Source organism: Cibotium barometz, chromosome 1, assembly GCF_041138505.1.
Source record: "Cibotium barometz isolate CiBa-2024 chromosome 1, ASM4113850v1, whole genome shotgun sequence".
Lineage (NCBI taxonomy): Eukaryota > Viridiplantae > Streptophyta > Polypodiopsida > Cyatheales > Cibotiaceae > Cibotium > Cibotium barometz.
Genome location: NC_141046.1, coordinates 37,386,207 through 37,458,295, shown reverse-complemented (window position 1 = coordinate 37,458,295; position 72,089 = coordinate 37,386,207). Strand labels below are relative to the sequence as shown.

Sequence of the window (72,089 nt, the reverse complement as noted above, 5' to 3'; positions counted from 1 at the left end):
CCGCTCAAACCTCATCCACTCAGTCATCGATATGTCACAGCCCCAGAAAGATGTTGCAAACATAGCGGTCAGTCTCACAAGTGTGTTCAAAAGCCAACATTTTGTAGGAGCTGCCTAAAAACACTGTCTCTCTAGTCGTGCCAGAGCTCCTTGTCCATGTGTAAGACGGGTTCTCGCTGTGTGATGCATCTTGAAAACGGATTATGTGAACACTGCTCCCAAGTATGCGTAGGACTACACAATCTTGAGTGGGACACCATGATAGAAGAAACGTGACGGTGCAGTACCGCTCGAGAGGAATTAAAGATCATAACCTTGGTTTTCCCAAGGTTAACTATCAGATCTCTCTCCCTGCAGAAGACCTTTAGAGCCTCGAGATGCCTCTGTAAACCCTCTGTTGAAGATGATGATAGGACTATCATTTGCATATAGCAATATTTGTATCATCAAATCAGCCAACAATGATCCCTCGCCGCCGAGTCAGTTGATAAAATTGTGCATCTATGTACAGCCTGAAAAGAGTCTGTGAAAGAGGGCATTCCTGTTTGACACCAATAGTACTATCCACCCAATCTGAGAGGCCTCTCGGGACCTAGACTCTCCCTCTGACCACCTCATAAAGGCTCATGACCCCCAAAATCAAAGTCTCTAGGATATGCATCGCTTGTAGCCTCTTAATCATGTGAAATGTGGGACTATGTCAAATGCCTTTCGGAAGGCAACAAAATAGGCATAAACTTTTTGACGTCTCGATTTTGCCTCTTCAATCATAGCTCTCAAGGTGAAGATATGATCTAGGTGGAATGCTGTCTCCGGAACCCCGCCTGTCTGAGTGCTGCTGCCCGTTTGTCTCAGTATAATTGTTGAGTGCCTTCTATAGGATCAACCCATAAATCTTGGCCAGAGCGTGACTAGTCATCAGTGTGCAATGACTACCACAAACCATGGGATCTCCTGCTTTATGTATAGGCACAATGGTAGGTACTATAGGTGCGTGGGAAACCATGACACACTGCATGATTGAACATATGTGCTAAGGTCGGACCTAGAACCTCCTGGCCATGTGCAAAATGCTCAGCACGCAAGTCCTCGTGATCCTAAGCTCTCTGATTATGTAGTGGGTGGAGTGCCTCTTGCACATTTTGTGCAGTAAACAAATGGCATGATGTAGTAGGTCTAGGCATGGAAGACATGTCTGGGGGTGTTTGCAATAGTACATCATACAACAAGCTAGCATATGTGTGCCATAACTCTGGATTTGTCAGCCCATTGCTTCACACGTGTTGGAGCACGTGTATTCATCTTGCAGTTGGTTCTGGACATTGGTTTTGGATATCCAGCTCATTGTAGGTTTCAGTTCAATCCCGTACTTTCCTTGTTTTGCTCGGCTTTTGTATAGCTTGATCTTACTTCCATTAATTACTCCTGGAATGACTTGTCAAAGTAGCTCCTATTACTAAAGAATAGATCAATTCCACTCCTCCAATGCTACATGAAACATAGGATGCACCCTACATCCTTGTGGCAATTCCAGCTTATAGGCCACTTTGCCTATTCTTTTTAGAATCAACCACGGCCCACAATATCGAGGGAATAACTTGATACACTCTCCAACTGATAGAGAATTGGAATTTGAAGGAATTCTGAGAAACACTTTTTCTCCTTCCTGAAATTCTCTGAAAGATCTGTTCTTATCTGCATAAGATTTTGCTCTATCCATAGCCCGACGGATATTTGCTTTAGCAAGTGCTAGCATCTCTCGCATCTGAACTACAAATTTTGCGGCACTAGGCACTTTTTGTGGTACTCCCAATTGTAGTTGGTGATCCAAAATTGCATCCGTAAAAGGCAATGGAAATGGATCTTGTACCGGGCATTTAACTTTTGGTAGTCCACACATTCATAATTTGCCATTTTTCTTGGGTACCACCACAATTGGAAAGAGCCAATAACTATGGTCAATTTCATAGATAAATCTTGTGTGCAACAATTTGTTGAGTTCAACTTTTACGTGTTTTGCATAGTTAGGATTCATCCGGTATCGTTGATAATGAATTGGCTTCGCATCAGTTTTCAATGGAATTCGATGTTGACATAATTCAGGTGGCACTCCTTTCAAATCTTCATGACTCCATGCGAATATATCCTTGTACTTTAGAAATAACTCTTTGAGTTTCTCTATCTTGTACTTGGATAAATGTTTACTCACAATTACCAGATTTAGTTCTTCTTCGGTCCCCAAATTCAACTCCTTTGTTGGATCTGGTAGCACTTGGGTGTTGCAAGTCGAGAAATCTTCAACTCAGTTTCCACAATTTGTCGCTCTCCTTCATTACCTTCCAAGAAATTTTGCAAGGAATTGATCCTTTTATTCCTCGATTTTCTCGAGTTTTGCTCTTTTTTTAACTTGTGCTGCGACTTTGAACAAGTCAATTTCAGCCATTGGTAGTATATTCATATTCATTAGTCGCGTTTCTATGTCCTCGAGGAATTCATCATGAACTTCTAATGCCGTTGGTCGACAATTGTTGGGTATAGCTCTCGGATTGTATGTATTTGTACATTTTGTCCTCTTGCAGTGATAGTCATATTCTCGGATGCCCAATCTTGGAGGATTTTAGTACTTTTAAGCCATGGTCGTCCTAACAACATCGGGTAGGCTTTCTTGACCATTGGAATAACAAGAAAACTCAGTAGGAAGTTGATACCACCAATATTCACAACAATATTAGAGATCATTCCCGACGGTTGTATTGGCCGTTGATCTGCCATTCTTATTGTGAATGGTGACAGTTTAAGATTTCATAGATTAAGCCATTTTGCCATAGATTCTGATATAATCTTGACTCCTAAACCTCTATCGATAATACTTTAGAAATAGTTTTGTTTCGTACTTTGACGGTCACCATCGGAACTTGATCATCGACTATCGGAGTGTCCACATAAGGAATGGTAATATATGATTCTACTTTTGTCTTTGTATTTTTCATCGAACGCATTTGCTGGATCAGAAATTCCTTACAATAAGGTGCAACCTTTAATAAATCTCCAAGTGCTAATTCGACTTTCATAGTTTGGAACTGCTCCCATACTTTCCTCATTTGTGGAGTGGATTCATTGATGTCTTCAACAATGGGATCTACAAATGTCACCTTCTTCCTCAGGTTGACATCCTTACTTGAGTTTCGTGGTTGCTTGTTAGTGATCGTATCTCCTCGAGCTTCTCCTACAGTAGATGTTTCAATTAAATCATCCGCGCTCAAGCTAGGTTCTTCTTCCAACATTGGAATTTCCCTTTGAGATCTTTGGCGATTTTTTGTCCCCAACTCTTGTTTGCTTTTCAATCAAGATCAAATGGTACTGATTCGGAAGCTTCTTGGATGATAATTCCTTTTGATCTTTTAACTGCACAAGCTTCAGGTGCCAGTGGTTTAGTTATTGCTGCCCGACATTTAGCATCCTTTTTTTCAAGCAGATGCAGGTGCGATGACCTGGCACCCAGTTTGGGAGATCATCGGGAGCATTGTGGTTGTGGGCTGGCACATCTGGACCTCACGCTAGTCACCGATTTTAGGAGACCAGGCACCATTTGCGACTCCGATCTTGGCTGACACCTGGAGCATGATCATTCACACGCTCAAGGGTCAGTGGGATCAGATTCAGGGAGACTCCCAGGTAGGAAAGGAAAAGAGGCATCGTTTCCTTCGAGACTAGGATCATCAGGAGCTCTTTTTCCAGCACTCCGCTTAGAGTCTTCAGTGGTGTGGTCGTTGATAGGGCGAGCAACATATGATTGACGCTTTGTGCTGAGATTCGGAAGTGATTTGAAGGTTCTAAGTAACTATTTGCGGTCAAGAGAGTGGACGGACGAAACTCTTAGTGCAACCGGCAGAATATTGGCGACCTTGCAGAATGACGGATGCTCGGAAGCGATGATGAATGGAATATGCATGGCATCGAGAAGAGTTCATTCGACAAGGGATAACTTGGTAACTGGTCAAATAACTAGTCTCTCTAAACTGAGGGAAAGATACATGACATCAAGACCATGAATAGATCAAAATGGGACGACTTGAGAAGGTGCCATGCGGATGGACATGGGCACAAGGGAAGCGTATATGAATTATTTCCCTACAACTTTGTTAAAAACGGCTCAACAATGATTCAATCAATATAGTGTCAATCACTTTCAAGATTGGGAACATGTCAAGAGACTTTGTGAAGAGACTCTAAACAAGAATCAATGAAGAAAATGTACGCAAACAAATAAGTAAATTGCAGCAAAATGAAGGTGAATCGAAACAACATTTTGTGATTATGAGTGCCTTAATCAATCAATTGAGTACTTCTCCTGATGCTAAAATGAGAAGGGCGTGTTAATTGTCTGGATGTACATAGATAGAGTTGAAAAACCAGTGAGTCCAATTGAACTTATGAGCAACTATTGGAAAGAGTTGTTTTTCAAATTTTGAAAAATTATCTCCCCCCACTCCCCTTCCTCTTAAACCCCTTAAACTTGAGTGCACTCTCAAATTGGACTCGAGAAGAGCAATGAAGAAGAAAATAGAAGTTTGAAAAAGAAGCCCACCAAAAAGAAGGCTGAGTCTGAGGAAGAGATAGAGCCGACCGATAGAAAGATTAAGGCCGAGTTATGAAAAGCCTTAAAAGAAACGAGTATTTGAGGAAGGCCCAGATCTAGAGAAAAATGGTGTACTTGATGTTCGGTGACCGGACATACAAAAGAGGAATGCTGAGCAAAGTATTGTGAAGATTATAAGAAGGTTGGATCCACTTGGGAAGAGTGTTGGTTCAACAACAATAAAGGACCTAGGATAGATTGGTAAAGACAGAAGTCCGCCAAAAAACCTAAGAAAAGACTTATGATGGAAGACCTCCGAGAAAGGAGACGGGAAAACCAAAAGATGCTGATGGTAACACCAATACAAGGCCATCAAGAATCTGATGTTATTTTGCTGCGAAAACCATTTAAAGTGAGAATGTAAATTATGGCAAGAGCATCTAAAGATGTTAAACTATCAGCTGCCAGGGGAAGCTCTCCATGTATGCCCATGTACCTTGGGTAATGAGGATAACCGGGTCCTGTGGCGAAAACTCGTCGGCCAGGTGATGCCCCACCTCAGTGCTGCACCAACAGAAGCCCCCCAGGTCGTTGGTCCCAACTCAGGTGCAGCTCATGCTAGGATCCCCATGGCTCCCTTCCACACTGCCTGGGCGTGTGTACAACCCCAAAGGCAGTGCTTCAGGGACTCCTCATCCTGCTGGCATATCTGGCACTGCCCATCCTGTCCCATCTGTCGCAATCAACTCCCAACCGGTAGCCCCTTATGGGCCACCATCCAGAGGAAATAGGATATCTTCCTTGGCCGCCAGTTTTTCTAGAGGGTCTTCCAAAAAGCACGAAGGAAAACCAGTGAGACCCCCTGAGCATACCATCTGTGCGCCTGTGTGGGTGGCCGGCACTGCAGAGCCCCAAATGCATGCCTGCCAATGCGGGCACTGTAGGAGAAGAAAGGAACTGAGCTCTCTGATAAGTCGAGTGGTGGCCAACGCACTCTCCTAGATCCCATTCCACCTCTGCTAAGGCGCGACCCTCCCATATCCAGAGTACGCCGGTATCGTCCCCTGAACCCCGGCCTCCGCTGAGACCTCAGTCGGTGGGGGTGGGGGGGGAAGAGGCCATTCAGGAAGAGGGGGGGGGGGCATCGGAGGAGGGGTGGCGGAGGAGGGTTTTTGCGGTGGTATCCGGCTGACCTTCTCCTTCACCCTTCCGGGCTGCTGTTGCTTGCTGCCCTTAGGGGGGATATCCCTCTGCAGTTGGTTGTCCTTTTTCTTCTTTTTTGGTCTTTTCCTTTTTCCCTCCACTTTTGTCCAGCCGTCATCCCTTGGTGGGGTGGTTGTCTAGCGGGTGGAGTCCTGTGCTACCGGTTGGGCCGGGCTGGGGGCAGCGGGGGGCTCCGTCCTGGCGAAGCGGGGGGCACGACAGAGCAGAACTGTGGTGGGGGGTGAGCTTGACAGGACGTGCAGAGTGGCTTTTGCGAGCAGAATGGGAGCGAGGCGGAGCTGATCTCTGGCGGGGGGGCGGAAGTGGTGGCGGGGCAGGTGCTGGGCCTGCGCGACAGAGGGGAGAAGCTAAGGTAGACAGGGCAAGGGGGAGCGTGAGCAGGAGCTCTCTACCGGCTCTTATTGCCTACATCGTGGATTGGGCATCTTGCCAATTCCTTGTATCTTGGTGGAAATCCAACCTCAAACTTTTGTGGCCTTTGAAACAAATATTATTTTCTCTGGAGATGCATGGTTGGGGCCTTATCAGTGGGATCAAACTGGCAAAGTGCAGAATTGCAGCTCCCACTTGCCTCAGCCACTCTTATGCCAATGAGATGTGTCCCTCATCTACTTTGGTTTTGTCTTGAAACCAAGTTACTTCTTCACAAAATTTCCAGCTATTTGAGACTCCGATTCCCAGGGCAAAGGTTGGGAAATTCTTTTGGCTATTTGGGAAATTTCAGGTGCAAATGTTCCAATACTCTCTGTCTTCATCGGGTGCGGTTTTGGGCACTGTGGACTATATCGGCACAAACATAATCATGTCTTCTTGGGTCAACAATTACTTCAGGCATATGAGTATTTTAGAGCTTCATTGCGGCAATCTTTGTATGAAGCCTGCCATGAGTTTTTCCACTGTTTTTTATATCCAGAGAATAGGCTCCATTATGGAGTCTCCTCTCCTTATACGATTTTGATTATATGATATAGTTTGCAGTGATTTTACAAAAAAAGTGTGTTTTCACCTCAAAAAAAGTATGTGTTTTCACCCAGAGAGAGAGAGAGAGAGAGAGAGAGAGAGATTTGACTCACAAGACGTCTTCTTACAGGACTGCTTATCAGTTGCTCTCGTCTGATGTTTCCTTCTCCAAAATCAAACAAAAGAAGCACCAGGAAAACGCTTTTTTCTATGCTATCTTGGGTCTTTTTGTTGGTGCTTTGGTTTTAGTGTCTCTACTACTACTGAAAAGATTTGTTTTTGTGAAGTAGATCGCTGCTATAGAAGGAAATTATACTCATTTAGTGCCATAGTTTATCTACTATTTTCTCTTAGTACATCATTTGTACAGTAGGCCATTATCCCTGTGTAATATGAAACGTGTACCATAGGCTTTGAGAGTTTGTTGGTAGAGATTGGCCACATTTGCTATAGTTGGCATGTTACAACTGGCAAGCATTCAGAACTTATTGGCTATTATATGGGACTTATTGACTATAGTCCCTTTTTCTCCATAAAGCCTACTATCAAAAGTTGATATAATTTAATGAAAAAGGTGCACAAGTCTGATTAAGAGCTTCAGAACCTCTTCCCTTCTTATTGTCGTTAGTAATTGATGGACTCTGGTTATTGGTAATGGAGAAACAATTTCGACGTGGCAAATTTCGTTACAGCTCTGAAACTTAGTTGTAAAGATGTATTATTTGTGCAGTTTCATGCTATTAATTGTGCACTATTGGGCGCTGATGTCGATAGTGGGGATGTCATGGTAGCTAGTCCCTACTATGCAGAATGGAGTTGATGGTTTACAATCGATTGGATGACTACCATGAAGTCATAAACTGCACTTCTTTTAAATTTAATTTTAATGTGATGAGTTTGGGCATGTTCCTGAATTCATCTCAGTATATATTGATTGTGTCGAAGGTGTATGCTTTTATCTGGGTGGACCAAGGAATGTCGGTCCACACTTTGTTAGCAATGGGCAGGGTAACACATAGTGAAGGGTGTCCTTGGAAAGTGGAAACAGAGGTATACGTGGCAAGGAGTGGGACATGTGGCTAGCTTGTGAGCCCCTCCCCCCAAAATTAATTTCTAATTATAGTCTGGTCGTGCCTCAGGAATAAATGGCCCTTGTCTTCTTCTGGCAAAGAATCTGTAGCTTCCGCTGTCTGTTCTTCTTTCACAAACTGCTTGTTTGTCCACTTTCTCGTCTCCCCACCTATCTGCTTCATGCCGGAGGATCTGTGCGTTTGCCAATAACCCAGCCCAGCGTAGTGGTGGCATGTAAATCTTAAGAAATAAGAAGCGAATTCTGGGTAGCAGCTCGACGCGGTGCACCTCCAGAAGAGTCGATGCTTCATTTGTGGATCTGTCAACAACATGAAGAAGATTCCAAAACAAAGGAATCCCCCGGACCCAGCGGAGGCTTATCGTCACTGGCAAGCAATTAGAGGATGGCCGATCCCTTGTACATTACAACATCCAAGAAGGAAACCACCCTTTGTATTTGTGGAAAGACCATCGCACTCGTGGTGGAGAACTCTGATGAAGACCAACGAGTAGAATCTGATCTTCACTGACGGAAGCAAGTTGACGATGGTGCATGCTCGGTGAGTACAAATATGCCTGGTTATGTGGGTATAAAACCTTCGATGGAAGTGCCTACCACAGGCAGAATTAGTTACTGACTCAAAAATTCATGCAATTTTGTCCAGCTGACTACAGGCCTCAGACTGCCAACATTTCATTGCTGCCGTGCACTCGGGCACCTTGTTGATTAACATTCGGGCACATGCTGTCGGGATCTGCAGAAACCAGCTATCAACAATAGGAGAATGATGTGCTTTGACTCCTTGAGCATCTTATGTGATCACACTCATCATGTACATAGGTGAAACTCTTCGCGTGAGAAAGAGTACTCAGTCTCTCGTTTTTAGTACATAGCTGAAACTCTTCACATGAAGGAGTGACTCTAGTTATGTTACAACCTCCAAGAGCATGCAGTGAGTATGGTGCAGATTTCGCAGTAAGCAAAGGCACCATAGCTTGAGTCTATAACTTTTGGTTCGCGCTTTTATTTGGAGTTTGTAGATGGAGAATCGGGTTTTCCTAATCTATCATACATGCAAATCTAATTGAACCTTGGGTTTTCCTTCTATAAGAAGTGAATGAAGTCCCACTAGGTCTTGGATTCACCACGTCGAATTGTCTTGGAAAAGGCTACAAGGTTTGGGAAGTAGTAGGAGGGAGGGAAAATGCGGAAGGGAAAACTGAAGATAAAATCTTGAGAGCTGAAATTAATAGGAAAGGTGGCTTTGTTTGATTTAGAGGAGTATACAAAGGTCACAAAAAGTCTTTTGTCCACTAAAGTGCAATCGACAAAGTCATGTGTTCATTTTAGGGAAAGGTTGATTGGCAAACCTTTTGGGTCCTCAAGGTTTAACAATGTGTTCAAAATGTTTAAATTGACTTGATTGACATGGTCATGTGTTACATTGATTTTGGAAAATAATATTTTTATATGTACGTGCTCACACCTATACACACCCAAATGAAGACAAAGAAATACTATTTTGTATGGATTATATGTACTTTAAGGATTGTTGTGCTTAGTTCTCGGAATTCCCTATGGTTCTCGAAGCTTTGCTCGTCATTGGGATTTGCTAGAGTGTTAACAGCTCAGTGGGTTCACCCACATCTATTTGTTTGGCTCATGCAAAGTGTCATTCTATGTGGTTCTATGTCAAGTTGTCACTCTCTCTCTCACCTCATTCACACATACTATCATGCATGTGGGAGAGAGTAGTAGAAGAGTAGAGATTAGAACATTTTATTGTTTTTCTTGAAGAAAGAATACATAAGATTTGCTTTTGTAAGCTAAGCCATTTTTCACCTTGGCCACTTGAGGATGCCCATATTCTTTTATAATGGTTTTTAGATGTGTTTTAGTCCTTTTGAGTGATTTCTCATGCTATAGCTTAGGTATTTTAGCTTTGGGTGTTTTACTAGAGCTAGATGTCATCAAATACACAATCAATTGATAGGATTTAAAATATGAGCAAAAACACTAATGTAGACATTATCAAAAAGATGATGGTGGTGAAATATATGTGTCAATTCTGACGCGGCACTCAAAGTGAGCATGTACATCATCAAATGATGGAATTTACAATATCAACATAAATAGTCCATGCAAACATGGTAAAGAATATACAGTTAGTGAAGGTTATGTGCTGACTCTTTGTGAGTGGACTCACAAAGTGGTAATATCTTCCTAGAGTCATTTCTCATAATTGTTGCGAATCATATTGGTAAAGGGTGGCTTAAATGCATATATAGTAGAGATGGCATGATTGGTAGACATTCCTTCGAATGAGGTCACAAAAAGATGTTAGTATGGTGGTGGTGATTAAATGTCCATCAAGTCTACTTGTAAAAATGTGAAAATTTTAAATCTTTGTTAATTGGCCTTGGATATTCATTTGACTATTTCTATTGTTCTTTTTCTCACCTTTTGGCTTTCTTTGTTTTTTTCATGATTATGTTGAATACATTGTAGACATGTATGAATAAGGTATTTACTATCAATTATTGATGTTTGTGTGTTGGGGTCAGTTAATAACTAATTAGCATAGCGAGGGAACATCCAAAGAAACTAGAACTTAATGGTTGATCAGTGGGATAGTGCTCCTCGAATGGTTCTTTGCTTGAGTAGTTCTTTAGTTGATGAGATGTGAACATTTAATTTAAGTGGCTGTGTGGGAGTCAGTGGTTACAATTAGACCATGATTTATAGATAGATGTTAGTGTAAATCTTTCGAAAATTGTTCTTGTGAAAGTTTAGCTTTGAAGACTAGAACTCACCTCACTCTACATGCCGACTTCTCCAACGCCTCTATTGTCTTTACCCTTCCTTTTATCTTGAGCTCTATATTGCTTTCTTTTGAAGAAGTTGGTATTGTATTCCATTCAAAGTGAGTGACACAGGAGGTGGAAAAGTAACAACTTTATCCTTAGCATGTCTATAATGCCATGACATCCCTAATGGCATTGAATGAAAAAATAGAGAGCGATCCCAAGTCCTCAAGATTGAAATCATTCACTCTAAAGATGCAATAGCGGACCTAGTACATTTATCCCATTGACTCTTGATGGTGAGAATTTGATTTGCCCAAATAACAGCCATTTGGACCTAATCTCATACCTAAGCAAATGTGAAGCTCACTTAAGCAACTTGACCAAGTGAATGAAGTTTGGGCATTCCCCTGAGGCTTAGTGAGTATCTCTCTCCACTATTGGGAAATGTCTCTCATGACGTGATGTTTGGTAGAAACAATTTATGGGAGAGGTCCTATCTATCCTCTATGGACATCTCTATGATCACATGAGTTGCCCGAAACTAGTCACTTATATTAGTTAATCAATGTCCATGCCAACTAGCAAATCTGAATTTAAGCTCGCTTCCTAGCTTAACAACTTGATAGCGTAGCAAGTTCTTATGAAAAAGTGGTTCTGTAGCTACCTCCTCTATGGAAGATAATACTACAAGAATGAGTGTCGAATGAAAATGATTCCAAATCTGAATGAGCCTTCCCACCGATAGAGAAGAAAGCTAAGTGTGATGATATGTCAAGAAAATCCAAGTGGCACTACTTGAACATTGACCCAATGCCCTAGGAGTACACTAAAGTATACGATGTAACATTGACTGCTTTCATGGTTGGTTTTGTAGAGTTAAGGCTCTCACCCATGAGGGATCTAGGGTTCGTCCTACTTTGTTAAGTACATGATGGTTCATTCTCTTCTTTCTTTTGTGAGTAAGATAAGGTAGTATGTTATTAGAAAGAATGGACTACTTGGAATAATTTAGGCAAAAAAATTTGACAAAAAGAATTGATCAAAATGGTTTAGGCAACATAGATTAGGAGAAATTATTGTAATACCAATCGCACATGTCAATGAAATTCATCGAAATATGAAGGTCAAGAGTATATCAATCGAGAGATTAAATTAAATTCAAGTCATTTACATAAGCATGTTTCCATGTATTGTTTAGCAAGCACACTTTACTTTATTGCTACTTATTGGATGCCATAGTAGAACGATTGTCCTATACACTACCAAACCAAAAGAAGAAGAATATAATGTAGAAAACCATATTGATGGAACACACAGCAAAAAATCAAAATCAAATTTCAAGTCCTTCTACTCATGTTAAGAAAGGTTTTGTCTTGCCTTAAAAGCACAGAAACAACTCCACATTTTGTGGGAGAAGCCCAATGCACAAATGAATGGATTGAAGTTCTCAATATGAGCACAAATATATGTTTTCATGGAGTGCATATCGTTTTCTTTGCTTCACAATGTGTGGATCAACACAGGAACTATGCAAATGTTATAAATAATGTAACCCTTGCTGGGTGACCTAGGCATCCATACTTGGAATACATGCACCTCTTTTTGAAGTTGACTTCTTCAAATTTAGTTGTTGCCTTTCCAATCCTCTTTGGGGAGAATCACATGCCCTTTGGTAACTTCTTTGAATCTAGCCATCACATTCTCAAGTGTATCTTCTAACTTCTTAAGTTTTCTATCCACTTTGTTATCTTTCCATCTCGATAAAATCATGTCTTGGTGTGTTTCCTTAACATGGTTTAAGAGATTGTCACATGATAGAAGCACTCACAAGGAGGAATTTTTCCTTGATCAAATCATCTTTCTCTTACATGGTTAGAGATGAATCCTTAGCAATCGTCCACACACAGTACGTTTCTTGGCACTTAGTTGCATTTAGAATGATCGAACAACCAATCACCAACATTAATGTAGAAGAACTCTACTTTCTTTATAGGGAAACATAAATATGTAACAGTGTTTGATATCACATTTGTAAATGAATTAAAAATGCAATGGAAATGCTAAAGGAGAGAGAAAATACAAGATGAATGTGAGGGTGAGCTATACGAAAATGATATTTGCTATAAGTGAATATTTCTTTAGTCTTGTGGTGTAAAAAACACAAGATTTTAGGGGAGATTTGGCAACATTTTGAAATGCTTAAGACGAGGACAAATACATTATGAATGTGAGAGTGAGTTAAAGGAAAATGATGTATGCTACATGTGAAGATTTGTTTAGCCTTGTGGTATAAAAAGCACAACATTTTGGGGGAAATTTGGAAACATTGTGAAATGTGGTCTTTTGCATATCAAAAAACTTGCCTTCTATGCACAAAGTACAAACTTCTTTCTTTTGGGACAAGTAGATGCAATGGTACTTATTCTTGGAGGTCGAGGTAGGAGCACCATCTGACTATCATTCCACGTTGATCTCCCACCTATAAGCTATCCAATATTTTCACATTTGTTAAAACCCTAGTATTAATATTTTGACTTTAATTTAAAGCTTTAGCCCTAAATTCAAGTGTAGATTGTTTGAACATGTAGACAAAGATTTCCACACATCAATGCATGATCGTTAGGTACATGATGAGAGAGGCCAAATAAAACTAGAATGCAATTCATCATGTCAACAAAGGTATATATCGTATCATTAGCCATCCGATCGTACACCCTATTGGCCTTAGGCCTGTGATCTATAATATTTTTTAAAAAAATGGTGGGTGGCATGAAACATGACCGGGTGGCTTGAAACATGACCCTTTGCACACCCAAAACCTTAACTTATGGTTACTTAAGTAGAGATTGATTTTGGTGGATGACCATCGAAAAACCAATGATTGGTTGCAATAATGATTGTTTGTTAATACATAGTCCTTTGAAAATCCAAAACCATACCTTCTGATTGCCTAAGAAGTACCTATTTTAGGTGCCTAAGCAGCATAAAATACAATGGTTGCTTGATAAGGACCAAATATTAAAAATAGCCTTTTACACACTCAACAACCTTATGGTTGTGTAAGCAACGGTCAATGTTGGGTGCACAAGCACATGGTTAGTTGCAACAATCACATCAAGAATCTTACTTTATGATAGCGACTAATTTTGTGTGCATGAGTAGTCAAAAACACAACACTTGACGAAGATATTGACCGTGTTTTAAAACACATTTTTCAGAGCCAAAAGCTCACTTGCATGGTCTCCAATGTTGTTTATTAATATGCATTCTAGAATATTAGAGTACATCTCCTTGACTGCTGTGTAATTTTCAAGACTTGACTATGAGCTCCCGACAATTGACCCTTCTTATGAGCTGTTGCTTGCAACTCCACTAAGAGCTCTTCCTATCTTAGCATATGCAACCAAAACAACGTAGGATTGTATAAGCTAGAATTAGTTTCCTTGACATACGACATTAGAATTGAGCCACGCTCAAAAGACACAACCAAGGCCCCACCCACACATTCAAAAGATCAGCATAGCTACCCTTGAGTTCGAGGTGGTTAGGTCCTTGTCTCCCATGCCACCAAGATCCACCCAGCCCATTTTGGGAGAGCTTGCTCAGAGCTTGATGTGCTTAGAAGCTCAATACACAGACCTTTGTATAAACGTATGTGTGAGAATGGCTGTGTGAGCATATGTTGATACAAATTTCTACACTGACTACTGGGCACTGATGATGTTAGTGGGGATGTCATTACTAGCTTCTCTATTATGTGTGATCAAGTCCATGTTATGGATATATGGATGACTGCCGTGAAGATTCAGGACACCAAATTCTTTGCCCTACAGATCATGAACTTCTTGGAGATGAAGTTTGGGAATTGTCTTCTCATAAAGCGTTTGCTACATGTGCCATAACTGACCATGCTAAATAATATGGACTCAAAACAAGTGGGCGTGGTCCATCTTCAAAAAGATTACCAGTGATGTCAGGACCGAAGGAGACGAATGACCACACCGATCATTCAGCACAGGTAAAGTTGAATTTGAGTGATCAAATACATGGCCAATCTATTATGTCCCTTATACAAATGAATATAATGCTACATTCAGAAGGGGACCCCTCATGCCTGTACCATAGCCTGTAACAGTGAGTGAGGGTTGTGGGTGTGCCCAGTGCGAGGATAGCATTGACCCTATTGCTGCAGGCACTCAGGGTTCTACCGGAGGTATACTAGAGCTCATCCTAGAGCCACTTATGGAGTCAGTTTAGGGGCCACACAGGGCAGGACAGATAGGAGCACATGTAGGCACCTGTAGGCCATGTCCTCCTACATGGCCGACCTGTCTGTCGGCCTACAGGGCTGACCAGGTGAGGTCCACAGGTCAGGTCAGCCGATTTTACCAGGCTGTTCAGCTCAGGTCGGCCCCTCCTGTATATAGGGGCCCCCGTGCTGGTCATTTCTTACTTCACCCTTCAGCCTGCTTCCTCCTGTGTCGCCCTTGCTCCAGCCATCTGCCAGTGCCCTGCTCATGCACCCTTCTTGGCACATTATGCTCCAGCCAATGACCTTTTGCCTTTGCCTCCTCCGTGTGCCTCTTCTCCAGCTTCAGCTTGCTGTCCAGCCACCATCTCTTGCGGTCCAACACCTTGGTCTTGCTCCAGCTGCTTCTTCCAGCCTTGGCGCCCTAGTTACACAGAAACGCGGGCTGAAAAGTCTGAACGGCATTTCGGCCGGGGGGGGGGACGGTACGAAACAGCGTTTCTGACCTGGAACGTTTCCCCAGTCTGAAACAGCTGAGGGAAATGCCCCCGAAAGGGGGGAAACGGCTTTCAAGGGAAACGTGGCCATTTCCCCCTCTGAAACGTTTTTTAAGGCTGAACATAGGAAAAAAATGCCTTAAAACACCATCCAGCTTAAGTATCTCCATATTTATTATCAAGTTAAGTGATGTTTTTGTTAAACATTCAACTTAGCCACCACTTTCTACTTCATTCCTCTTTCAAAGTCCCATGTCTCTCAAGATGACATTTGCATGAATTAACTTGCCACAAGATTGGCATTAAGTCTCTTCCTGTCACCAAGCATTGCATGCTTCCAAGTGAAGTCATAGTTTTTGAGCCATCTCCTATTTCCATCCCATAGATCTTTTTGTTACTATGACATATGTACTTTGAAAGCTGAATTATGAATCATGATTGGATTTGTAAGTATCAAGAATCATGATGTTGACATATTGTGCACTGCTGGTTTGTGCCAACTTGAGTTAGGGTCAGTGTTGTGGGTGTGCCTGCTCGTACGTGAGGACAATAGATTCTTTCTCACCCATTTTAAGGCTCTTTCTAGGTTCCATTTGCCACACTAGTTAGAGGGGCATATTCGTCCAATGGAGGGGGACCACAGGGGCCCAGTCGGCCACTATATGGCCGACTAGGGTCGGCCCCAATCTATGGGCCGACCCTCTTCCAGTTGGGGGGCCGACTTGACTACCCCTTCCTATTTATAGGGCTCCCCCCATGACTCTTCACTTCGTGCATGCACTAGTAGCCTCCAATGCTGCAGCCTTCTGTGCCCTTGTTGCCCTTGCCTTGCTGCTCCTGTGGCTCCTAGAGTCCTATTGCATCCGCATCCGCATCGCCCTCACCCTGTACTGTTCTTAGCCCTCTGCTTCAGCCCTGAGACAGCCCTTGTTTCCCTCCATCTTCGGGAGGTTGTATTCAGCTCTTTGCTCCTGTTTTTGGGGGTGTTACACAACATATCTGATTCAGGCTCCTCTCTTGTTCTGTGTCTTGTATTTGCTTTAGTTCACAATTATTCTCTTCTGCTGCATACTTTGACATGGTATTAGAGCCCCAAGTGCTCTAAGATCCTGCCGGACGCTGATTTTTGCTGCAAAAATACCTTTGCAAAGTAAATTTTCACTCTTGTGTAGCCCGAGCTATTGATAGCTCATTGCTTCATCAAGAGCCGCTCCCCCCTTCGTCGCGCATTGGGCTGGCTCCCGTCACCCGTGCGCCTTTATCCAAGCTTTACTTGGGAGTTTTTTTGTTAGCTCCTTGGTTCCAGCCCTTGTTATGGCACTCCTAGGCTTATTTCGTCTTCTCTCCCCCCCCCCCTCCTTCCTCTCCCAAGAAGGCCTCTTGCCGCACCTTTGCTCTCCTTCAACTTGTGCATATGGATTTGTGTGGTCCCCAAAAGACTACTTTCCTTGGTGGCTCTAGTTATGTTATGCTCTTGGTTGATAATTACAGTTGATATATGTGGGTATACTTCTTATGCCATAAGGCCCAAGCCTTTGATTGCTTCCGACATTGGCACATCTTGGTGGAGAAAGAATTTGACAATACCCTCAAGATCATTCAGTCATATAAAGGTGGCGAGTTTTGCTCAAATGTTTTCTCTTGCTACCTTTCGACTAATGGCATCTAGCAGGAGTTAGCCAATACAGGGACCCCTTCCAAGAATGGTGTGTTGGAACGTAAGAACCATACATATGTTGAGATGGTTGGAACCATGTTACTTGATAGCAAGTTGCCTCCGTCTCTTTGGAGTGAGGTCCTTTCCACAACCATCTACATTCAGGAGTGTTCACAGTCCTTGTTCCCTAGATGACACCCTTTCAGGCATACTTTAGTACTAACCTAACGTGTCCCATTTTTGGATTTCGGGTGTGATGGATATGTTCATATTCCATAGAAACAAAAGGGGAAGTTTGATTCCACCTCTTGAAAAATTATCTTTGTGGGCTACTCCGATGTCTCTATGGGGTTTCATGTTTATGATCTAGAGAAGCAAATAGTCACCACAAGCAGGGATGTACGGTTTGATGAGCAGATCTCAGCCTCAGCCTCTGAGCCCTCCGCTCCAGAGCCTCCTCTTGCAAGTTCCCTCTTCTACTTGGAGATCATGTTGATGATTTCTCCGCTCCCCAACCAGCACCTCAGCCTGCCGTGCTCCCTACTCCCCATGGTACTCCCCCCACTTCTCCTCCAACCTAGCCATCAGCTACCTTTGATCCTCATCTTCCTCGCTAGCTCCATAATACTCTTTAGTCTTCTGGTCTTAATGATTACCCTCCAAAGTCAACACCCCAACCGGTCCTTGCCACTCTCACCGCCTTCGATCTCAAGCCTCTTCCTTTGAACTTGTGTTCAAGTCAATTATGCTTTCTTGACTCACGCTCTTTGTGATAGAGAGTCCACCTCCGCTTAGGAAGCCCTTTCCTGGGCCCCATGGAAGGAAGCTATGCAAGCTGAGATTGATGCCATCGAAAGGAACAATACCTGGCAGTTGGTTCCCCGTCCCCGCCATCGGTTGATTATTGGTGTTCGATGGGTCTTTAAGACCAAATACGCTGCCGATGGATCTTTTGATAAATGCAAAGCTAGTCTTGTTGCAAATGGATATGCGTAGCGCCCTGACATTGATTATCAGGATACCTTCGCTCCTACTGCTGGTATGGCGACCATCCGGATGATCCTTGCACTTGCTGCTCATCAGCAGTGGCTTGTTTGTCAGATGGATGTAAAATCTGCCTTTCTCAATGGGTATCTCAACGAAGAAGTCTTTGTTGAACAACCTCTTGGTTTCGAGGCTCCTAATTCTGCCCATATGGTCTATCGATTGTGAAAGGCCCTTTACAATCTTAAGTAGGCTCCTCGTGCTTGGAACCAACAAATTGATGCTTTCTTCCTTCAGTAGGGTTCACTCGTTCTTTGGCAGATCCTAACCTCTACCTCTTCCACGAGCATGGTTGATCACAACCCTTATCCTCTATGTTGATGATCTCATCATCATGGGTAGCCACCATCAGCATATCCGTCAAACCAAGGCTGCTCTCTCCCGAGAGTTCGGGATGATAGATTTTGGACTCATGCACGTCTTCCTTGGTCTCGAGATCCTGCAAACTTTGCACGGCTTCTTTGTCTCGTAGCAGCGGTATGTCTCCGAGCTGCTGGAAACCTGCGGCATGGACATGTGTATTCCTATCTCATCTCCAATGGATCCCAACTCGAAGCTCTCCCGGTTTGATCCTAGTAAGCCATTAGATGCTACCCAGTACCATAAGTTGGTTGGTTCCCTCATCTGGGTGCTCAATACTCGGCTTGATCTCAGCTTTTCAGTTGGTCTTCTCTGTTTGTTCATGCAGACACCGCTGGAGTCTCATTGGAAAGCTAGCCTCTCTAAAATAGGCTGAACACTATCTAAGTATATGATATATCCCTAAACCTACGCTACTCCTCGTCCTCATTGAGGTACTTTCAGGGTACCCGGACACTCGGTCTCTTCTATCCTACGGACTCTTTCCACTCTCCTCTTTGTCTTTGCAGGTGGAGTGATTTAGATTGGGGTGGTTCTCTAGATACTAGGAGATCTACATCCAGCCATGTCTTTACCCTTGGAGCTGCTGCGGTTTCATGGTCTAGAAAGAGGCAGCCCACCATTGCCTTATCTTAAGGCACATGAAGAGCTCATTTTCAGCACGCCCTAAAGAAGAGAGCTGGAGGGAGCAAGAACCGGAGCCAGAGCAGCTTGCAGGTGAGCCTAAAGTGCGGTTTTCGAGCCGGGAGTGCTGGACTTGCATCAGGGAGGCTGTAGACAGCAAGCACTTGGCAGGGAGAGCAAGTCCATCGCGGGAAGTTGCTGTATTTTGCTGCCCTTGGGTGTCAGAAGAGGTAAGCAGTGAGATTCTGTTGAAATCAAGTGTCAGAAGCGAGAAGGAAGCAGGAGGGAAGCAGAGAGATCGAAATTTGGTGCAGAAACGGAGCCAGGAGGTGCACAAAAGCAAGGCGACCTGATTTTTGTGAGGTAGGTAGGTTGTTTTTTGCATGCTGGTGCAGCCAGAGACAGGGCGACTTCAAGAAGAGTGTCTCTGGTCAATAGCAATCACTGACAGTGCTGGAGAAAGTAAAAACGTTCTTAGTTTTTGCTGTTTTTTGCTGCTTGACATCTGAATTTGTTGGAATATGTTGTCTGGAAGGAAGGGGATGCAAAAAACAGAAGCTTTTTGACTGATTTTTATCAAGAAAAGTAGTTTGCTGCTATGTCCTGTGAAGATAGAAGCTGTAGGAGTGAGTTAAACTCAGGAAGGTTGCTGAATTTTGTAAAAATCAAACCTGATTTGGTGTGGGGTAGTTGTGGACATCAGAAGAAGGTGTTTTACAGTTTTTTTTGCAGAGAAGAAGCAGGAAAAGAAGCATTATTGAGGGCTGTCCAGATCTGCAGCAAAAGAGATGTTCTTAGTTTTTGAAATGAGCCCTGATGTGGAGGCAATTATAGTACCAAAAGATTCCCAATTCGTGGTGGTCAGAAATTCAGTTATAGAGGATAGGTGGATCTTGATCTTGCAGATCACAGACGAGGTAGCAGCTGGATTGGAGTTTCCCCATTACAAGTGGCCCCGGGAGTTGTTCTATGCTATAGACTTGATTCCGGAACATGAGTTCTACTGATTAGTGATACTGGTGACAGAGCTTTTCTAGTACAAGAAATTGAAATTCAAAGACTCTTTGTATATATTATTCTGAGAACAGACATTTGAAATGTACTTGGTGATAGAAGTAGACTCAAACATACAAGTTATAGTTTTCAATTGGGTGTTTGAGTATGAAGTCTTGTTTGATATCACAGACATAGACATGTGGCATTTGGTTTTGTTATGTACCGATGAAGAGTTTGATGATGCATACTCGAGATGAGGAGGCACAGAGACATGCTCTCACGTCATATGAGACAGTAGCAGATTAGGAATGTAGCACTGATGCAAAGGACCAATAGGTAACGACGACATGTTATTGACTTTGTCAAACTAGAGGTGGCACCAAGTCACTATGAGCCAGCAGATGAGGTACTACCTGAGCTTCATGCTTACTGGAGGAGGCGTCAGAGGCCTACTACACGTACCATCCAGACTCGCACCATCCCTTCCCTCCTCAAGGGTCACTCTAGTTGAGGATTCACTCTTGACATGAGCCTCAGGATCTGTTGCATACATAGGCCCCATCATCCCCCTCGCTACACCACCACCTGACAGCTGCTGCTGATTCAGGAGATCCTCACTGCTCACCATACTACTTTAGCACCTGATCTACAGGATACCCCATGATTTACTTTAGCTAGTACACAGTAGCTTTTGGACAAGGATTCTAGTATACCCTTGTTTCCCCTTTATTTATTTATTTCATTTCAGTTCAGCCCCTTGTGGCTTGTATTATGCATTTTGTTGTGTACTTTTGTGGCATAGTCCCATGAGGGCTTTTGTCGACGTTAATATATCTTTCTTTCTTTTCTTTGTATTCAGTTTTGTCTTCAGCTTCTGTTGCTTGATTTGATAGTCTGCTGATATATCGGTACACTAAAAAATAGGTCATGTGTAAGAGGGAGACTCACTCACTCCCTCTCCAATCTAACTACTGAATGAATGCAATTGATGCCGAAGCGAATGACATGACCATAAACAATTGTGAAACTGAGAGAGACTATTGGGGGAATATAGGGGACCTCAAAAGAGGCGACAAAATTGAATATATAACTGAATAATACTTTGCCCAATAGGGATGCAATACAAGGGTGAAAATGCCTGAAGGAAGGCTGAATCCCTAGCCGCAAGGCATAGTTGCCAGCTGTTTTCAAAATGGGGGAAACGGGAATGGAAAAAAGAGGGGAAATGGAGTTTTCGGCCGAGACGGAAACAAGGAAACGGGAAATGGCATTATGTCGCATTTTTGTGTGTGAAAATTTATTTTTAATACATAATACGACTATCAATATAGTGCTTAAAGTGACAAATAGTGCTTCACAAATCTATTGGACAGGGCATCTCCCCATTTGTAAGCCCCCATATGAGGTGTGCATTGGGGAGGCAAGCCAAGAGACAACCCTTGTAGGAGAGTTGAGATCAAGGTGCATGTAAGGCATCGGATTAGGAGACATAACCCACAGAGATGATGGATATTGGGCAGCCAAGAAGTGTCTAGAAAAGAGATCGACATGCCAGATGCAGAATTGTAGACTAGAAGCATGGATCAGAGCCTAGACACTACAGGAACATGAGGAACTTGTGAGGTCGGCAGCAGGATCAACACTGGAGCCAGGGGAAGCAAGGAACATAGCAGATGTGGAGGAGAACAGGGCTGAAAGCCCGGGGGGTCCACTAGGGTTTACCGTATGGTACCACATGAGTGTAAGGGAGGGGGGTTATATAAGGAAAGAAAGGTACATATTATAAGGTAAGGTCCCTTAAATAGGGGGTAGATAAGGGGTATTTTCATATATTTCTTGCACGTAGGTGACGTCTCCTTATTACTACTAGTGAATCCCCCGTGGCTGAAAGCTGGTCAACAGCCTATGGAGCAGGCGGTTGGCAGGCTAGCGAGATAGGATACAGTGGCAAGAACCTTGGGGAGGGAGGTGACTTGGTTGCCAGCCAGTTGGGGGAGCCAGATAGGAGAAAAGGTGGCCGGCCAGATCTGGCCGACTTGAACTTGGGCAGATTGGGGCCTGCCCCTGGGCCAGTCATGGTATGCTTTGTTGTGCATCAGTGTAGCTCAGACAGTAGGAGATTCAGGCACCTATTTGCAGGCCTTTGTCAGGCTTGACTGGAGCTGGAATAGGGTTAGGGTGACATCTTCAGGCTGCTATAGCAGGAGATTTTGGGGCAGATTTGGAAGCAGACAAGAGCAGCGGCAATAGTACTCTTCAGGCCTACTTAGGGAAGAATAATTGGGGTTGTCTGGGCAGCAGCTTTCCATAGCACACCGCTTGGCTGTACATTCAGGATAGCAAACTGTATAGATCATCTGCACCTTTGGGGCAGATAGTAGAAGAACATATTGGTATTGTATCTTGCTATGGTTTATGAGCAGGCAGAATATATATTGTTGCTTCGATATCTCCTTCTCTGTTTGCTAGTTTGCAATGGTTGTTTAAGAAAGTTTTGAATTCCCCAATTACCCATGTTGTGTTAGTAGTCCAGAGTATCCACACATAATTTTGATGCATTTTGGTAGGCTAGCTATAGGCTTTTCTAACATGGTATCAGAGCTCCAGTGAGGAGATTTGGGTTGTAGAATCAAAGATGTCGGCTACGCAAGCAATGCAGGAGCATAGGAGGTGGTCGACAGTGGTGAGGAAGCTGGTCAGTAGGCAATTCCTTATTGGCAGAGGTTGCAACAAGCAGTGTTTGGCCGGCAGTGCGAGGAAGCTGGTCGGCAGGTAGGAGGCAGATACTTATTTCGATTTTGTATGTTGTCCCAAGCTCGGACTAGCACACTACTCCCCCTCCCTACTTCATTGCGCATCGTGCCGGTTCCCGTCTTCACTCGTATACATTTCACCTTGTTATGACTCCCTTTCATCGCTGCAGAGCAAGGAGTGTGCTAATGTATGTCTGTACAAGAGCTTTCTTTTGTGTGTAGTCATTCCAGTAGTCTCTATCGATATGTGGCTAATAGTACTCAACTTGGATTTCTTTTCTACCAATCATCTATTATGGAGTGTCTGTAGATGTGTGGTCTGAAAAATAGCCATGTCAATATCCTCCGATGACCTATTTAAGAAATCATGCATTGGAATCTGGAGTGTTTGTATACCATCTTTCATGATCAATGAGCATAGCAACCATATCATGATAACCCATTTGTGTCACACGGAGTGCTGGTATGATCTCCCACTACTTAGGAACTTCCTCAATGCTGGAGAGGAGCACAACAACCTAATCATCTTCCCTTATAGGGGCCTTCAGACTGGCAAGCAAGTGACGAGGGATTCCATATGATTCAAGTGAGCAAGAAGAGAATCCTCATGCTTCATTTGGAGCTTGAAGAATTCCTGTTTGAGGAATACTTTTGAATTGACAACTTTGTTGCGACACAATCCTTCAAACTTAGTTCATAATTAATGAGTAGTGGAATCAAAATCAAGATGATGAATAGCTTCATCACCCAAACTCAAACCAATGAGAGAAAGAGCTTTGCCATTTAGATTCTCCCAGTGGAGAATTCACTTTCATTTGATTGTGGCTTTTTATCCTTGCCACTCACAACTTAGAAAAAACACTTCAAAATTGATAGAAAGAGCACCAAAGGATAAAAACATTTACTTATACCCCATCTTTCATAAGTAAAAGACGCATCTTTGTTTGCCATGTAGGGAAGTTCCTACGAAAAAACTTCTCCAATGAAATGGTATGTTTGGACACTTCCATATTGCTGCAGCCAATGAATCTTTCCCAAACATGCACTCAAAGAAGCAAACAATGCTGGAAACTTGCAGCAGAAATTTGATGAAGAGATGCACTGTTTGAAGCTCCAAATGCCACAAATATGGTGCTGAATATAGGCAAATCACAGCTATATAAAGTGCCTCTTGGAATCCACAGAAATCAGCAGCATATCCATGATTCATGGGTGGTCATATTCGAAGAGAAAAAACTGTCAGCACAATAGATCAGCTTCAGCAAAGCATGATAGAAGAAAACATGTAAGTCCAGCCTCCATAAACTGAGCAAGATCTTTAGAAATTGTGCGTGCAGGTCTTCTTCAATTGACAGTACCAAATCGACCTGAAAATAGTGCAGTCTAGGTCCACTTCGAGGCACAAAATATGGCGAAGAAGGCTTGAGGTTCCATGAGCAATCCAAGAGTCAATCAATGTGGAACACGGGCACTACGAGTACTGGGAGAAGCAACTTTAGTTGTTGGGAAGCATTCAAAGCTCACATCAAGTGGTACAGGCAATCACAAGTCTTCGATCATCGGGAAAATGTGGTACTTGGGAGCTCTTTGAAAATCACATCAAGCTTGGGCTGTCGAATCATTGAGCTTAAGAACAAAATCCGCGCGCAGGAACAAATTTTGTCACTTTTTGCAGGAGCTATAACTTTTCAAAGAAAACTCGGATTGCAGTGATGGTAAAACAAAAGTTGTAGTACTCAAGGTCCTCTACAACTTTGATGAAGACACAAAGTTGTGATTCTACTTCCAGATCAAGATAGAAGTGTCACATCATTTGAAGCTCATAGAAAGAGCAACACCATTCCAAGAGCATCTTTGTAATTGAAGGAAGGAGGGTGGAATGGCGATGAAGAGGAAGAGAATGGCGGGCTGGATGGACTGAATCGTGGACAGCAAGTCTTCATGTTGGAGTAGTCTTCATCGGTGAGGCTTGGGAAGAGGAGCTGAGCTCATGAGGAGAGGAAGTGGGCTGCCTTCCAAGCAAGAAGAGGCTCGGGTAGCTTCATTGGCCTCCCTCATCTCAACCTCTTGGAAGAGCAAAGAGAGACAAGGCTAGGACCATGGTTCTGATACCACATGAAGGCACATGGCATGGAATGGAAAGACTAAAATGAAGATACAAGACAGAGCAATGACAACCAAAGTACTCACATGATATGAAAGCTTGATGTAGACTCCATGATGTGTAGGTAGTGCCCAGGATTGGGAGCCTTTTAGACAAACTTGATCATCACAATAGAGTTTGCTCTAATTGGGCTAGTATGCTCAAGATCTGGTTGCTACAAATCATTCAAAATGATAGATCATAGGTACTCATCGGAGTGCTCAGCTGAGGACAGTGACAGAGATGAGGCTTCATCGATAGAACCAGAGTCTCAAGAATAAGAAGGATGTGAACCAGAGGGGGACAATCCGGGGCATTATATTGAAACCTATGTACTAGATTGGTGTGCTAAGGCGGAACCAGTTTTGGCGGAATAGGGGGTTGATTTTCAACTGCTTGGTGCTGGGCCAAGATGTGTTGTTGAAAGGGGCTGTTGGATTGGAGATGGCATAAGCTTCAAAGGGGGAGCATTGGCTCCAATAGGGTATTAGAAAATCCACAAATAGAGATGTTCAACCCACGAATATAGAGCGGAAAAAGGAAAGGTGCACAATTGTTGGAAATAGCTGTGTGATATACAACAAGAACATATGCAATTTCAGGGAAGAGAAGAGTCTTGTTACTGCCACCGAACTGTGGGCTGAAAGGAGTGGCAAGTTGCATACACTGGAGACCAAGAAGTGCGCCCAGATGAACACTCTCTCTCCCTATCTACTCTCGCCAATTTCATGCTGCCACTGTGGCTTTAGCTGATGGTTGAATCGATGTATTAAGAGGAGTGAGAGGGCCCTTAAATAGGCCATAGTTTGCCCAAAAGTATGGGGAAGACCCCCTTTGCCAAGCGTACCCGATGAAAATGCAGTGTTTGTTTTTGGAATCAAGCTTCATCTTGACATCTTTATGCACATGCACAAAAGCTTTAGAAGTGAAAATGCTGAAATGTGAATTGGTTGGCTTCTTACCGTAATAGGCTACATATAAAGATTTGCACAAATTTGATTGCCTCGTCTAACGTTGTAGGCTCGTTCTGCTTGACGTGATTATGATAATCTGGCTCTAGCCCATAGATAAATCCGTGCATCTTTTGGAAGTCATCTATTCCTGTAAGCTTTAGAATGCCTTCTTTGTAATCACTGACGTATTGGTTTAGTGGCCGATGATTCATACGGCACTAATCCCAAGCCGCCCAATTGTGTTCCAGCTCATCTTTTGGAAGGAATTCTTTGTGAAACAATTGCTCAAATCTTGTCAAAGACGTAGGTATGGCCTTAGTAGGCCTTGCCCCCAAGCGAAGGACTGGCTTCCAACGCACCTAAATGCGACCTTTTGCAAGTTGAATTGCCAAGGCGCGAGCAACTGGATCTTGATGAAGGCATGTAGTTGAAAAGGGAGCGTGCTAACTTGGGACAGCAAACCGGCTTATTGTGAATTGATGTCATTCCAACAACAAGAGACTGGCACGTACATTGCATATCATCCCACATCAACTTCGCTCACGAAGATAGCCCCTAGCCATGACCAAAACCTTGTTGTTAATTGTGGAACACAACCAAGAAGTAGAGGAAAGTAATTGCGCTATCATCCCACATAAAGTCTTTGCTCATCAAGATAACCCCTAGCCATGACTAAAACCTTGTTGTTGTTAATTGTGGAACACAACCAAGAAGTAGAGGAAAGTGATGTTGAGATTAACTGGAGGGGGACAGAGGGCCAGGGAAACTGGGCCGACCAGCCCTGGCCGACAGAGGGGGACAGAGGGCCAGGGAACTGGGCCGACCAGCCCTGGCCGACCAGCTGGTCGGCCCAGGGCAATTGGGCCGACCCCCTAGCTGGCTGGGCCGACTTCTGGGCAGAGCCCTATATAAGGGCCTCCCCCCTTTCCTCATTCCACACACACTTGCAAGTGCTCCAGCCCCGGTGCTCCAGTTCCAGCCCCTCTTGCTCACCTCTCAAGTGTCTCCTCCTGCAGCCCCGGTGCTCCTGTTCCAGATCCTCTTGCACTCCTACTTGGTGCCCCCTTGTTTGCCCTTGTTGCTGCCCCTGGTTGGGTCCTGTTCCAGCCACCAGTTGGTGCCCCTGATTCGCACCTCTTCAGCACCCAATCTCTGCTCCAGTTCAGCCTCTTGGCAGCTCTTGTTCTTCATCCCATCTGGGGATCCTTGTATTACAGTTGCTGCCCTGGTTTATGGGCTGATTTACAGCAGATCTGTTTGTGGCACATCTTGTTGTGTTTGTGTGATTCTGTTGCTTCAGTCTGTTTACATCTTCCGCTGCCACTCTTGACATGGTATCAGAGCACTAGGCGCTCCCCCATCCTCTTCGTCACTGAAGCATCCACCAACACCTGGGTGACTCTCTCCTGCTTGTCATAAGCTTCTCCAGCAGGCGGATTTATAAATCTATATTTTGTAATTTTTGTCCCTTGTACCCCGGACTATCAATAGCAGCCTATGTTAGCATTATATGCATCTCCTGTCTACAGTGTACTTGTGTGCACACTGCTCTGAGTGAGGGCTTCTTTGTGGGTGTGCCCGCCCCTCGTGAGGTTCTTTCATTCCCGGTTCTGCACCTGTATCTAGCACTATTTTCCCATCCTTCGGAGGCTCTTCCTACACTCAGAGGGGGCACCCAGAGGCACCCAATTTGGGGCCGGTCGGCCCCTACCCTGGCAGGCCAGCCCTGGCCGACAGCCCTTGGCCGACCAGCTGTTGGCCAACCCTGGCCGACCAGCTCCCTGGGCCGACCCCCTAGCTGGCTGGGCCGACTTCTGGGCAGAGCCCTATATAAGGGCCTCCCCCCTTTCCTCATTTCCCACTCACTTGCAAGTGCTCTTGCCCCGGTGCTCCAGTTCCAGCCTCCTTGCCTCAGGCTCCTCTAGCCTCCTTGCTCCCAGGCTCCAGCCTCCTCGCCCCAGGCTCCTCTAGCCTCCTTGCTCCCAGGCTCCAGCCTCCTTGTGCCCCTATCCTCTGCTCCAGTTCAGCCTCTTCTGCAGCTCCTGTTTCTCATCCTGTTCAGGACTACTATATCACAGATGTTGCCCTGGTTTATGGGCTGATTTATAGCATATCTGTTTGTGGCACATCTTGTTGTCTCTGGTGTTCTCTGTGTGATTCTGTTGCTTCAGTTTGTTTACATCTTCCGCTGCCACTCTTGACATGGTATCAGAGCACTAGGTGCTCCCCCATCCTCTTCGTCACTGAAGCATCCACCAACACCTGGGTGACTCTCTTATGCTGGTCAGCAGCCGTCCCGGTGCCTCTTCCCGAGATCTGTCCCGTTCCCTTGTCGACAGCTTCTCCAGCATCTCCTGCCTCGAGGCTAGGCACCGGTCGGCATCTTGCAAGAGGAATTATAAATTTAAATTTTTAATTTTCGCGCCTTGTATCCCGGACTACCAATAGCAGCCTACAGCTTCATCAAGAGCCTCTCCACCCCTTCCTTCATCGCGCATCGGGTCGGCTCTCGTCTTCACCCGTGTGACTTTATCCAGAGGTTCTTGGCAGAATTTATCGGCTTATCAGAGCACCAGCATACTCTCTGATCTTGGAGCTCCTGTGGTGATGGAGTAGAAGAGCTCTTCCCCGTCGGCAACTCTCTTTTCCGCTGTCTACAGAGCTCTCTTCCACCCCATATATATATATATATATTTTGGCTGCCTTCCTCTCGTCGGCAGTCCTGTTCCAACTCCCGATCTTTGCTGGTTGGCTGCCCTTTCCAGCCACTCTATTGCTTTCCCAGGACTGTTACTACAAGCCATGGCTCTGCACAGAAGTTTGTTCCCCGTCTGTTGAGCTTCTTTCAAGAGTCTGACAAGCCTATCCGCATCCCCACCCTTCCCACATTTCCAGACACTCGCCAGTTGGATGGGACCGATTATTCTCTCTGGAAAGTTCAGATGGCATCCGTATTGGAGTCCTACGACCTTGCGGAGTTTGTTGATCCAGGGATCCCTCGTCCAGATCCTGAGGATGATCCGCATGCTCCCCTTATCTGGGACAAGCTGAATGCTCGTGTACGCTCGTTCATATTTCTCAATTGTCAACCAGGGGCTCTCAATCATATCAAGCACCTTACCTCTGCACGTGCTATTTGGGAATTCTTGGATGGCATGTATCTTCGAGTCACTCCCATGAAACGCATCTCCTTGGAAGTTCAGCTTCGTCGCCTCGATCCGGCCACTTCCTCTTCCATACGGGAACACATCAATAAAATGCAGAGCATGCATCAGGACATACTCCATGCAGGCAAGGATATCTCCTCCGAAGATATGGCTATTACTCTTTTATCTCATGTTATTACAGACAGTAGATACTCAGCATTCTATTCTTCTCTTATTACCTGTGGCCGCCTCAGCACCATCACTTGGGAGGAACTTGTCCCCATGATGATGGATCAGGAGGAACAGTTCGTCAAAACCTTTGATGGTCTTTCTGAGGCTCTTGTGGCTCAACGTACCAAACCTCGATCCAAGAATGCTCCGTCCTCTGATAGTCCGTCTTCTTCGGATGCTCCCAACGACCGTCGTGCCCCCAAAGGCAATTGCAATCACTGCGGTACTCCAGGACATTATTGGCGCAATTGTCCCTACCGAAAACACAAACGGGCCGATGCAACCGCTGCCGCTGCGGCTGATGCCACTCTTACCCCCACCCCTGCATTTGTTCACCTTGAGCTCTTGGATTCGGTACCACTTTCTGGAGTAGAGTCTTTGGCTCTCCATAGTTCCGTTGCTCGTGAATGGATCGTTGATAGTGGGGCCTCTCGGCATATGACCCCCTCCTCCTCGCTGCTCCAGGATTTTACATCTCCGCCCTTCTGATGGCCCCCGGTGGTGACCCACTGCTTTTGGTTCCTCTGCAGTGGTAATCTCAATTTTGATCCCCCCCCCCGCCCCTTCTTCTATTTTGGAGCCCAGTCCTCTGTTTTCGACTCTTGATGGCTTCCTATTGGAATTTGCTATCCCCCCCCCACCCCTCCCCATGGTTTTGCCAATACCCACCTCAGTAAACAGAGGGGGGCTAGTTATCCTCTTCTCTGGTTCCTCCTTGTTCAACAGGTTCCTAGCTTCCCAGCTCCTCATCCAAGCTGAGCTCCTTTGCTGCCCCGGTTTGTGGGCGGAGGTACATCGCCCCATTTGCACTACACTCCGAGTCTTGGATTGTTTCTTGGCCCCAACAGGGAACATACTCTCCAGAGGGGGACTCTCCCGTTCACCATCCTTCAACGGTCCGGCTCGTCATTGACACAACGGTCCGGCTCGTCATTGACAGTATCAGCTTCTTGCGGACACACCCAGCTCCCTGCTTCTTCGACAGGAGCTGAGAGGGGGTGTTAGCATTATATGCATCTCCTGTCTACAGTGTACTTGTGTGCACACTGCTCTGAGTGAGGGCTTCTTTGTGGGTGTGCCCGCCCCTCGTGAGGTTCTTTCATTCCCGGTTCTGCACCTGTATCTGGCACTATTTTCCCATCCTTCGGAGGCTCTTCCTACACTCAGAGGGGGCACCCAGAGGCACCCAATTTGGGGCCAGTCGGCCCCTACCCTGGCAGGCCAGCCCTGGCCGACCAGCTATCGGCCAACCCTGGCCGACCAGCACCCTGGGCCGACCCCCTAGTTGGCTGGGCCGACTTCAGGGCAGAGCCCTATATAAGGGCCTCCCCCCTTTCCTCATTTCCCACTCACTTGCAAGTGCTCTTGCCCTGGTGCTCCAGTTCCAGCCTCCTCGCCTCAGGCTCCTCTAGCCTCCTTGCTCCCAGGCTCCAACCTCCTCGCCCCAGGCTCCTCTAGCCTCCTTGCTCCCAGGCTCCAGCCTCCTTGTGCCCCTATCCTTTGCTCCAGTTCAGCCCCTTCTGCAGCTCCTGTTTCTCATCCTGTTCAGGACTACTGTATCACAGATGTTGCCCTGGTTTATGGGCTGATTTACAGCAGATCTGTTTGTGGCACATCTTGTTGTCTCTGGTGTTCTCTGTGTGATTCTGTTGCTTCAGTTTGTTTACATCTTCCGCTGCCACTCTTGACAGCCTACTGCTTCATCAAGAGCCTCCCCCCCCCCTTCCTTCATCGCGCATCGGGTCGGCTCCCGTCTTCACCCGTGCGACTTTATCCAGGGGTTCCTGGCAGAATTTATCGGCTTCTCTCTGATCTTGGAGCTCCTGTGGTGATGGAGTAGAAGGAGCTCTTCCTCGTTGGCAACTCTCTTTCCCGCTGTCTACAAAGCTCTCTTCCACCCCATATATATATATATATATATTTATATTTATATATTTATTTTTGCTGCCTTCCTCTCGTCGGCAGCCCTGTTCTAGCTCCCGATCTTTGCTGGTTGGCTGCCCCTTGCTTTCCCGGGACTGTTCCTACAAGCCATGGCCGCTGAACAGAAGTATGTTTCCCCTCTGACCAGCTTCTTTCAAGAGTCTGACAAGCCTGTCCGCATCCCCACCGTTCCCACATTTCCAGACACTCGCCAGTTGGATGGGACCAACTATTCTCTCTGGAAAGTTCAGATGGCATCCGTATTGGAGTCGTACGACCTTGCCGAGTTTGTTGATCCAGGGATCCCTCGTCCAGATCCTGAGGATGATCCGCATGCTCCCCTTATCTGGGACAAGTTGAATGCTCGTGTACACTCGTTCATCTTTCTCAATTGTCAACTAGGGGTTCTCAATCATATCAAGCACCTTCCCTCTGCACGGGCTATTTGGGAATTCCTGGATGGCATGTATCTTCGCGTCACTCCCATGAAACGCATCTCCTTGGAAGTTCAGCTTCGTCGCCTCGATCGGGCCACTTCCTCTTCCATCCGGGAACACATCAATAAAATGCAGAGCATGCATCAGGACATACTCCATGCAGGCAAGGCTATCTCCTCCGAAGATATGGCTATTACTCTCCTATCTCATGTTATTACAGACAGCAGATACTCGGCATTCTATTCTTCTCTTATTACCTGTGGCCGCCTCAGCACCATCACTTGGGAGGAACTTGTCCCCATGATGATGGATCAGGAGGAACAGTTCGTCAAAACCTCTGATGGTCCTTCTGAGGCTCTTGTGGCTCAACGTACCAAACCTCGATCCAAGAATGCTCCGTCCTCTGATAGTCCGTCTTCTTCGGATACTCCCAACGATCGTCCTGCCCCCAAAGGCAATTGCAATCACTGCGGTACTCCAGGACATTATTGGCGCAATTGTCCCTACCGAAAACACAAACGGGCCGATGCAACCGCTGCCGCTGCGGCTGATGCCACTCTTACCCCCACCCCTGCATTTGTTCACCTTGAGTTCTTGGATTCGGTACCACTTTCTGGAGTAGAGTCTTTGGCTCTCCATAGTTCCGTTCCTCGTGAATGGATCGTTGATAGTGGGGCCTCTCGGCATATGACCCCCTCCTCCTCGCTGCTCCAGGATCTCACTCCTCACCTTGGTCGTGTATGCATCGGCGATAAGAGCTCTATTCCTGTTCATTCCGAGGGCTCTCTTGATATCATTCAAGATGGCAGAGGGGTCCTCTCGCGTTCTTTATGTTCCGTCTCTCGGCTTTTATCTCCTTTCCGTCCATCAGATTTGTCAAAATAACATGAAGGTGGAGTTTGAAGAGACCTCTGTTACCATCCAAGATCGTGCCACAGGACAGTCGGTTTGGACCGGGCATTCTACCAATGGTATCTACAAGCTTATCGCCCTTCCTTCCCTCACAGGCACCTCCCTCGGGCACTACCGGTTTGGTCATCTACACATTGATGCTCTCCATCGTGCATTCCGTGACCAACTTGTCCTCGGTCTCCCTGACGTCGGCACTCGCCAAGGTCTATGCCCCTCTTGTATTTTGGATAAACAACATCGTGAGCCCTTCGCCAACCATGCCTCTCGCCGTGCCACTGTTCCGCTTGGCGTTGTTCACCTCGACTTATGTGGACCTATGCAGGTTATGTCACTGGGTGGAGCCTTGTACTAGATGTTGCTCGTTGATGACTTCAGTCGCTATTCTTGGATCTACTTTCTTTCCCACAAGAATCTGGCCTTCAGTCGCTTCCAGACCTGGCTGGCTCTGGTCGAGAAAGAATCCGACCACACGCTCAAAATTCTTCGTGCTGATAAGGGTGGCGAGTTCACCTCTCTTGAGTTTGATCGTTTCTTGAGCCGTCATGGTGTCAAACCCGGAGCCCTCTCCATCTGCCTCGCCCCCCGTTACATCCTCTCCTCCGCCGCCTTCTCAGGATCCGACCTCGTCCGCTCCTCATTGGAACCACGCTCGGTCCGCGTTCCGCACTGGCTCCTTGATACTCTCCGCTCCTCGGGTCTTGAGGATCCTTACTCCGAGCCGCACCCTGATGATCGCCGCTCTCATTGCCACTCCCCACCATCCTCTTCCGAGACTCTTCAAGTCAATTACGCCCTTATGTCTCGCATCCTTGCCACTCGAGAGCCGACTACCGTTTCTCAAGCTTTGGCTCAGCCTCATTGGAAACAGGCTATGGAAGCGAAAATCCATGCTATTCTTCGGAACCACACATGGGACCTTGTTCCTCGTCCCTCTCACCGTTCGGTGATCGGTGTCCGGTGGATCTTCAAAACAAAGTACACTTCTGATGGCTCTGTCGATAAGTATAAAACCCGGCTCGTAGCTAAAGGCTATGCTCAATGCCCCGGCGTCGACTATGGGGAGACCTTTGCACCTACCGCCCGGATGAGCACCATTTGCACGATCCTTGCTCTTGCGGCACACCATCAGTGGCCCATTTTCCAAATGGACGTCAAATCTGCTTTTTTGAATGGTGATCTTCAAGAAGAGGTATATGTGGATCAGCCCCTCGGCTTCATTGATTCTTGTTCCCCTACCATGGTTTGTCGCCTTCGCAAGGCCCTCTACGGTCTCAAGTAAGCTCCTCGGGCATGGAATCAGCGCATTGATACCTTCTTCTACCGCACAGGGCTTCTTCGCTCCCTGGCTGATCCCAATCTTTATCTCTTTCGTGATGGACAACTTCTTACATTCATCATTCTTTATGTGGATGATATGATTATTACCGGGAGCCATACCACTCATATTCTTGCCACTAAAGTTGCTCTTCAAACAGAATTTGAGATGACAGATCTGGGCCTCCTCCATTTTTTCTTGGGTCTCGAGATTTGGCAGACCCAGAGGGGGTATTTTATCTCTCAGCAACGATATGTTCAAGAGCTCCTCGAAACTTTCCACATGGATAATTGTCGTCCTATCACCTCTCCCATGGATCCCAACTCTAAACTTTCTGCTTCTAGGTCCACTGATTATACTGATGCCTCCCTCTACCGCCGGCTTGTTGGCTCTCTCATCTGGCTCCTTAACACTCGGCTGGATCTCGGTTTTTCTGTCGGCACTCTCAGTACCTTTATGCAGACACCTTTGCGCTCTCATTGGCAGGCAGCTCTTCGTATCCTCCGATATCTTCAGGGTACCTCTACTTTCGGGCTCCTTTATACCTCCGGTGGCTCCTCTCCTTCCCCGATCACTCTCCGGGGTTGGAGTGACTCTGATTGGGCTGGCGACCCCGACTCTCGCCGCTCTACCACGGGCTATGTCTTCTCCTTTGGATCTGCGGCCATCTCTTGGACCAGTAAACGACAACCCACGGTCGCTCTATCTTCCACCGAAGCTGAGTATCGTGCCATGAGCAGTGCCACTTGTGAGGCTGTTTGGCTGCGGCGCCTTCTTCTCGATTGTGGTTTTCGACAACACGCTCCTACCACCCTTTTTTGCGACAATCAGAGCTGCATCGCAATTGCTCGCAACCCGGTCTTCCATGCTCAGACGAAGCACATCGAAATTCAGTACCACTACACTCGTGAGAAGGTTCTTGACGGTACCATTTGATGGGGAGAAAACAGAATTAGGGTTAGAGTTCATTCATGGGAGACATACACAGAGAAGCAAGGGAGAGAGAGAGAGAGAGAGTTGTGGGGATAAGTCAACTCATGAGGCATGAGTGTGTGACTCCCCTATCACACATGTATATTGCACTAGTACACATAGTGCACTTAGTATATTAAAAGTACTAAGTGTACTATGTACTATAACTTATGGGCTTCTACACACTATAAGGGTGGGCATAACGCCTTTACCCCAACAACCTCCCACTTAAAGGCAAAGTGCCCTTAAGTAAAGGAAAAGAAAAAATCAGCATGTACATGATAATATACAAGGCCATATCAAGGCTGAAACTGGCCTCATCCAATGCCCATCAAGTGTCTGCAATATGCAAACCGCTCCGGAGGCAAACTCTTCGTCAACAGATCAGCCGGGTTGTCATCCGTGTGAATCTTAACAAGCTGAATTTGCTTGTTCTCTATCACCTCTCTGATGAAGTGATACTTCACATCCACATGCTTCGTCTTTGCATGAAAGACAGGGTTCTTTGCCAACAGGATGGCACTCTGACTGTCACAATGCAACAATGGAATATCCCCTGTATAACCCAAATCAACCACTAACCGAGATAGCCATAATGCCTCCTTGCAAGCCTCTGTGGCTGCAATATACTCGGCCTCTGTAGTAGATAAGGCAGTGCACTTCTGCATCCTGGATATCCATGACACAGCACCTCCTGTGAATGTAAACACATAACCGGTAGTAGACTTCCGGTTATCTGGATGACCGGCATAATCCGAATCCGTGTAACCATGCACTAATGCATCCTGTTTGCCAAAGCAAATGCACAAATCCTGTGTGCCCTTCAGGTATCTCATGACACCTTTCACTGCTTCCCAATGCTTCTTGCCAAGGTTGGCCATGTATCTAGAAACCACTCCCACTGCAAATGCAATGTCCGGCCTAGTAGCAACCATGGCATACATGAGACTGCCACAAGCTGAAGCATACGGAATCTTGGCCATATCAGCCATGTCTCTATCTGACTGTGGGCTGTCCATAGCACTGAGTTTCACATGTGGAGGCAAAGGAGTACTAGTCTTCTTCCCCCCGTCCATATTGAACCTCTGCAAGACTTTGCCAATGTATTCCTTCTGAGACAAATACAACACATGCTGATTTCTGTCCCGAAGTATCCGCATACCCAAAATGTGATTTGCATCACCCAAAGCCTTCATATCAAAGGTTTGATGCAGCCTCTGCTTCAAGGCATCCATCTCTTTACGAGATTTCCCGGCAATCAACATATCATCAACATACAAAATGAGAATCAAGAGACTGCCATCCAAAGCTTTCTTGGTGTACAAGCAGTGATCAATGTCACTTCTCCTGAATTTCTGAGATTTCATGAATGTATCAAATTTATGATACCATTCTCTTGGTGCCTGTTTGAGCCCATAAAGACTCTTTTTCAGCTTGCATACAAGCTTCTCCTTTCCACTCACTGCATAACCCTCTGGTTGCTGCATATATATCTCCTCATGGAGATCACCGTGAAGAAAAGCAGTCTTCACATCCATCTGAATCAAGTCCAGATCATCATGTGCAACCAAAGCTAACACAGCTCTCAGTGTGGTCATTTTGACCACTGGAGAGAAGATCTCATCAAAGTCCACACCGTATTCCTGCTTGAAGCCCTTAGCCACTAACCTGGCTTTGTATCTTGGCTTTGCATCTGATGCAACTTTGAGCCTGTAAACCCACTTGCATGGCAAAACCTTCTTGCCTGCAGGCAAATGCACCAACTTCCAAGTTCCATTTTTATGGAGAGAATCCATCTCTGACTTCATGGCACGCTCCCATAGAGCCTTGTCTGCCCTCTGTAAAGCCTCTTTATAACATGAGGGCTCCCCACAGTCAGTGAGCATCAAGTAGTCAACCCCTGGAACAAACCTGTCAGGGGCTCTGGAGGGTCTTGTGGACCTCCGTACCCAATGACCATCATTTGCAGGTTGCTGTCCAGCCTGCATATCACCCATTGGTGGCTCCTGTTCCATGCCATAAGGCTGAAATATCATGCCCGGTATCTCCTCCAACTGTGGTATATCCATAGGGATGTCTTCTGCCATATCTGGCTGTCCATTTGGACCATTTTCAGCACCATTTAAGGGCTAATTTTCCAGCTGTAATGGCTGATTTACAGCCCTTTGTTGTTGTCCATGATGTCCATCATCATCAAAGATGACTCTGCCAGGCTCATGTTGCCTTGCAAGCTCCTTATACATGCATGTTTCATCAAAAATGACATCATTGCTGCGTATGATCTTTCTATTCATGGGATCCCAAAGTCTATACCCCATTTCACCTCTGTCACCATATCCTAGGAATATGCATTTGTGAGACTTAGGATCAAGTTTGGTGCGCATTTCCCTGCGCATGTGCACGTACGCAACGCAACCAAACACTCTCAAGTGCTTGTATGACGGAGGCTTCCCTGTCCATACTTCTTCTGGCACTTTCCCACCAAGCCTCGTGTTAGGTGACCTGTTTATAAGGTGAACGGCTGTCATAACAGCTTCAGCCCAAAAACCATGAGGTAATGCAGCATGTGACAACATAGAACGGAGCTTCTCCTGTATGGTCCTGTTCATCCTCTCTGCTGTCCCGTTTTGTGGAGGATCATAAGGAGTAGAGAGCTCCCTCTTGATGCCTTTAGCATCACAAAAGTCCTGAAACTGTTTGGACATATACTCTCCACCATTGTCGGAACGCAAAGCCTTCAGTGTTTTGCCAGTTTGATTCTCAACATGAGCAACAAACTTCTGAAACACTGAGAATGTATCACTCTTCAAACGAAGAGGATAAACCCACACCTTGCGTGTGGCATCATCAATAAAAGACACAAAGTATTTTGCCCCTCCCAAAGAAAGCTGAGGCATCTCACATACATCTGTATGCACAAGCTCTAACTCAGCATCTTTCTGTCCAAGAGCTTTCTTGTGGGGGCACTGTAGTTGCCTACCATATATACAATGCTCACAAAACTGAAAACTTGAAAACTTTAGAGAAGGCAAGTAACCCAAACGAGACAATTGCTCCATTCCCTTGACACTCATGTGTCCCAACCGGCTATGCCACATAGAGATTTCCGACAGCTCGGTTGCATTTACATTAGCATGGTGACAAACACCTGCATGCATGAAATAAAGAGTGTCCACCTTAGAGCCTCTGGCAACAACCAGTGAGCCCTTACTAATTTTCCACTTTCCACTACCAAATGTGGTAACATAATCAGCATCATCAAGCTGTCCAGTAGAAAGCAAATTCTTCTTGATCTCAGGCACATGCCTGACATCATGGAGCATAAGCTGTGAGCCATCTGAAAACACAAGCCTCACATCACCTCTGCCAAGTATCTTGCATGCATGGTTATCACCCAAATAAACCACTCCTTCATTGCCAGCAGTATACCTGACAAACAAGTCTCTGCAACCTGTGACATGAAAGGAGGCACCTGAATCAATGATCCATGAGTGCATACCATGACCACCTGTAAGAAGTGAATGGGCATCAAGTGAAGACGTAAAGAGGACCTCATCCTCACTGCCACCTGCATGTGACACATTGATTTCTTCAATCTTGACTCCACTTTTGCCCTTTGGCTTTACATCTTTGGCTTCATCCTTCTCTTTGTCTTTGCCTTTTCCCTTTTCCTTTTGATCATTTTTCCATTTGTAGCATTGTTTTTTAATGTGTCCCTTCTTGCCACAATAATGGCATTCCAAATCCTTTTTGGAGCGTGACTTGCTCCTTCCCCTTTCTTGGCTTTTCCCCCTTTGCTGGGATCTCCCACGTGCATTCATTGCATTGGACTTTCCAACAGAGTTGTTTTTCCTGTTCATCTCTTCTTGAAGAAGAGCACCCTCAACATCTGCATATGACAGCATAGCATTCGAATTGCTAGTGGCTGTCCTGAATGTGTCCCAACTCTCTGGCAAAGTGCATAACAAAAAAGTGGCTTTGAACTCATCGTCCATTGCCAACTTTTGATTTATAACTTGGCTGACAATACCATTAAACTCATTGAGATGGGCTGTCATAGAAGCCCCTTCCTTCATCTGAAGGCCTATGAGTTTCTTCAACCAATACACTTTGCTTGAGGCACTTTGTTGGGCATACAAGTCCTGCAATCTCCCCCAAGCTGTCTTCTCTTCACGAATGCTGAAAAGTAATGAGTCTGACACAGACAACATGATAGTAGATCTTGCCAGCTCATCCATATCTTCCCACTCTTCAGCAGTAAGAGAAGCGGGCATCACACCCCTTTCTTTGATAGACTTGTGCTGCTTTTTCTGGAGCAACACATTGTAGCACTGGGTTTGCCAAATATCATAATTATGCGAGCCTTCAAGCTTCTTGATGTGAAGCAATGAAGAGCTCTCACCTGTGGTTGCCATAGCAAAATGCAACCTGTCAATGCCTGACTCCCTGCAAGTGTGCAAACACTGCACCAAAAGCACACAAAGTGCTCACAGTTTTTCTCCCAAAGTTTATCTCCCATTGCGGAAGCAAGAATGCAACTTTTCTCCCACTTTTTGTGATGAAATCACCAAAATCTGGTTGCTGCAGATTTTGGACAGCACCTTAAATGTGCTCTTTTGCCCTTCCAAAGTACTGTACAGCAGTACCAAGTGCTCACCAATGATGTACCAAACCTGTCCCGGCAAGTACAGCAGCTGAAATTGAACCTTTTGGTCACTCAAAACAGTGTACAGCCATGCCAAAACTTGCACAAAGCTGTGCCAAATCTGTACCAGCAGGTACAGTAGCAATAAATGCTCTCCTGGCTGTCCAAATGAGTGAAAATCAGATTTTTACAGTCACGAACACTGCATAAAACAGTCCCGAACAGAAATTGGGCAAAAGCCCCTTGACTGCAAGCTGATTTCTGAGGATTCAAGGCATAAATGTCTTGCCTGCTGCTTTGCCGAGCTCAATAAGCATACGAACTTGAAAAGCCCCTTGATTTAAGATCAATTTCTGATCATACATGGTACATTGACGCACATGAAGGCATCCAGAGTGTTCACGATGCTTCCCCCTGGCCACATATACATCAAATACATGAAAGCCCCTTGATTTACAGGCACATTGAGTGCTTGTAAGGCATCAACACATTATCCACAGCATCAAATGCGATTGCCTGCATGCAAATCAACCCAATCGGCACAAAAGCCCTTTGATTTGCACTGCAATTTGTTGCAATTTTGCCCAAATGTGCGATTTTTCACATCATACAGCATGTATGAGTGCTTAATTGCACAATTACATCAAAAGCCCCTAATTTTGACATTCAATTTCCTGCAAATTGAACCTGATTGTGACCAATTTCCTGCAAATTGATCCTGATTGTGACCAATGTCACCCAATTTTGCCAATTTTGCTCAAAAATTGAGCAATTGGGCACCTGTACCTGCTCAATTGATTTAATTGATAAGAAATTCGCAAAAATTAAAGGCAAGTACCTATGAAATTCTGAATTTCTCTGATTTGCAGGTTGATTTCTGTTGCAGGAGGGGGGGGCGTGATGAATATGCTGGTGCTGTATTGATGCAGATGCTGATGCTCCTGCAGTCGTGCTGTTGACGTCCGCCAGCTACGCTCCTACCAATGAACGAAACCCACTCGTGCTGTTGACGTCCTCGCTTAGTGCCAGTCTTGGTTGCTGTAGGCGAGTAGGCGCCTGGCTAAGCCTGAGTATGGACAAAGCCTGGCTACGCCTGAGTATACGTAGCCAGCAACTTTTTCGCTTAGCGCTTTCGCTCCACGCTGTTCGCACTGCTCAAGCGATCACACTGGGTCATCAGCCGTGCTGAAAGACAGAGAAGCGCTTGGCTTGGCCGGAGGCGCCCCAAGCGCAGGCAGGTTGCTGGTGGTCACTGGGCCCGTCAACAGAGGCCAGCTAGTGGCCCTGCATGGAAGCGCGCCAGCACTGGTGGCCTGATGGTTGAAGGGACGGTGCACAGCTCTGGGGTGATTGAGAGAGGCGGCAGTAGGCTTTGGGACAGCGGAGCTCACACAGAAGAAAAAAAAATGCAGATCAGAGTAACACAAGCTGATGATGGAATCTTCACATGCAGAAAACGCAGGATGATAATGGTGATGCAACCTGGCTCTGATACCAGTTGATGGGGAGAAAACAGAATTAGGGTTAGAGTTCATTCATGGGAGACATACACAGAGAAGCAAGGGAGAGAGAGAGAGAGTTGTGGGGATAAGTCAACTCATGAGGCATGAGTGTGTGACTCCCCTATCACACATGTATATTGCACTAGTACACATAGTGCACTTAGTACATTAAAAGTACTAAGTGTACTATGTACTATAACTTATGGGCTTGTACACACTATAAGGGTGGGCATAACGCCTTTACCCCAACACCATTCTGCTCCTCTTCAACACCACTTCCGACAACGCCGCCGACATCTTCATCAAACCCGTTCCCTCTCCCCTCCTCCAGCATCATGCCAGCTCCCTGGGTCTTGTACCACACCCTGGAGCTGAGAGGGGGTGTTGAGATTAACTAGAGGGGGACAGAGGGCCAGGGAACTGGGCCGACCAGCCCTGGCCGACCAGCTGGTCGGCCCAGGGCAATTGGGCCGACCCCCTAGCTGGCTGGGCCGACTTCTGGGCAGAGCCCAATATAAGGGCCTCCCCCCTTTCCTCATTCCACACACACTTGCAAGTGCTCCAGCCCCGGTGCTCCAGTTCCAGCCCCTCTTGCTCACCTCTCAAGTGTCTCCTCCTGCAGCCCCGGTGCTCCTGTTCCAGGTCCTCTTGCACTCCTACTTGGTGCCCCCTTGTTTGCCCTTGTTGCTGCCCCTGGTTGGGTCCTGTTCAAGCCACCAACCCTGATTCGCACCTCTTCAGCACCCAATCTCTGCTCCAGTTCAGCCTCTTGGCAGCTCTTGCTCTTCATCCCATCTGGGGATCCTTGTATTACAGTTGCTGCCATGGTTTATGGGCTGATTTACAGCAGATCTGTTTGTGGCACATCTTGTTGTCTCTGTGTGATTCTGTTGCTTCAGTCTGTTTACATCTTCCGCTGCCACTCTTGACAAGTGATTGCGCTATTATGGTAGCAACAATCAAGGTATGATCATGATCATATGCATGGTAGCAACTTTGACTATATGGGTGTAGCAGAAAAGCAAGGTTCAGATATGTAGTCTATCAAAGACTCTTGTATTACAAGATGGTGAGCAAGGAGTATAAGAATAGGCTGGCTGCAATTGTTGAAGAAATTAGCCGCAAAATTGGAAGTATGATGCCGCCAACCTAATTCACGTAGCCCCATTCATGGATAGAAGCATGTTTGTCATGACTTGGTTGGTTTCTCCTTGTACTCACCATGGCGAAGACGGACTACACAATACCACATACTCAAATCCCGAGGCTGACCTAAGGCCTAATCCCTCCTATTGGAATGAACAATCAGGCTCTAGAGTCGTGCTTATGCGGAAGCATGCCTTCCAATTGAATGACTTAATAAACTTGAAATTTTCAATAAATCAATTCCAATGAATACATACAGTTGTGCCGTGGATTTTTACATGGTATAAGAGCACAGGCGGCTCTAAGGATCGAAGAGTAGAAGAGAGATGAAGGCTTCAACAACATACACGGTGATGGATGCGTCAAGAAGTGGAGATAGTTGTACCAGTAAATCGAACTATGTGGATTTGTCGACCAGCCTTTAGTTAAGGCAAGTTAGATGGTACAAACAACAGTGTAGGAAAGCTCATTCTTGAATCATATGACCTGGAACCACAAGCAACCCATGATCCAGCATATCCAAGAAGAACGATTCCTCCCGATGTTGATCTCCGATGAGCTTGGAATGTAGATGCTATGTGTGCCCTGGTTACAAGTACTATTGATAATGTTTTGACCTTGATTCAGCATACATCTAGGCCTCAGCATACATCTAAGACGTGTGAGGCCTAAAACATATTGAGGAGTTAGTATGACACGCAGAATCATACAAGGATTCAGAACTTGGAGAATCAGCTTATAGTTGACTTTGTTGAGGGAGAGACAACACAGGCATTTTTTACTTGGATCAAGAATCTACGTGACTAGATGGCCAATGCTGGGGTACAAAAGACTAGCGAGGAGCTAGCTTGACACTGTCTCTAGGTATGTCCACCAAGGTTTGACGGACTAGTAACATCACTCAACATTGAGGTGAGGACTCAACCGTTGATACTTGCGAAGTTTTGTGCTTTACCTATGGGGGAGTTAAGGCTGAAAGCTCGAGGTGGAGGTAGCAATGGGGATACTGCTTTCACCGCCAATACAAAAGGCAACGGTGGTTCCTCTTCCAAAGGTGACTCCTCTACAGGTGGCGACAAAAAGAAGAGTGGCAAGAAGAAATTTCATGGAGAATGTTACTACTGCAAGAAGGGTCATACGATGGTAGAATGCCGCGTCAAGAAGGCAGATGAAAAGAATGGTACCGTGAAGACGAGTAAGGGGAAAGAGATAGCTAACGCATCAGAAGCAGAGTTGGAGCTGTTTGTGGCCGTTGAGGAGAAATATTGGTTGATTTAAGAAGCTTCAACCACTCATTCATGGGTGTTGAATAGTTGTGCCTCCTGTCACATAACGTGCAAGAAGGGTCTATATGGTCCATGCAAACTCTATAGGAACCCATCACCGTGATCGTTGGAAACGTTGCAAAATGCCCAACTAAGGGCACATGTACTATTTTCTTTGATTTTTGCAAATGGAGAAATTAAGAAGCTATATCGAATGTGTTGCTTCTATAATTTACCTAGATCATGAGGTGCATTTCACCAAGACAGGAGCATAAATTTTTGATAGTGTTAGCAAAGTTGTTGGCAAAGGAGAAAGGAGGAACAACCTGTATGAGCTGAGTGCTCTTACAGCCACCGCTAGACTGGGTACAAGCAAAGTTTGGCACGAAAGATTTGGCCACATTGGGTTTGCAATGCCGAAGGAGATGCAGAAGCAAGGTATGGTTGCTCACTAACCTGCAGTGACAGAATTGCAGGAGTTGCGTGAAGCTTGCATGATGGGCAAGCACCAGAGAAAGGAAGAACAGAGCAAAGGCTCCTCTAGAGTTGGTGCATGCTGACTTGTGCGTTAAGATGTCTACACAAGCTTTGGAGGGATCTTCCTATTTTTGGCTGATCGTTGATGACTATAGCTTGAAGATGTGGATGTGCTTCCTTGGTGAAAAGGCCCGAGCTTTTGGTAAATTTAAAGAATGGCTATAACTTGTTGAAAATGAAATAGGGAAAAGAGTGAAGAAAGTTAGCTCAGATGGTGGTGGTAAGTTCGTCTCCAATGAGTTGAAGACTTTTGCATGAGCAAAGGGATAAAGCGTAACAAGACGACATCGCATACGCCTCAACAAAATGGTGTTGTTGAATGTCGTAATTGAACCATTATGGAGATGGGGAGGTGTATGTTGAATGGAAAGGGACTGGCAAACCACTATTGGGCAGAGGCTGTTCTCATAAGAAGTGATTAGTTTATCAAATGGATATCAAATCAATGTTCTTAAATGGTGACCTCAAGGTGGAGGTGTATGTGGCTCGGCCACCATGGTTTGAGGCCCCTCATTCTCAAAACAAGGTATGTAAGTTGAAGAAGGCATTGTGCGGTTGAAACAAGCCCCACGGGCATGGTACCACCGGATAAACAAGCACAAGAAAAATGGAAAAATTGTTGTTATTGTTCTATATGTGGACGACCTTAGTATTATAGGTGACTATGAAGATATGGTACTGCAGACAAGAAAGGCATTGAGCATTGAATTTGAGATGACAGATTTAAGCTTGAATTTGTTTGGGGATTGAAGTCTGGCAAGAGCTAGAAAAGATCTTCATCTCTCAGCAAAAATATGCAAGGGAGATCTTGAAGGCATTTGGCATGACCGAGTGTAGGGAGATAGTTACGCCTATTGAAGGCTGTCTATGGAGGACGCCTCACTACCAGTAGACATCGGCATGTACAAGAAGTTGGTCGGCAGTCTCATCCATTTGTGCAACACTAGACCAAATATCAATTTTGCTGTTGGTGTTCGGTGTAGATTCTCCGACAAGCTTGAGAGAATCTTTGGAAAGTGCAGCTGCCTTTGTGTTGGACCGGGAGTTTCAATACAAGGCAAGTTTACAGCAAAGTGATGTATATGTTGTTCATGATTGGAACCTCACTCTTCAGAAGATGGTGCCACCTCTTGATGGACGATGGAGAACAAAGGACCAGCTCGCCAATAATCGCAATAAGGAGGGCCAGATGCACATCATGATATGTAATATGAACTCATTTTAGTTCTCAGATTTTAGGGACTTTTAAAAGTAGACATCTGAATTTTGTAAGTTCTGCAATTTCCGATTTGAGTTGGGGCTGTTACATGGTGGGAGGATTATGGAGCTGATTCCTTTGAGTTGCGACAGCTTGCCATCGCATTCTTAGCAAGGATTGCAGCTATTCTTCTTGTGAACGTTTGTGAAGTAGCTTTGCCCACATCCATACAAGGAAGAGAAATATTCTATGAACATGAAGGGCCAATGTTTTTGTCTTTGTTAATGTAAACTTGCATTTGCTTAACAAGATGAGACATGAGTACACGCTGGACAAGTATATTGGATTCCATAGCCCAAATTATGCCCACCTTCTTGATGATGATGATTTGTTACTAGAAGAGAATGGGGAGGAGGAGGCTGAGGTTGTGTCTCAGCATGAGGATGAGCCAGAGTTTTGATCATATCATCATTGATGTAGCCTTTTTGGTTTTCTTTTTGTTACTATGACATATGTTCTTTGAAAGCTAATTATGAATCATGGCATGAATCATGATTCATATTTCCATTTTGTAACTTATTGTAGGCTTTATCCCTTTTGAAAATTGAAAATTTCATTTTCAGTGTTTAGTGAATGGTTGAATCTTGAACGAGGCATATTGAGTCTTGATTCTTGATTCTTGGTTTGTAAATTGTCACTGTTTTGTGCACTTTGTAACTATGTTTTATGGTAGAGCTATTATGCACTATTTTAAAGGTAGAGCATTCTGCCACCGCGTTGCGACCTTCACGAGCCCTGAGACCGCTGGTCTGATGGATGCCATGGGTGAGAGTCTCTCCCTGCTTGTGCCCTTGCAAGTCCTCTCCCCGCTTGTGCCCTCACAGGTCATGCCTGTGCAACCTCCCCCTCCTTTGCACAAGGTTTGGCTCCCTTCCAGTGGCAGTCTTGGATCATGTTGGGCTGGGTGGACTGCATCCTTTGCCTCCTTGTTGGGGCATGTATCATTTGCGCAGGGCTTGCAGGTGCAAGCTGCTTTCTTGCACCAAGTCGGCTTGGGGCATTGCACCTCCTCAGAGGGGAGCAACTTTGGCTGTAGCCTACTCCTCCGCCCTAGCGGTTTGCATCACTGGCACCTACGTCGCAGCAAAGGGAAGATCTTTTAGGAAGCTTTGCAGGCGCTAGGATACTTTGGTCACGAAGAGTTTCAACACTTCATTGGGCACGAGGAGCTAGAGGTGCGAGAGGTCCGCCTCCCTTGTGGTCAAGATCTCCTCGTTCTGGTCGGACTTGGCAACAGGGATCCTGCTGCTTCCTGTCTCAGAGCTACACCTGCTTGTGGAACCTTGCTACCCTGGTGTGGCTTTTCAGATCTCTATGTCTCAAGGACCAGGGCAGAGGAAAGCAACATAAAGAAAAAGGATGCTGTAGAGGGAGAGGAACGCAGTCCTCCACAAGGTGTCATGTCAGTGTAGCCTCCACGAGCAGTGTCAAGTGCTAAATCTGTATCGAATCTGGTACAGCAACCTGCAGCACGACTGGAGCTGATCAAGTGGCCACCGGATATCCATCAAGGGCAATGTCTGGAGCAGTAGGAAGATGAGGATCAAGAGCAGCCACAGTAAATGATCAGGAGCAGCAGACCTGTCAGGATGTGGGGATGGACAGCAGCTGTAGATGGATCTTCAGATGACTTTATGCATGCTGGAAGTGGGTTTTCATAGGCCTAGTTGGGGGACCTTGGCCAGATTTAGCCGACCTTTTGTCGACCAAAATTGAGGCTTGTCGGCCAGAATCAGCCGACAGCCTGGCCTCTTGGCTGGCCTTTTGGTTGGCTTGAACCCCTTTGCTTGGGGATTGTTAGTGTAACAACCCCAGTTGTAATTACCTTTGGCAGTGATTCCTAGTCACCTATCTTTGTGGCCTCTTCCCCTACTAAATACAATTGTTGTTGCCTCACTCTTGAATCTGTGTGTCTCTCTCTTGCTTTTGACTGCACTCACCTTCTTTCTGCTGCACTCATTTCTTTTCATGGTATCAAAGCCCAAGGTGGCTTGGGATTTAGAGAGGGCACCTGCAAGAGACGTTTTTGTGTTGGCATAGCTACGTAATTCTTGAAGACTACGCTTTTCCTTCCCCCATATATTTTCAGATCTGCTTCTGCTTCTTCTAATTGCGATTTCTCCCCTTGTTCCTCACTGAGATGCCCCAAAAGTGCAAATTTCCGTTGTCCACTGTGTTCTTGTTTTGTGACAAATTTCGGGCAAACTTCACTGGCGGCATTTGCATTTGGAGGCGATGGTCGGCAGGGTTTCTTGAGGTCCCGCGCAGCAGATCGTGGCAGTTTATGTAGTGTCTTCTTGTCAGCATGGGCTGCATTAGTTACGCTTCTGTTGGGGGTTGCGCAAGTGGTAGGAGGGTTGATTTTGAGCACCTTTTGCTGCGGATTTGCTGGCTATTCTTGTTGGTAAGTGGATCTGTGGGGTTGAGAACCTGATAGAGGCGTTGTTGCTACAAAGTTTGGGTAATTTCATTTTTATATTATTATATTTTGTTCCCGAGTTGCCCGAGCTATTGATAGCTTCCTGCTTCATCAAGAGCCACTATTCCCCATCCTTAAACGCGTATCTGGCCGGCTCTCGTCTTCACCCTTGCATCTTTATCGGGATTTTTTTGGGCAGATTTGTTGGTTGTTTCTTTTTTGTGAATTCAGAGTTCGCCAAGTCATACATACTCAATCTTTAGTACTGGCTTGGGAAAGAGTTGTACTCGTTTTCTTTGGTGTTCGTGGTGATTCCGATCTAGCATAGGTTGCTGCTGAAGTCCATGCCTTTTAGGGCATGTTCCCCCTCCTACGATGTCACAGTTGGAGAGGGCATGTGGGAGGTGAGGTGATGGGCTGCTTCCGACTCTTAACAGTTGCAAGTCTCGCAGGCAGTAGTAGCGTTAGTTCTTGAGCTATGGACTAGTGGTGTTTTGAGTTCATTGCTTGATTGTGTAGAGACTATGGACCTGGTGAGTCCAACATTTAGTCCGAGGTTTTGCTATGGGATGAGTTCTCTGAGAGGATCTTGGCTTTGGTATGTTCAAGGAAGTATTCTCCAAGTGAGAATCTTTAGCACTGGCTTGGGAAAGGGTTATACCCGTTTTCTTTGGTATTCATGGTGGCATCTTCATTGATTGGGGTGTTCAGATGTGTTGCTCACTATGAGCTACATCGAGGGTGTTAAGAATTAGGGCATCTCATAGTTCCGTATCTCAGAGAGGGCTTTTATGTGGCTGTGCTTGACCTGTGAGAGGTCCACAGTTGGTTCCCTTTATTAGTGATTTAGGGCCATTATGGAGGCTATTTCAAGCAAGGGTTTATATCTTAATAGAGGGCCAATCAAGGGCCACACCTAGGGCCAGTCGGCCACCACAGTTTGGCCAACTGTAGGTCAGGTAGGTGGTCGGCCATTTTTGGGCTACAGTCGGCCACCACAGCTTGGCCGACTATAGGCCAGGTAGGTGGTCGGCCATTTTTGGGCTGAGAGCTCCGTGTTTGACTAGAGTCTATATATACAGGCACTCCTCCTTAGTTGTAATTATCTTTGACAATGATTCTTGGTCGTTTATCTTTGTGGCCTCTTCCCCTACTAAATACAACTGCTCTTGCCTCACTCGTCTATTTTCCTGCGCCTCTCTTTCTTGCTTTCAATGGTACTCACCTTCTTTCTGTTGCACTCACTTTCTTTTCATGGTATCAAAGCCTAGGCTGGCTTGGGATTCAGAGAGGGCACTTGCAAGAGGTGTGTTGGCACAGCTACGTATTTCCTGAAGGCGGTATGCTTTTCCTTCCCCCGTATATTTTCAGACCTGTTTTTGCTCCTTCTTGCTGCGATTTCTCCCTTTGTTCCTCATCAGATCTGCCCCAAAAGTACAAATTTCTGCTGTCCGCTGTGTCGTCCTTGTTCTGTGATAAATTTTAAGCAGATTTTACTGGCGGCATCTGCATTTGGAGGCGATTTCCTGGTCGGCAGGGTTTCTTGAGGTCCCGGGCAGCAAATCGTGGCAGTTTATGCAATGTCTCACCCGTGCGTCTTTATCCAAATTTCTTATGGCAGATTTGTCGGTTGTTTCTTTTTGGTGAATTCAGAGTTTTCCGGTTTATACTTCATGCCTCCTCCATGCACCAATAAAAAGGACAAATTGATTGGGGCCAATTATGCTCACTGGAAGCTTCAACTGAGGATCCGGTTCATCCATAAAGGTCTATGGAAAATTGTTCAAGGCCTCGAAAAGAAGCCTGAGCGACCCGAGAACCCGAAAAGATGGACTCCAGTTCAGGAGGAGCCGTCTCTGGAAGAGCTTCAGAATTGGGAGGACAAAGATTCGAAGGCCCACTCGGCTTTGGTTAGGACCATTAGCCAGGAGGTGTCCCTGTCTGTGCACACCTTGACCAGTGAGGCAGACGTGTGGACCAAATTGGAGGATCTTTATGCTTGGGATTATGTGAAGAGGGCAGTGACACCTATGGGTCAATTGTTCAGTCTTGACTTTCCGAGAGACAGTATGATGCAGCCCTTTCTGATGAAGGCCAAGGTCATTCATGACCAGCTATTGCCGATGGGAGCGGCTTTGAGTTCTCTTCAATTGGCGGCACTCATTATCATCAAGCTCCTACTTGATTATGATATGGTTTCCTGAGCATTGCGGGTTTAGGTCACAACGAAGCAACTAGACTTAGATGACCTCAGTTCCTTGTTGCTCGAGGAAGAGTCCCTTCTTCAGGCATATGCTGGTGTTGAGAAACCAAAGAAGAGCACAAGCAGTCACGAGGACACTCGGCGAGAGACTACACATTCAAGAATAAGGATGGTGAATCCGATCCGACCTAGGTTGCCGCTGAAGTCTAGGCCTTTTAGAGCATGTTCCCTCTCCTACGATGTCGCAGCTGGAGAGGGCATGTGGATGGTGAGGTGATGGGTCGCTTATGACCTTAACAGTTGCAAGTCTGACAGGCAGGAGCGACATGTTTTGAGCTATGGACTAGTGGTGTTTTGAGTTCATTGCTTGATTGTGCAGAGACTATGGACCTGGTGAGTTTTGGAGTTCACAGTACGAGGTTCCGCTATGGGATGAGTTCTTCGAGAGGATGTGGGCTCTGGTATGTTCAAGGCGGTATTCTCCAAGCGGGAATCTTCAGCACAGGCTTGGGAAAGAGTTGTGCCCGTTTTCTTTGGTGTTCAAGGCGTTGTCTTCGGTGTTCAAGGCGTTGTCTTCATCGACTAGCATGTTTAGATGTGTTGCTCACCATGAGCTGCATAGAGGGTGTTAAGAATTAGGGCATCTCATGGTTTCGTATTTGAGAGAGGACTTTTATGTGGCCGTGCCCGGCCTATGAGAGGTCCACAATTGGTTACATTTCTTAGTGATTTAGGGCCATTCTGGAGGCTATTTCCAGCAGTGGTTTATATCAGAATAGAGGGCCAGTTAGGGGCCACACCTAGGGCTAGTCGGCCACCACAATTTGGCCGACTGTAGGCCAGGTAGGTGGTCAACCATTTTTGGGTTGGGAACTCCGTATTTGACTACGGCCTATATATAGAGGTACCCCTCCTCAATTGTAATTACTTTTGGCAATGATTCCTGGTCGCCTATCTTTGTGGCCTTTTCCCTTGCTAAATACAATTGTTGTTGCCTCGCTCCTATCTCATCTATCTGCGTCTCTCTCTCACTTTCGACTACACTAACCTTCTTTCTGCTGCTCTGAGTTTCTTTTCACTAAGACTCTATAGGTCTCATCTTGAATTGGTGACCATTACGCATCAAAGAGTAATAGTGAAGCATATTCCACCTTTGCCACTTTGCCACCGTTCCTCTTCACTGAGGCGGTTGTCTAGTTGCAGCCGATCAATCAGCCATTCAGCATTCATGACATCAAAAGTAACATCCATTAAGGATAGCGCATTCTTTTGTATACTTGGTATATAAAATGTACTTGGACTTGTCCCAATCCTTGGAGTGTAACACTTTCACAAGACCTTACTTGGTTTTGTCAAGTACATTAACTACTACTCCTATCTTGTGTTTGGTTGGCCCACTATCTAGAACCCAAGAATCACTAATATGATGTGTAGTAGTTGATGCAATTTCTTGTGAATGTACCTACACTAACTCTCTTGCAGGTCCATATAGCCTTCCTTTTCATCATCAAATACAGTATGTGATCTAGGAATGCGAATGTCTCGGGACCATGTGTTAGGACAAAATGCTAGTTGCTTCATATGCATGAATATCTAAAGCTCGTGCATGCTCACTTTCTACATTTTGTGTATCCTCACATAGACGTGGTTGGTTGCACAATCACATAAAAAAAGATATTCAAGCTGACTTAGTGTCGCTAAGCAGGAGGGGCCTTGACAAGCATTTTTAAATGTGCTTAAACGCCATACTTTTTTCTTCATTCTTTCTCCAATGTTGTAGCATGCCACAACAACTGTTTTTGCCCTCCTTAATGCAGCAACCATTGAGCTGATTGCTTTGTGATCTTTGAGTTGAGGATCTTGCACCTCTTCTATTAGCATTGCTGACTTCTCACTGTAATCATCTCGATGTACTTCCATAATGTGATTTTAATGCATTCCAGATTAGTTTGTAGTCTTCATTCCACAGCTTGACCTATAATTGAGCACTTCATGCTCATGCCTACTTCTTACCCCAAAAAGCACTCCACTTAGTTCCTCTAGTACAAGAGGGACCAAGGTGCTAAGATATCTTTCAAACAAATAGCCTCAACTGAAAAGGCTACTGGATAAAAGTTAGCTCAGTTTGTACTAGATTGTCTGTTTTGACATTAATAATCAAAGTCTACACCTTCTCAGAGCACTATTCCTCTAAAATAGCACAAATCACCACATGGCTATGTAAATGTTATTCCAAAAAACTTCAACAGCCACCATACAACTCAATATTTAACGCATATCCCGGCATATTTTACTAAGAACCTCAGCCCTATACAAACTCATACTAGGGCATCCACATTTGACGCTCAGTACATTATACTTCAAATCAGACTTTTTCAAAAGTGCCATTGCCTCTTCAGCCTCCTCGGGTTAGAAATGATTTTGAAAACATACCATAAAAAATGGTTCTACTGATTTTCTGCAACCAGGACTAGACTTAAAAAGGACTGCTATAACCAGATTTGCAGAACTAGCAGAAAATGAGTGGGTTCATCTAACAGTGATGCCTTTAACACGTACTGTTCTTTGTCCAAGAAGCTTCACCACCCTCTCAATCACGCTGCTGCACCAGCACCTTTTCCTTTCTTTCTCTGAATCTTTTTCTGATAAAACTCCAACTCCTTTCCTTCAAGGATGTACCTACAAAAAACAGGCACAACCATAGTAAGGTCGGTTCAAGCAGAAGAAAATCTTGCCCCAAAAAGGAGTCTGCTTCAGTACTTACCCATCAGCCCGACCACATTGCCATGGACGTGATGATAAACATGCCAGCAGACGACCACTGGCAAACTGGTCCTCAAGGTGAGGGTCTAATTTATGACCTTCCTGACGCTTAGCTATTTTTCGGGTAACATGATTGCTCTGTTTTTTTTCTTCCTCTCCTGCAGCAGTTTCTGCATCCTGAAATAAACAACTTTCTGTGAGGTGGTGTCCAGTAAGCCACTTTGAGCAAAATAAACTTAGAGAAGCCGCAAGTTTGGGCAAGCCAAGTATGTGTGCACAGGCACATGCACTAATATGTCCTGTGTTGTGGGAAGACCTTTAAAACCACGAATTTGCAGATCAGAGGTACTTATGAATTCAAACCATAAACCCAGCAGACAAACTCAGCCTACTTGAAAAGATTTTTTAAAAACACATTACAAATGGACCACAACAATACAAAGAATAGCAAAGTCAAAAGCATGCTACTTGCTGAGTTCTGACAAAGTCCAGAATCTACACGATACACAAGTAGTCAGCAATACCAAGTCCTATCAAGTTTGAGACTTATCTCTATGCCTAGATAAATCTGGAAAATGCCCAAAATCATCACATAAACATGTTCGGTTTAAATCGAGGTTGCCATCCACAAGACAATTAACTGGCAGAATTCACTTCCCTTAAGGTGTCATCAAGGGCTAGGGTGCATGAAGGGGACTGTCCACATCTGTTTAAAATCCCTGCTACCAATTGCCAGAGATTACATTCTGTATCATTTTCATCCACATTACAGGAGCAAAAGAAGATTTAGTTAAGTCTCACTAACATAGAGCTTGAAAGAAATACAGCCATGCAATCACTAGTCTACTCAAACAATCTGCACAGAAAAACGTGAAGAGCTTTAATGCCCACCCATCACTATCAGATTTACAAAAACAAAAGAGTATTACAATCTTCATCAACCACCAACACATCTCACTTGCAAAAGAGTGTCTTTTACACTCACTGCTATCAGCTGAAATAAACAATAGAAGAATCTCCAGTCACCTAACACCAGAGTCCTTTGATCAGACAAAATATTTCCTCTGTACACGTTTAGGACCATGTTTCATATCATTGCCTTGGTGATTCTTTTCTAAAGAATATGTTTGTTCCTTCAATCCGAAGGATCCAAACAGCATCACCCCGAGTAGAAGTCCATCTGCTCTGCCTATCAAATACAGAACTATAATTTGTACGTGTCAAGGGGGAGAACCAAACCGTATTTCATTCATGGTTTACTCTTAACATTCAGATAATAACTAGGAACTTTGAATTGCACTAAAGCTGCCTTTAAAAACTTTGGGTCTAGTAGCTTTCAAGTACAAAGATCCCCTTACTGAACATCTGACAGATTAAATCCAAAACACTGATCAAAGTAATATGCAATATCGATCAAAACTTGGGGCATACAAAGCATTGATATTCACGCTTCAAGTACAGACGAGCGTATCTGACTTTATCGGTCCATTTATACACTACCCCACAAACAGACATCAGAGTTGCGATCAAAGATGACGTATCAGCATCAAACTTGAGCTGACGTTCTTAGACTTCCATGCTACAGTACTTAGTCTTCCACGCTAACAGTAGTGTACCTCTGTCTCCTTCTTGCCACCCACGGCCTTCTTCTTCCTTCCGATATCGACAGCGTAATGCTGGTTGTACCACTGGCGGAATGGCGCTGCGTCAACCTGTATGATCGCAGATTTCACAAGAGTTTGAGTGCGTACAAGCTCGTTATTCGACGCATTGTAGACCACGTCCAGAATGCGAGTCTTGCGGGTCACGGACTCAGAACCCCAGGGGTGTCGAGTCGGAGCGCCCTAAACTTAAAGTTCCCTCCTCGAACACGGATCTTGCGAATTGTCTTATTACTGGACAGCTTGGTCATAGCCGGCTGTCGGCCAAGCTCGTACCTGAAAAGATGCAAAGGGCATAAACATCCTGAAATCAAGCAAGCATCAAAAACTAAGTCTAGACAACACTTGCTTACTTTCTCTTTTTGCGCCATGCTTTCTTTTTGCCTCCTGTGGCACGGCGCTTGTGGATGGAGTCCCGCGAGATACCTGGAAACAAAGGAGTCGAATGAACGAAACCAACTCTTCAGAAAGCACTCAATCGGGTCACAATCCGAGATTTCATAGCAAAGTGTGGATTGCTTAGGCTCAGGACGGCACTATTCCGATCACAGAAAAATCCATTGCAAACAGGCTGGGATGAAAGAATGGGAAGGAGACGAGAAACCAAAAACGCAAGTTTTCAGGGGCCAAAAGGGGTCACAATCCCAAATGTCTTAGGGAAGTGGATGGTTCAAGTTCCGAAATGCATTTTTGAGATCACAGAAAACGCGATTGCAACTAGGTAGGTTCGTTTTGGAGCGGTCGAGAGAGAGAAAAACAGATTTACAGGCCGAAAAAGCAGATTTTAGGGGCCAAAAACGGAGGGAGAAAAGCTAGAAGGGGAGGGAAGAGCAAGACAGGAAATCGAATGGGGGGAGGAAGAAACGTACCCATGGAGGAAGGGAAGAAGCTCCCTCACAGCAATGGGAGGCTGCAGCAGCACGTCTTGCCAAAAGACCTTCTTCTTCTCTCACAATGTCGCATATCAGGATTACCTGCAAACCCTAAGAGTTTAAGTTCCCTTCACACTCGTCCCTTCGCTTCCCAAAAAACCCTAGCATTGGACTTCCACCTTCAATTTGGTCAAGTTGACCCCCTTTTAGACCGTATAATAGCACGTTTGGTGAGGGTTTAGTCGCTAGTGTTAATCATGTTTAAGCATTTAAGTCCTAGTCTTACTTCTTACTTTCATTAAAAGCATGGCCAAATTGGGCGATTCGTTTTTAGTATTAATTGGTTCATTTATGCTAGTTTACTTAGTTGCAGCCACTCTTACTTTCATTGAAAGCAAGGCCATATTGGTTGTTTTTAGTCAGGTTGCTAAGAAAGTTAATCGTTTTAAGTATTCAAGTGATATCCCAATTGCTCTTACCTTCGTTCACAACATTATGACAACATTGTGAGCTTCTGCACACATGAGACACCATCCATGGGGGCAATGATCCCCTGCCCCTAGTCACACCTAGCTACGTCCTTATGTGTCTCCTTTGTAGAAGCTCGTCATGTTGAATACTACAAGAAAAGGATCATCTCCCTTTGTTTTGTTGTGATTAAAAGAAGGTTCATAGTAATTTTGTCACCTTGTTAGCCTTGCAAAACATGCACTAAGTGTTTTGGAAAGTGGGTGATTCTTTTCTAATCTCGACAGAGGTTTGTTTGGGATCTATGGGAAATGTTGTAATCTTAAGGGCCGATTGTCTTGAATCCTTTGTTACAGTCAAGTTAACAATCTTATAAAGTATGTTAGTGTTTGGGGTCTATGGGAAGTGCTTTAATCTTAAGGGCCGATCGTCTTGAATCCTTTGTTACAATCAAGTTAACAATCTTATAAAGTATGTTAGTGTTTGATTTTGTGTTACTTGTTAATGGGCATTAAGGTTTGCCTTTATTTAGTACTACCTCAACTACTCGTCCACCTTTCATTATTGTAGGGCTTGAGTGGATTTGCCATCTTATTTTCCTTTGTTTCTAGTCAATCTAACTAAATTAGAAAGTAGTTTATTGTTTAATTTGTGTTAGTTGTTAATGGGAATTAATGCTGTCTTTCCATTATAGCAAGGACATAGTGGTTTGCCACTTTTTTTATGAGAACATAGCAAACACATGTTTGTAGATCAAATAAAAGGGGGAATACAATAAAAGGAACTACAAAATATGCCCTTGTATCCTAAGGATTGTTAGAACAAGAAAAACTTGCTTGAAAACTTTATTCTCTAACCAAACCAACCTAGTTATCTTAATAATTATTCTCAAATGAGTGAGAAACGAGCAGAGTCTAGAGTGCCTCCCTATAACAATTCCATTGTTATGTTTCCATAGGTTTAGGGTAGTCATAGCTTATACAACTTTCCACATTGCATGATGTGTGTGAAGCCACCGGGCTCAACGTGTCGAGGTAAACGTTAACAATGAGATTGCAAAGAGCTCACCTTCGTGGAAGCTCTCTCGTGGAGAGTAACTACACCATCGATGGTCATGGATGTCAACCCTGCTCCTAGTCTTGCACAATCTATGTGTCCACAAGAAGGAGAAAGTGAATGTAGATATGGCATGCATAGAATGGAAGTAGAAGCAACAAGAACTCATCCACAACAAGGAGACAAGAGTGAAGAAAGCATTGATGTTCAACTCCAATGGTAAGAATGAAGACTAAAGTCCAAGAAGTTGGCCCTTATACATAGCCTTTTTGGGGTTGAGGCTAACCCTAGAGCCTATACCACTCTTTTCCATATTTACTTTGCATACACAATGGCCCTTTTTAGTGAGGTTCAGGAAAGAGAAGTAGTACTAAAATCACATACAAGGTATACAAAGCTGCCCATGTGTTACAAAAAGTAGTACTAAAACTGTATACAAGTGGAGCTATTCACACTTTTATTTTCCTTCTCTTTCCTTGCTCATTTTCCCAAATTTCCAAAACTCTAGACCAATAGACAAGGGAAGGATCAACTTGGTTTGAAGCCAACATCATATGCACATCTAGTGTTTCTAAAACCAAATTACTTCTATCTATAGTCTTGATTTTATTTTGTTTGGAAAATCCTCTTTCACACTCTATTGGATTTGCTGAAGGAACTGAAATTGCTTGCCATAGTCACATAAACTCTAAAAATTGCAAAAACCATTCATTCCCACTGGCCAGTCAAAACTCCCATGCCTTAGGCATCCGTTTACTAGTTGCTGCTACATATAATTAAAGATATGATACAATTTTGTGATGATTGTAGATGTTACCAAAAACACACCCACATTTGGCCTGCCTCCTTCAAATTGAATTTGATTTAGAAGCATGCAATTGAGTCAATGATGTTCGATTCTTAGAAGAGTGCCGGCAGATACAAGTGATCTCTTAAGGAGAGCTTGCTTTTAACCATTCTCAAAGAAGCACACTCAGGAATAGCATGAGGTCATTTCTCCACTGAGACAATAGCAAGGAAAGTGCTGCAATCTGGATTATGGTGGCCAACACTCTTTGGAGATGCTGTGGAATTCACAAAAAGCTGTGATCCATGCCAGAGAACTACCAAACCATAGAAATGGGATAGGATGCCTTTGACATGAAACCTAGCTTCTCTCACATAGTAATAACAAAGCAAAACCATATTCCAAATGCATGGAGCATCAATAATGTCACAATGATAGTCAATATTCCAAAGAGTGTGTAACGATAAAACTTCATAATCACTTGGTCTTTACAACAATTATCATTGCATAGTTGAAACAATGTGACATCCTATGATTTTAGTTGTAGTTGGGGACTCATTTCACTCATGGGCCGCATGGCATATTCTTTCTCATCTTCACGCTCTTGCTTTGTCTAAGGTTATTCCTATTGGTAGTCCATTAGCAAGATAATGACATATCTCATCTACCCAACCTGGAACAATTTCTATTAGGAAAAGTGAGGCGTCCGGGAGAACGTCATCTACTCTTGTAGCGGCTTCCCCATTTGGTACTCATGACATATGGTCAGCCAGCACATGAGTTGTGCCTTTTCTTACTCCAACTGTGAATTTAAATTCTAGTAAGATGAGCATCCATTTGGTGATGCGATCGGTCAAGCATGGTTTGTTCACCAAGTACAACAGAGCTTGATGGTCTACGAAAAACATGAACTTATTGGCCAATAGGTAATGCCTAAATTTCTTAACGGCATAGACCATGGCTAGACCTTCTCATTCTGTTGTGGTGTAATTTCGTTTTGCTTCGTTCAACTGTCTGCTTGCAAAATAGATAGGATGGTCAAGCTTGTGTTCTCCTGGTTGTGCAAGGATACAACCTATAGCAAAATTGGAAGCATTGATATGTACATGGAATATCTCCCGATTTGGCATTTTCAGGATAGGTGTTGTTGCAAGAGCATGCTTCAAGGCCTGGTATGCCTTTTGGCACTTGTCTATCCATTCAAAGTTTATGAGGAGTTTGTACAAAGGTCTTGCTATCTCTGCATAGAGATAGATGAATCTGTGGTAATAATCGGTATGTCCTGTAAACCTTTGCACTCCTTTGAAATTCGTGGGTGGTGGCAACTCCAAAATGAGTTTAATTTTGCCATAGTCTGTGGAAATTCCATTCCTTGACACCACATCTAGGATTACACCATGTCTAACCTTGAACTGGCATTTGAGCGGGTTTAGTGAAATCATGTATAATCGGCAACGATCAAAGACCATTCGTAGGCATTTAAGATGTTTAAGCCATCGTGAGTACACGCATAAATTGTCTAGAAATATAGTATTTAGGATCATGAAAGGTGTGGAAATGGTCAGCAAGGTGACAATTTGGAGAAACCTTATAAAAACAAAAATTCGCATGAAAACGCGATATGGATTCTTATGGAAGAGCAAAACAGACTCCACGCGTTTTCATGCAAATTTATCTATTCACCATACATTAATAACTCCATTCAAAAAAATGCAGCTTTTCTTTTACTTCTGAATCAAATTCAACACATAAAGCTTACGATTCTGACAAACTTCACCAAGACACGAAATCAGCATGAAAACGCGATACGAGGTCCTAAGGAAAGCCAAATCTCTCTCCTCGCGTTTTCATGCAAATTTACCAAAGTAAGAAAAAGAAACACCTGAATGAGAAACATCCTTTTCCTCAGATTAACATGGATCATGGATCCTGAATTTGTGACAGAAAGATTGAAATTCTGTTCAGGGATTCGTGTCTACATGAATGCGTAAGTTTTTTTGGGAGAACTAACATGTCATGTTTATTTTCATGTTGGCTGCAGTTAAATTGGAAGGGTGTTGACATGGTGGACTTTTCGCCAAAATGCAATTTTCATGACAAACACCAGATCTTTCTGACAAAAACATCAAGTACAGAAATTAGCATGAAAACGCGATAAGAGGTCTTAAGGAAAACCAAATATCTCTCCTCGCGTTTTCATGCAAATTTACCAAAGTAAGAGAAAGAAACACCTGAATGAGAAACATCTTTTTCCTCAGATTAACATGGATCATGGTTCCTGAATTTGTGACAGAAGAATTGAAATTCTGTTCAGGGAATCATGTCTACATGAGGGAGAACTGACATGGTATAATTTTTTCATGTTTGTTGTAGTAAAACTGGAAGGGTGTAGACATGGTGGACTTTTCTACAAAATGCAATTTTCATGACAAACACCAGATCATGGTGGATCATGCATCATGCAAGAAATTCGTGTATACATAAAAGAGTGGATCTTTGCAGGAAGGGACTCTCAAGTTATAAAACATGCAAGATAAAAAATAGCACAGAAAAACCTGCAAATCTGACCTGTTTTCATCTTCTCCATGCTTTACAATACTCTTTGACTTCTGGAGTGGGAGGAGGGCTGGGGTGGAGATGTGTTGGATGAGGATGGAAGGATGATAGCAGTGTGAGAGGAGAGGGTGACTATGCAGGGAAGTGTAAGCTCAGGAAAGAACTGTTACGATGCAGACTCAAGCACAGATGTGAAGTATTGGACTATAATCGAGAAACCTTTTTAAAGGGGTCATATTCCAAGGAAGCAAGTGTCCCATCCACACGTGTGAAAAAACGTCTCTTTTGCAGCACGTGTGGTATTGATGAGCATGCCTCAAGGTTTTTTGGCATCATTCTTCTCCTATTTCGGATATACTTCTCCTGCATCCCTCCCATCCTATTCTCCACACTCAGAATTCCTATCATCACAGAAGCATCACCACGACCAAAGAGAGGCATCAACAGGACCACACAGACATTGCAGGTCAGAAGATATCCATGCAAATTTCCATGCAAATCAATAATATAGTCTTAAAGACCATTCTGATTTGTCTTTGAAGATTCTTGTTCAATGGATAAGAAGTCTTTGCACCTACTTAATTCATGTGTTGATGAGCGTAGAGAAGTCTCATGCAAGTACTCCATTCATGATTGATGAGCCTAGAGAATTGACCTTTATTCTTCATGTGTTGCTTTATAATTTATCGTTATGAAAGTCTGCTATCCTATCTTTTTTATCCACAAGGCTCAAAAATCCATGGCTTTTAGAACATAAGGCAAAAGCTACTCAAGGTTCAATAATTTGCATAAAAACGCGATGAGGGGGCTTGAAGGGACGTCAAATAGCCTCTACGCATTTTCATGCAAATTTCTTCAGTCTGTTGTTTAAGACCTTCAAGAAAATCTCTCTCTTCTATAAGCAATCACCAGGTCATTGGATCATGCAGGAAAAACCAAAGATCTATTCCCTGTGGTCATAGAAAACATGGCACAAACTACTGAAGGATTTATAGTTTGCATTAAAACGCGATGAGGGGGCTTGAAGGGAAGTAAAATAGTCTCTTCGCATTTTTATGCAAATTTCTGCAGTCAGCAGGTATGGGACCTCAAGGGAACATTCTCTTGTGTCTCAGCAAGTACCAGATCACTGTAACATGCATCATGCAGGAAATTCATGTATAGATGAGTGAGTGGATTTTGCAGGAAAGATCTGAAAAGAAATTTAATATGTATTTTTTAAAAATAGCATAGGAAACCCAACAGCTCTAACCTGTTTTCATCTTCTCCATGTGCTCTGGAGTGGGTGGAGGCCTGGAGTTCTTTTGGATGATGATGGAAGGGTGTAAGAACAGTAGGAGGAGATGGGGACTTTGCAGGGAAGAGTGGGCTCAGGAAGGAACAGTGAGGATGCAGACTCAAGCACAGATGGGTGGGCTCATATGGGAAGGGCTGGGCTATAATCGAGGAAGAATTTAATGATGGTTCAGAATCCAAGGTGAGAGGTGTCCCATCCACACATGTGAAAGAACGTCTCTTTAAAAGCACGTGTGGTATTGAAATGCCTGCCATAAGGTTTCTATACCACATTCTTCCTCTCACGAAACTACTACTCCTGCTTCCCTCCCTCCATACTCTCAACCTTCAGTATCCTCATCATCTCATGTATATCTCTTCGACCACAGAAAGGCATCCCCAAAGTCACATAGACTTTTCAGGTCAGAAACATTCCATCTATGTCCTTTCTTGGTTTAGCTTTTGTTTCAAATCTGCAAGCCAAGAAATATAGACTTCATAGAGAAATGGACTCAAGCCACAAGTTTTCTTCTTCCCCGAGGCTGTTTATTTATCCCATACACATCCATTTATAAAATGCAGATGAAGAAGCTTAAGGATATGGGGGCACTGGGGTGTGCAAAAATGGGGTGTGCTTAAAATGCGATATGGGGGCTTTGGGGTGTGCAAAAGACTCTCTGCGCGTTTCCTTGCGAATTTTTGAAATCACCTGAAAGATCATTCTGCATTGTCTTTGAAGATCCCTACACAAAAATTGAGCAGTCTGTGATAGGAAAAAGGGTAGGAGTCTGTGCAAGGACTTCATTCATGTGCTGATGAGTATATAGATCATTGTAAAATAGAAACTCAAGTTTGACCTCTGACCTTCTCCTTTCATTATTGCTTATCCCTTTGATCTCTAAACTATACTTTTGAGTGATATTGAAAGCCTTCCCTATCCAATACGCTCCACAATCCATGCAAATAGAAATAAAAGTCGAGTGTCTTGCTGACCCATTGAGTATGAAATTTCTATCAAATATCTGTATGAAGTGTTTTTCGGAATCTTTGAGGTTTTCTCATGCATTCCAAAGGGTGCAACTGGGCTGTGATGCAATTTAAATAGATCCAGATTGCTGTTAACTTCTTTTTTTAAGAGAAGGTTTTCATTTGCATGAAAACGCGAGGAGAGGCTGTTTAAATATCCAAACTGCCCGTATCACGTTTTCATGCAAAAAACTTTTCCATTGCAGACAAATTTCAATCAAGTGTCTTGCTGCTTCCAATGTCTGTATGCAATGTTTTTCTATCTGTTTGAGATCTCTTTATGAATTTAAAGAGTGCAGCTGGGTTCTCATGCCATGAAACTAGAATCATAGTACTGGAAGGTCCACTTTTAAGGGAAGTTTTCCATTTGCATGAAAACGCGAGGGTAGGCCGTTTAGATCTCCATTCTGCCCGTATCGCGTTTTCATGCAAGAAAATCTTTTAAGGCATTTGGTTTTTCTTGTTGCTATATTTCCACGGTTCGTTTGGAGCCTGTTGATGTTAAACTTGTCTTTGTTTTGGATAGGTATTGTCCGTGTCGTCTTCATATGGCCAGAACGAAGTCGACGGTAAGGAAACCTGGAAAAGGCCCAGGAGTTGCGGCAAAGGCTTCAGCTGCTACCCCTAAAGAAGGATTGCCCCCAAAAGGAAGATTCAAACATGGTAGAAAGGGGAAGCCGATGAGCCTTCTCTAGCAAAAGAGCAGGAGATTGAAACAGGGAGCTTCTATTCTCAGGGAGATAAGGAAAGCTCAGAAGGCTATAGGGTTTGCCATTCCAAAAGCCCCATTCCAGAGACTGGTGAAGGAAGTTTGTGATAGCTGGCAGATAGGATTCAGGTGGAATAGAACTGCTATCCTGGTGCTTCAAGAAATGGCAGAGGACTATCTGGAGAAGTTTTTTGAAGATGCTATGCTTGTTGCTGCCCATGCTCACAGGGTAACACTTATGGCAAAGGACTTCAATACTTTGGCCAGGGTGAGATATAGATATGACAAGCTACTCCATCCTGTGGAATGGCAAGATTTCAGGATGAGAGATATTCTTTTGATTCCACCTGCAAGAAAGCCAAAGAATGATGAAGTTAAAGTTGTTGAGGTCTTCCATGGGAAGGAAACGAGAGGGAAAGCAGCATATGAGGAGGCCCTGAGGAATCAAGTCAGGGCCTCTCAATCTTCTGTTGTAGTTGAAACTGTACAAAAGGAGCTACAGATACAGAGAAGGCTTTTGGAGCTAGGCCCTCGTGTAGTCGCGCATATTGAGGAGGACAACACAGTTAGAGCGTTCGATTTTTCCAAAGATTGCTTGTTAGCACTGGCTCACAGGAATGAATATGTATCGGACACTATCATTCTTGCAGTACTATGGTAAGCAAGAAACTTGATTCTTGTTCAACTTGTGTGCAATGAAACTTGATTCTTCTAAGTCCTTTACTTTGTAGAATAACATTTTTGTGTTCATTATGCAGCATGTTCAAGAGTTGGTTAGACCGATCTGTGCAGAATACAGTCTATATAATTGATCTTGCCATCTCAGCTAGGCTTAGAGATGCACAAGAAACCCCTGCAAGTATTGCAAGGTGGTTCACATTTTGCAATTTCGAGGTCGTAGATGTTTTGCTGCTTCCTTATCATAACAGGTGTGTAGAAAGAAAGGGTTCTTTCTGGGATTGAAAAAGGCTCTCTTACTATTTACATTTTCTAATAGTTGTTCTTTTGTCAATTCCACCTGCAGAGACCATTGGAGTTTAGTTTCCATTGATCTTCAACAAAAGCAGTGCTTCTTGTTGAACTCCATTTCAAACAGCCACAAAGAGCTCAGTCTGTAAGTCTTTTGAATCCTTTTCTTTGTACACTCTGGTGATTTTGAATCAATGTATACTAACGGATTTACATGTACTGCAGTTGTATTCGTAGACTGTTGGATGCCCTCGACCATTGCCCTCCGAATGTCAATCTTTTAGATTCAATTGATCCAGCTAGTTTAGAGGTAGAAATCTTTTCCTTTTAAGGATCTTCATTTCAGTTTAACTTTTGATTTGTTCCAATCTTAATGTTCTAAAATATCTTTTCAAATTTTAAGGCTCCACAACAAGATGATGCACATAGTTGTGGCTGGAGACTATTGATCCATGCCAAGTACATACTTGCAAGCTACTTTGAGCTTCATCAGCCAGAGATTGTAAGAAGCTTGTTCCTCTTTGAGCTTAAATTTTGTATATAGTGTCACAATGTAGTAAGAAGTATATGTAAATGCTTATGTCTTTTATTGCAGATGAGGAAAGACAGCTTTGGCACCGACTACATGTATAGCTTCAGAGCAGACACAATTTTGAAGCTCTTGAGCCATGGCTCCTCCTAACCACCTGTACAAGATACACTTAAGGTTGGTGAGAGTTCCAAAGTCCATGATGGAGTAATTCATCTAGATGTAGATGGTTTGGAGGAGAAGACACAAGAACATGTAGAGGAAAAGGTGGTGGAGCAGTAAAAACAAGTTGAAGAGGCAGCTGCAGGTCAGGAACAAGATGAGGACAGCTTCCGGATCCCAGGCCTTGAAGACCTTGAAGAGGCAGTGGAAACCTCGGGGTTTCCAACTCCTAGTGGGGATATTGACCCTAAACCCTGATGAACATTTGGGATGATTTGGAATTATTATTTGTATAGCATTCTTTTAATCTAGTGATGCTTATATGATTTGGGATGACTATGTCTAAAATTAAAATGGAAGATGCTTTGCAAATGAATCCCTCTATCTCCATAGACTATGAAGAGAGAGAGAGAGAGGGGGAAACTTTGAAAGCATGTAGTAACTTGGTTTAAAATTGATCAATATATTAACAATGTCATTTTAAATCATAACAAGTGGAGATCCTAACCAAGAGCAGCTACAAGATCATTTGGGATGATTGTATGTATTAGCTATTTGAATCTAGTAATCTATTAATCAAATGAAAGTTGTTTTGCAACTGATACCCGCTATCTCCATAGACTTGACATGATATTCATAAATGTTGAAAGAGAGAGAGAGACACTTTGAAAGCATGTACACATGTGGACTAAAATTGATCACTTTATTAACAATGTCATTGTACAGATCCCAGCCGAGGACCAAAAGGTCATTCACTCTTTCTTGTACTCGCTCTTCATTCGGGCTTACAAAGAATGTTGAGCAGTCCAATGTGTGACTGTCACAAAGAAAAAAAGAATTTGCAGACTCCATGCAAGAGCCTTCCCTCTCCAAACCGTCCACATCATCAATTGTTGTCTCCATAGCAACCTAGAGAGCAAGGGTTGAAAAGGATTGAGAATCAATATATTACCTGACTTCCATAGCAGTGTAGAAAAATTGAACAAAATATATATTCTTTCGTACCTCAGATGATCAATTTAGCTAGATGTCAATAATCCCAGCACGGATATCTTCGCATTGAATTATACTTTCCCTCCTTTGAAGAACCTGCTAAGATGGCTGTTAAAGAATCACCAAAGTTGATTAATGAATTAAATAAACACAGTAAGTCTACCTTCTTGTTGTTGAGCACGAATGCAAATCCTGCTGAAGTTGTTCTGTTTGCCTCCATATGAATGTCGTGCCGCAATTGAGCGAGTGTACATTTCTGTCTGACTGATATAAAACTCACCAAGTTTCCATTCTCATTCACAGTAATGTCAATTGATGCATTGTCAGGAGCAAACCCGTTTACGTCTTCATCTAACGGAACAAGTTTATTTCCAAGCATCCTACTGCGTTTATAGTAAAAGGAAAAGATAAAATTTTGAGAACCAATCATGTATTTTAGTTGTATCGAGCTTAGAACAACCTCACAATACACCGAGTTCGAAGTTCTTTTATCCCAACCATCATCTAAGAAGTTAACAATATGTTCTGTGCCATCGGCCTTATAAGTGAGCATTGTTTTACAAACCTTTATTTCCAAATGATTGAAAAGATCAACAAAGACTGTAATGGGCATGCAAATGTTGATCTTGCATATTCTTGTTGCAATCCCTGGTCGTAAAGAGTGCTGTACTTCAGCAAACAACTTGGCTCTATAGCTTTCTATCACAACACCTTGAGGAATTGGCCAATCAATGGTGTTCCATGTTGGGAGCCCAAGTTTTTTCAACATACCATGTGTGTTCCCCTTGTCTAGTAGCTGGTAAAAATGATCGTAGAAAAAGATACCTGATTGAGAAAGTTGTGTTGCAGATCTACTTGAGTACTGCAATTCCCCTATGGATCCATGTAAAACATCCATGAACCCTAAAATGCATTCCCCTGGTTGCCACTCCTGATAGGATGAAGGGTATATATCTAAAACAGAAAACACAAACAAGTCAGTTTAATTTGAAGTCAAAAACTTATGCTTAATTTCTCTAAACTCCCAAATAAGTTACTTACAATTTGGTCTGTGGTGTGGGAAGTTGTCTGGTTCATCCAATAAGACAAGTTCTCTATGCATGTACACATGTTGAACCAATATTTCCATCTTCGTTTTTTCTCGTCCTTTGTTCTAAGATCCAATACTCTACCCTTCCAAGATGTCAAAAAGTTGTTTCCGGATCGGGAAAGAACGAGAGTGCGCAAGTAGGCAACAATCAAGTAAGCTCAGGCATTGAATGAAAACATTTTGCATTAGCCTTGTCGTGCTAATTTCCCTTATCTGAAACATGCACCCATAACTTTGGTCAACTTCTAGAGTAAAGGGGCTAGTAAAGGGACGTGTGTCCTTTAAATGTCATTCATTTTTCCATGGGAAGACCCAATCAAGAGGCATGGATTTGCTTAGGTGTCACCTTCTTGTGAAGAGTTGAGCTAGTCCACATATGGCATAGTATTGGGTCTTGGAGCGCTGATTTTTTTGGGTGAAAATTTATTTTGTCGTGTCATGGTGAATCACGAGATGGTAATATTCGCATGTAGTTGATGCAATTTCTTGTGAATGTAACACTAACTCTCTTGCAGGTCCATATAGCCTTCCTTTTCATCATCAAATACAGTATGTGATCTAGGAATGCGAATGTCTCGGGACCATGTGTTAGGACAAAATGCTAGTTGCTTCATATGCATGAATATCTAAAGCTCGTGCATGCTCACTTTCTACATTTTGTGTATCCTCACATAGACGTGGTTGGTTGCACAATCACATAAAAAAAGATATTCAAGCTGACTTAGTGTCGCTAAGCAGGAGGGGCCTTGACAAGCATTTTTAAATGTGCTTAAACGCCATACTTTTTTCTTCATTCTTTCTCCAATGTTGTAGCATGCCACAACAACTGTTTTTGCCCTCCTTAATGCAGCAACCATTGAGCTGATTGCTTTGTGATCTTTGAGTTGAGGATCTTGCACCTCTTCTATTAGCATTGCTGACTTCTCACTGTAACAATGGCTCTTTCTTACTTGCTTGATAAGGCAACTGTCGGCTGTTTCTTACTGCTCCAACTGATGGCAGCACTCCCAAGGGAAAACATAAATCCACTAGTAGATCTCCTATCGGAGATACTACCAGCCCAATCAGCATCTGTGTACCCATGTACCTGTATCGGACACCCAGCCTCATAAAAAAGTCCATACTGTAAAGTGGACTTCACATATCTCAATATGCGCCTAGCCGCATCCAAATGTGGCTTCCTCGACGCCTGCATAAATTGACTCACCAGTCCAAGAGCATAGCTCAAATCTGGCCTGGTGATAGTCATGTATATTAGACTCCCAACTATGCGTCTATATACAGTAACATCTTCAAGAAGCTCTCCTTTTTTTGCACTGAGCTTCACATTCTGCTCCAATGGAACAGTGATGGGCTTACAACCTGTCATCCCATACCTAGACAGCATATCCAAACCATATTGCCTTTGCAACAACCATATCCCTCCAGGGGACCTAATAACTTCAATGCCCAGAAAGTAACGCAGCTCTCCCAAATCCTTCATTTCAAATTTCTGCTTCAAAAGCAGCTTCACATCATCAATGTCTGTGTCACTGTCACCTATAACAATCAAGTCATCCACATAGATGACTACCAACACAATCACTCTATCTGTTCTTTTCACATAAAGTGAAAAATCTACATTAGAAATCTGAAATCCAATGGTAACAAGATACTGGCCTATCTTGTCTGACCATGCTCTGGGCGCCTGTTTTAAGCCATACAAGGCTTTGCGCAACCTGCAAACATAATTGGGATGTGCATCATCTTGATAACCTTCTGGCTGCATCATATAGACCTCTTCTTGCAAATCACCATGCAAGAAGGCATTCTTTACATCCATTTGATGCAAAGACCATCCTTTTGTAGCAGCCACAGCAATTACTGCTCTCACAGTTGCCATCCTTGCAACTGGACTGAAGGTTTCCTCATAATCAATGCCATATGTCTGTGCATATCCTTTGGCAACTAACCTTGCCTTATACCTGCTCACAGACCCATTGGCATTGTGCTTCACCTTATATACCCACTTGCAGCCAATCGCCTTCTTATCATGAGGCAAAGGCATCAATTCCCAAGTGTGGTTTGCGTCCAAGGCTGCCATCTCCTCATCCATGGCTGCCTCCCAATTTTTCTTTCCAACTGCTTCCTTGAAGCAAGTTGGCTCTGGTTCTTCTAGGATTTTGACCATATATGCATAATGATGGGCTGAAAAACCATCATATCTCAGCCTATCAACAGGATACTTAACACGTGTGGACCTACGTGTACCTGCATCACCTCCAGGAGTCTTAATTTCATTCTTGCTTTTTCTTACACCTGGAGTAACCACTGAAGGAATCCCAAGTTCCTCATCAAGGCTCAATTCTGATCCACTTGACTCTCCATCAATATGAGAGTGTCCACATGAGACATCAAAGACAGGTGGAGGGTCCACCTTCTCCTTCCCTTTACGTGATAACTGTGCACCACTATCTGGACTGCCATCAGTAGAACCACTAGATCGCAGTCTCCCTGTCCATGCATTGGATCCATTTGTTGAGGACTCACCAGGTCCACTCAGACTTTGTGATTGCTGTTCTACATTCACAACAGCATTGCCGTTTCCTGCATCTGCATCTTCTGTAACACTTGCTGGACCATACCAACAACTCATTTCATCAAAAACTACATCTCTACTCACTTGCATCCTACGAGTGGAAGGGTTATAACAGCGGTACCCTTTCTGCTGCAGAGAATATCCAATGAAGATGCATTTTTCTGCCTTTGGATCCAGCTTCGTTCTCCTCTCATCAGGGATATGAACATAAGCAATGCAACCAAATACTTTAAGATGTGAAATATCTGGTTTTCTGCCTGTATACTTTTCCTCAGGTGTCATTCCATGGACCGCTGCAGTGGGGGTTCTATTCATAATATAAACAGCAGTTGCTACTGCTTCAGCCCAAAAATAATCAGGCATCTTCTTTTCATTCAGCATAGCCCTTGCAACTTCTGCAATATGCCTATTCTTTCTTTCTGCAACCCCATTCTGCTGAGGTAGATTTGCACGAGTATTTTCTCTGAATTCCCTGCTCTTTCAAATAGTCATCACTGAATTCTTCTGAAAAATACTCTCCCCCTCCATCAGATCTTAGCACTTTTATCTGCATGCCCTTTTCTTTCTCAACCATAGCCTTAAAGGCTTTGAAGTGGTTGAGCACTTCACTTTTATGCTTCATAAAATAGACCCACACTTTCCTTGTGTGATCATCAATGAAGCTCACATAATAATGGCATCCACCAAGAGAAGCAGCTTTGGTTGTCCACACATCAGAGTGGATTACTTCCAAAGCCCTGTTGCTTACTTTAGCATTACGTGGAAATGCATATCTGGCCTGCTTGCCCATTTGGCATGCTTCACATACCTTTTGCATTCCATCCACTCTGAATTTTGGCAAACCTGCAACAATACTCTGTGTTTGCATAGATTTCAGCCTTTGTATGTTCACGTGCCCAATGCGCTTGCGCCATATTTCAATATCTGCAATGACACCTCTTCCATGTGCAAACATAGCAGCTTGCACCTCTGAGATATCAGCATCCAAGGTAAACATTCTGCCATTTCTTTTGCCTTTTGCAACCAAGCGGCACTGATTTTTCAAATCCTCAACAAAACACCCATCAGGGTTAAATCTGACCTGCAAACCCTGCTCTACCATTTGGCCAACTGAGACCAAGTTCGTGGTGATGTTTGGAACATGAAGTACATTTGACAAGTACTTTGTTCTTCCATTCTGCATAGCCAATGGCACCTTACCAACATGTGCTATTGGATGAGCAGTGTCATCACCTGTTTCAACATCACCTGGCTTTTCCAAGTTTTTGACATCACTGAACCACTCACCATGACTGGTCATGTGGTTAGAAGCACCTGAATCAACAAACCATACATTTTTACAATCTGCAGTATTATTTGTCATGGAGTTAACCATGTGTTGCATCACAAAAAGGCGCTCATTTCTGTCATCACCATATCCACTGGATGATGCATAGTTGCTTTGCTGCAACTTTCCATTTCTGATGTCATTCTGCTTTTTAGAACAGGTCTTCTCTTTATGTCCAGGCTTCCCATAATAATAGCACTCTGTGTTGCTATCTACTTGTTGATTCCTTTGCCATGAATCTCGTCCTCTTTGGCTCCCCCTGCCTCTAGAGTTACCACGTCCTCCTCCATAGGACTGGTTTTCCTGTTGCTGCTGTTGGTTCTGATTTGTTGAATGGCCACCAAAATGGCCTCTTCCTCTACCTCTGCCTTTATTCTGATTTGAGTAAAATGCAGACTCTTGAGAACTTCCTGTGGCTGAACCACCATTCCTTTGCTCTTCACTCAACAAGAGAGCAACAAGTTCCTGAAAATCAGGGAAGGTCTCACGGACTCCAATGGATGTCCGAAATTGTGCATATTCTCTCCCAAGACCATTCAAGGTCACAGACACTAAGTCTTCATCATCAATAGGTGCTCCAATTGAGCCAAGAAAATCTGCGAAGCCTATAACCTTCATGGCATACTCGTTTATGCTTAGCTTATTCCTCTGCGCATTATGCAACTCCTGCTTGAGTTGCATCTTCCGTGCAGTGGTATTGGTGCTGTACAACTTCACCAATGTATCCCATGCCTCCTTTGGCATTTCTGCATCCCTGTATATGCACAATCATTGAGTCTGAAACACTGACTGACAACCAATACATTACCTTCCTGGCCTTTTCATGCCATTCTTTGAAGGTCTTCAAATCAGCAGCAGTAGGAGCAGCACCCAACACGGGTTCCTGCTCATCACCATTGATAAATGGCCACACTCCCTTTCCCATAAGGAAGTTGGTCATCCTAAACTTCTATGCTTGGAAGTTGTCCTTCTCAAGTTTCTCACTAACAATAGTTGACAGATTTTCAGACATTTTGCCAAGTCAAAACTGTGACTGCAAGAGAAATGAATAGATTTTGCCTCACAAGGGCAAACAGCAACAAATCTGCAACACCAAAAATTCTGCCTCACAAGGGCGGTGGCAAGCAACCACGAGTCACACCAAGTGACGAAAATGCATAAACACAGTAACCCAAAACTATCCTGCGTTTCTTATATTCTCTGCAATGGGGCATACAACAACCTTTCTGTTGCAACTTCGCATGACGGCGAAAATGGGCATACACAGTAAAAAAACGGCCACTTTTCCTGAGTGCCTGCAGAAACTTCGCGATGCCAAAACGGAGGCCGAAACGGTCCCGTAATGCTCTCGTGCTCCACAACGAACGGCACCTCAATCTGAGGTTTTGCACTTTGCATTCACGACTGTTACCTGCACCAGTATGCTCCCAAAAGCTCAA

General features: G+C 44.2%; 1 long non-coding RNA gene and 1 pseudogene across 2 annotated transcripts; one reads left to right on the top strand and one right to left on the bottom strand.

Annotated features, from left to right (window-relative positions):
* The first annotated feature begins 6,249 nt into the window (after positions 1-6,249).
* Positions 6,250-8,939, top strand: LOC147641955 (uncharacterized). Its single transcript, XR_015266489.1, has 3 exons — positions 6,250-6,672; positions 6,894-8,394; positions 8,500-8,939. It is a non-coding gene; the product is annotated as an uncharacterized LOC147641955 (long non-coding RNA).
* Positions 8,940-12,896: 3,957 nt separating this feature from the next.
* On the bottom strand, positions 12,897-55,276 carry LOC147641954 (small ribosomal subunit protein eS8-like; annotated as a pseudogene). The gene is made up of 6 exons (XR_015266488.1): positions 55,123-55,276; positions 54,607-54,679; positions 54,209-54,529; positions 52,594-52,769; positions 52,389-52,508; positions 12,897-13,128 (listed from the first exon to the last, which is right to left on the bottom strand). The product of XR_015266488.1 is annotated as a small ribosomal subunit protein eS8-like (transcript).
* Between the last annotated feature and the right edge of the window lie 16,813 nt (positions 55,277-72,089).